Genomic DNA, 72,089 nt, shown 5'->3' with positions numbered 1-72,089 from the left:
AAGCAGAACTTAATATTTGGTACAGAAACCTTTGTTTGCAATTACAGAGATCATACGTTTCCTGTAGGTCTTGACCAGGTTTGCACACACTGCAGCAGGGATTTTGGCCCACTCCTCCATACAGACCATCTCCAGATTCTTCAGGTTTCGGGGCTGTCGCTGGGCATTACGGACTTTCAGCTCCCTCCAAAGATTTTCTATCGGGTTCAGGTCTGGAGACTGGCTAGGCCACTCCAGGACCTTGAGATGCTTCTTACGGAGCCACTCCTTAGTTGCCCTGGCTGTGTGTTTTGGGTCGTTGTCATGATGGAAGACCCAGCCATGACCCATCTTCAATGCTCTTACTGATGGAAGGAGGTTATTGGCCAAGATCTCGCGATACATGGCCCCATCCATCCTCCCCTCAATACGGAACAGTCCTGTCCCCTTTGCAGAAAAGCATCCCCAAAGAATGATGTTTCCACCTCCATGCTTCACGGTTGGGATGGTGTTCTTGGGGTTGTACTCATCCTTCTTCTTCCCCCAAACACGGCGAGTGGAGTCTATTTTTGTCTCATCAGACCACATGACCTTCTCCCATTCCTCCTCTGGATCATCCAGATGGTCATTGGCAAACTTCAGACGGGCCTGGACATTCGCTGGCTTGAGCAGGGGGACCTTGCGTGCGCTGCAGGATTTTAATCCATGACGGCGTAGTGTGTTACTAATGGTTCTCTTTGAGACTGTGGTCCCAGCTCTCTTCAGGTCATTGACCAGGTCCTGCCGTGTAGTTCTGGGCTGATCCCTCACCTTCCTCATGATCATTGATGCCCCACGAGGTGAGATCTTGCATGGAGCCCCAGACCGAGGGTGATTGACCGTCATCTTGAACTTCTTCCATTTTCTAATAATTGCGCCAACAGTTGTTGCCTTCTCACCAAGCTGCTTGCCTATTGTCCTGTAGCCCATCCCAGCCTTGTGCAGGTCTACAATTTTATCCCTGATGTCCTTACACAGCTCGCTGGTCTTGGCCATTGTGGAGAGGTTGGAGTCTGTTTGATTGAGTGTGTGGACAGGTGTCTTTTATACAGGTAACGAGTTCAAACAGGTGCAGTTAATACAAATAATGAGTGGAGAACCTGGAGGGCTTCTTAAAGAAAAACTAACAGGGCTGTGAGAGCCGGAATTCTTACTGGTTGGTAGGTGATCAAATACTTAAGTCGTGCAATAAAATGCAAATTAATTACTTAAAAATCATACAATGTGACTTTCTGGATTTGTCTTAGATTCCGTCTCTCACAGTTGAAGTGTACCTATGATAAAAATTACAGACCTCTACATGCTTTGTAAGTAGGAAAACTTGCAAAATCGGCAGTGTATCAAATACTTGTTCTCCCCACTGTGTGTGTGTGTATATATATATATATATATATATATATATATATATATATATATATATTAGTTCCAGCTAGCTGCAACTAAATGGACGCTGTGGTCTGGCTAATCATCCTGAGCTAGGCCCATCTCCCGGCTATCTACCTCTCTGTCAACCGGACGGGACCACCTAGTGTTGACACGGAGCCCCGCCGATCCTACACGACTTGTCTGCCGACGAAATCGTCTGATGTGGTTACGACGACGTCGACCACGAAGATTCCATCTGCTAGCACCGGCCCGCTAGCACACGCTAGCCGTGGCGTCTTACTTGCTAATGCTTTAGCAGCCTCCGAACTATCCTATTGCTGTTCACCGGACCTTATGATAACTCAGCTATACAGCTGATGTCTGCTGGACTGTTCCTTTTTACGGTACTACATCCTGTTTATGTTTAGCCTCAGCCCAAACATGGTTAGCTTATTGTTGTTTCGGTTATTTCTAATTGTACTATTTCCCTGTAGATAACCCAGCCCAGCTAAACCTGCCTTAGATAGCTCCTTTGTCCCACCCCCCATACACGCAGAGACCGACTCAATTGGTGCCTCTAGTGATACTATCTCTTTCATTGTTACCCAACGCTTAGGTTTACCCCCACTTTACTCATATCCTTCCATATCCTTGTCTGTACATAATGCCCTGAATCTTTTCTACAACACCCGAAATCTGCCCCCCTTTATTCTATGTACCCAACGCACTAGAAGACCAGTTCTTAAAGCCTTTAGCCGTATCCTTATTCTAGTCCTCCTCTGTTCCTCTGGTGATGTAGAGGCTAACCCAGGCCCTGCAGCCCTCAGTATCACTCCTACTCCACAGGCGCTATCATTTGCTGACTTCTGTAATCACAAAAGTATTGGTTTCTTGCACATAAATATCAGAAGTCTACTTCCTAAGTTTGAGTTATTCACTGCGTTAGCACACTCCGCCAACCCTGATGTTCTAGCAGTGTCTGAATCCTGGCTCAGGAAGGCCACCAAAAATTCTGAAATTTCCATCCCCAACTATAACATTTTTCGTCTAGATAGAACTGCCAAAGGGTGTGGAGTTGCAATCTACTGTAGAGATAGCCTGCAGATCTCTATCATACTATCCAGGTCTGTGCCCAAACAGTTTGAGCTTCTACTTCTAAAAATCCACCTTTCCAGAAATAAGTCTCTCACTGTTGCCGCTTGCTACAGACCCCCCTCAGCCCCCAGATGTGCCCTGGACACCATATGTGAATTGATTGCCCCCCATTTATCCTCAGAGTTCGTACTGCTTGGTGACCTAAATTGGGATATGCTTAATACCCCGGCCATCCTACAATCCAAACTAGATGCCCTCAACCTCACGCAAATTATCAACGAACCTACCAGGTACAACCCTAAATCCGTAAACATGGGTACCCTCATAGATATCATCCTGACTAACATACCCTCTAAATACACCTCAGCTGTCTTCAACCAGGATCTCAGCGATCACTGCCTTATTGCCTGCGTCCGTAACGGGTCCGCGGTCAAACGACAACGCCTCATCACTGTCAAACGCTCCCTAAAACACTTTAGCGAGCAGGCCTTCCTAATTGACCTGGCCCAGGTATCCTGGATGGATATAGATCTCATTCCGTCAGTAGAGGATGCCTGGTTGTTCCTTAAAAGTAATTTCCTCTCAATCTTAAATAAACATGCCCCATTCAAAAAATACAGAACTAAGAACCGATATAGCCCCTGGTTCTCCTCAGACTTGACTGCCCTTGACCAGCACAAAAACATCCTGTGGCGTACTGCATTAGCATCAAATAGCCCCCGCGATATGCAACTTTTCAGGGAAGTTAGGAGCCAATATACACAAGCAGTCAGGAAAGCAAAGGCAAACTTTTTCAAACAGAAATGTGCATCCTGTAGCACTAACTCCAAAAAGTTTTGGGACACTGTAAAGTCCATGGAGAATAAGAGCACTTCCTCCCAGTTGCCCACTGCACTGAGGCTAGGAAACACTATCACCACCGATAAATCTACAATAATCGAGAATTTCAAAAAGCATTTTGCTACAGCTGGCCATGCTTTCCATCTGGCTACCACTACCCCGGCCACCAACTCTGCACCCTCCGCTGAAACTTGCCCATGCCCCCCCCGCTTCTCCTTCACACAAATTCAGACAGCTGACGTTTTGAAAGAGCTGCAAAATCTGGACCCCTACAAATCAGCTGGGCTAGACAATCTGGACCCTTTCTTTCTAAAACTAGCCACCAAATTGTCGCAACCCCTATTACTAGTCTGTTCAACCTCTCTTTCATAACGTCTGAGATCCCCAGAGATTGGAAAGCTGCCGCGGTCATCCCCCTCTTCAAAGGGGGTGACACTCTAGATCCAAACTGCTACAGACCTATATCCATCCTGCCCTGCCTTTCGAAAGTATTTGAAAGCCAAGTTAACAAACAGATCATCGACCATTTCGAATACCACCGTACCTTCTCTGCTATGCAATCCGGTTTCCGAGCTGGTCATGGGTGCACTTCAGCCACGCTCAAGGTCCTAAACGATATTATAACCGCGATTGATAATAGACAGTACTGTGCAGCCGTCTTCATCGACCTGGCCAAGGCTTTCGACTCTGTCAACCACCGCATTCTTATTGGCAGACTAAATAGCCTTGGTTTCTCAAATGACTGCCTCGCCTGGTTCACCAACTACTTCTCAGATAGAGTTCAGTGTGTCAAATCGGAGGGCCTGTTGTCTGGACCTATGGCAGTCTCTATGGGGGTGCCACAGGGTTCAATTCTTGGGCCGACACTGTGTGTTCTCCGTGTATATCAATGATGTCGCTCTTGCTGCTGGTGACTCTCAGATCCACCTCTATGCAGACGACACCATTTTGTATACATCTGGCCCTTCATTGGACACTGTGTTAACAAACCTCCAAACGAGCTTCAATGCCATACAACACTCCTTCAGTAGCCTCCAACTGCTCTTAAACACTAGTAAAACTAAATGCATGCTTTTCAATCGGACGCTGCTGGCACCCGCCCACCCGACTAGAATCACCACTCTCGACGGGTCTGACCTAGAGTATGTGGACAACTACAAATACCTAGGTGTCTGGTTAGACTGTAAACTCTCCTTCCAGACTCATATAAAGATTATCCAATCCAAAGTTAAATCTAGAATCGGCTTCCTATTTCGCAACAAAGCCTCCTTCACTCATGCTGCCAAACATGCCCTCGTAAAACTGACTATCCTACCGATCCTTGACTTCGGCGATGTCATTTACAAAATAGCCTCCAACACTCTACTCAGCAAATTGGATGTAGTCTATCACAGTGCCATCCGTTTTGTCTCCAAAGCCCCATACACTACCCACCACTGTGACCTGTACGCTCTTGTTGGCTGGTCCTCACTACATGTTCGTCGTCAAACCCACTGGCTCCAGGCCATCTATAAATCACTGCTAGGCAAATCCCCGCCTTATCTTAGCTCATTGGTCACCATAGCAGCACCCACCCGTAGTCTGCGCTCCAGCAGGTATATCTCACTGGTCATTCCCAAAGCCAACACCTCCTTTGGCCGCCATTCCTTCCAGTTCTCTGCTGCCAATGACTGGAACGAATTGAAAAAAATCTCTGAAGCTGGAGACTCTTATCTCCCTCACTAACTTTAAGCATCAGTTGTCAGAGCACCTTACCGATCACTGCACCTGTACACAGCCCATCTGAAATTAGCCCACCCAACTACCTCATCCCTATATTGTTATTTATTTTGCTATTTTGCACCCCAGTATCTCTATTTGCACATAATCTCTTGCACATCTAGCATTCCAGTGTTAATACTATTGTAATTATTTTGCACTATAGCCTATTTATTGCCTTACCTCCATAACTTGCTACATTTGCACACACTGTATATATATTTTCTGTTGTATTTTTGACTTTATGTTTTTTACCCCATATGTAACTCTGTGTTGTTTTTATCGCACTGCTTTGCTTTATCTTGGCCAGGTCGCAGTTGTAAATGAGAACTTGATCTCAACTGGCTTACCTGGTTAAATAAAGGTGGAAAAAAAATAAAAAATAATAATAATAATAAAAAATATATATATTTATATACACACATACATACACACACACACACACACACACACACACACACACACACACACAGTGGAAAGTATTTAGTCAGCCACCAATTGTGCAAGTTCTCCCACTTAAAAGATGAGGCCTGTCATTTTCATCATAGGTACACGTCAACTATGACAGACAAATTGAGAGAAAAAAACATGAAAATCACATTGTAGGATTTTTACTGAATTTATTTGCAAATTATGGTGGAAAATAAGTATTTGGTCACCTACAAACAAGCAAGATTTCTGGCTCTCACAGACCTGTAACTTCTTCTTTAAGAGGCTCCTCTGTCCTCCACTCGTTACCTGTATTAATGGCACCTGTTTGAACTTGTTATCAATATAAAAGGCACCTGTCCACAACCTCAAACAGTCACACTCCAAACTCCACTATGGCCAAGACCAAAGAGCTGTCAAGCGACAGCCCCAAAACATCACTGCTCTAGAGATCTGCATGGAGGAATGGGCCAAAATACCAGCAACAGTGTGTGAAAACCTTGTGAAGACTTACAGAAAACGTTTGACCTGTGTCATTGCCAACAAAGGGTATATAACAAAGTATTGAGAAACTTTTGTTATTGACCAAATACTTATTTTCCACCATAATTTTCAAATAAATTCATTAAAAATCCTACAATGTGATTTTCTGGAAAAAAAATTCTCATTTTGTCTGTCATAGTTGACGTGTACCTATGATGAAAATTACAGGCCTCTCATCTTTTTAAGTGGGAGAACTTGCACAATTGGTGGCTGACTAAATACTTTTTTTCCCCACTGTGTATATATATATATATATATATATATATATATACACACACACATATATACACACACATACATACATACATACATACATACATACTACCAGCCAAAAGTTTGGACACACCGACTCATTCAAGGGTTTTTCTTTATTTTTACATTGTAGAATAATAGTGAAGACATCAAAACTATGAAATAACACATATGGAATCATGTAGTAACGCAAAAAAGTGTTAAACAAATCAATATATATTTTATATTCAAATAGCCACCCTTTGCCTTGATGACAGCTTTGCACACTCTTGGCATTCTCTTAACTAGCTTCATGAGGTAGTCACCTGGAAAGCATTTCAATTAACAGGTGTGCCTTGTTAAAAGTTAATTTGTGGAATTTCTTTCCTTCTTAATGCGTTTGAGCCAATCAGTTGTGTTGTGACAAGGTGGGGGTATACAGAAGATAGCCCTATTTGGTAAAAGACCAAGTCCATATTTTGGCAAGAACAGCTCAAATATTCAAAGAGAAACGACAGTCCATCATTACATTAAGACATGAAGGTCAGTCAAGCCGGAAAATGTGAAGAATTTGTGAAACTGGCTCTCATGAGGACCGCCACAGGAAAGGAAGACCCAGAGTTACCTCTGCTGCAGAGGATAAGTTCATTAGAGTTACCAGTCTCAGAAATTGCAGTCCAAATAAGTGCTTCACAGAGTTCAAGTAACAGACATCTCAACATCAACTGTTCAGAGGAGACTGTGAATCAGGCCTTCATGGTCGAATTGCTGCAAAGAAACCACTACCAAAGGACACCAATAAGAAGAAGAGACTTGCTTGGGCCAAGAAACGCGAGCAATGGACATTAGACTGGTGGAAATCTGTCCTTTGGTCTGGAGTCCAAATTGAGATTTTTGGTTCCAGACGCTGTTTCTTTGTGAGACGCAGTGTAGGTGAACGGATGATATCCGCGTGTGTAGTTACCACCTGAAGCATGGAGGAGGTGGTGTGATGGTGCTTTGCTGGTGACACTGTCTGTTATTTATTTAGAATTCAAGGCACACTTAACCAGCCACAGCATTCTGCAGTGATACGCCATCCCATCTGGTTTGGGCTTAGTGGGACAATCATTTGTTTTTCAACAGGACAATGACCCAACACACCTCCAGGCTGTGTAAGGGCTATTTGACCAAGAAGGAGAATGATGGCGTGCTGCATCAGATGACCTGGCCTCCACAATCCCCTGACCTCAACACAATTGAGATGGTTTGGGATGAGTTGGACCGCATGAGCGAAGGAAAAGCTGCCAACAAGTGCTCAGCATATGTGGGAACACCTTCAAGACTGTTGGAAAAGCATTCCAGGTGAAGCTGGTTGAGAGAATGCCAAGAGTGTGCAAAGCTGTCATCAAGGCAAAGGGTGGCTACTTTGAAGAAACTCAAATATAAAATATATTTTGATTTGTTTAACACTTTTTTGGTTACTATATGATTCCATGTGTGTTATTTCATAGTTTTGATGTCTTCACTATTATTCTACAGCGTAGAAAATAGTAAAAATAAAGAAAAACCCTTGAATGAGTAGGTGTTCTAAAACTTTTGACCGGTAGTGTATATTATTGTATATATAATTATATATATAGAAATCGACTAATTGGGGTTAGCCTAAATAGAATACTGTGCTCACTGACTGTTGTTCTCTAGGACCAGAGTTGGACCTTGTCTCTGTTCTCTTACCACAGATACCACAGACAATTCCAATGCTGAACATTGTGATTGCATTGTAGGCAAGCACTGGATGGCAGTGTAACTGTTTGAAGTTTTGATATACAGTAACTGTTTCAACTGACTGAATACTTTTGGTTCCTTTAGGCACCATGCAGTCTGCACACTGTTGTGTTGCCCTACTTCTTACTTAATTAAAGGCTTTTAAGCACTGGAGAGAGTCGCCAAGCTGCTTTCAAGCACACAGACCTAGTTCATCTATAATTCTTGGTTACCACTGGCCGACATAAGTTCATGTTGTGAAGCCTAAAAGTAGCAGTATGAGTCAAGCATAGGGGTATTTTTAGGGTACGAGAACAGAATCAATGTAAATAAAAAACAGTTCTCCTTTTTCAATCTGACACAATAGTTTTTTTTAGGCAGAGGAATGTAACATTATCTCCATTACCCCAGTCAACCTGTATTACCAGTTCTCAGGGACATGGCACTAGCTGGGTCGTGTTCAGTAGCGAGAAAACGTCTTGAAACGGAGTGAAACCTGGAGGTACTAGCTGAACTCGTCGATAATAGCCGGAACATATGCTGGTGTGTCAAGTGTTAAGATACAGTGAGCTCCACATCAAATCTATTCCTGAATGACAGGAAGACCAGCAGATAAAGGTAACCAAGGGCAACACCAAACGCTCTAGGAAAGGAGAAGTGGGTTTGGCAGCATGGGTGTTTGGAACCTACCATATGCACACATACGCACACACGCAAGATTACTGTCGCATTATGATCCATACAGTAATGAGGATCACTGTAATCTACGTAAAGAAGTGATGTGTCGATATAACAGAGCTAATGAAGAAACATAGAATAAGTACTTTAATTGGTTCTGTATTGAAGGGAGTATTTTAGTGCTAATGGAAGTCAAGAGAGAGAAAGACTGAACTAGGCCAGTTGTCTCCTGACACTGTCTGGCAGACTGGATCCACTCCAAAACAACAAGCGCAGCACGCCCACTCTCACTAGCATCAAATATCAACAAACTATCACATAACTAGGATACCACTCAGAGAACACACACACATTCACACAAACATCACACACAGTCTTTATATCACACCCGTATCAAACATCAACAACATCAAATTAAACATTTAAACACACACACACAACAGTACAGGACCAAGTGAAACCCACAGACACGTCACACTGTAGGAGTGTTGCTGTCTTTCTGTGAAGGCAGTGGTGTTGCAACATGAGGGCTGTAGGTCTGAGCAACACCATACGACGATGCAGCCTTACACATCTCTTATCCGGTCACACGCGCACAGTGACATGGAAATACACACAGACACACACCATGTAAATGAATGTAAACATGTTGTTGTGCCACACCAGGAGCATACAGCACATTAGATGGTTACAGTCACACCAAAACAATCTCTGTAGCACACTTCACACATTATGCAGCACATATCTACATTAGGCTATAAAAACAATGGACTCATGGCAAACACTCTGATTTAGTGTGTGTGTGTGTGTGTGTGTGTGTGTATATGTATATGTGTGTGTGTATATGTGCCACTGCTTATGTGCGACATTGTGCATGTGTGAGGGTGTCAAGGTGTACGTGCGACAGATCTGTCTCGGATTTTGTGTGCGCGCATGTGTGTATTTCTGTCTCTCTCCGTTCCACTCACCCCCCTCCAGCCGAGGACTAGCCGCGCCTTACACTCCACACAGCAGGCTTGCTGGATCAGCTCCCGGGCCTTCCTGCCCTCCCCTTCCCCCGTACGCTGCCTGGATGTTCTCCAGGGTTGGAGACGGACCCAGAGAGGAGGCTCCACCGCTGCCCATCGCAGACACCTTGGCTCCCATGTCCTCCACCGCCAAAGAACCTGGGGAGAGGTGAGGGGGACAGAGGAGATCAGATGAGGACAGAGGAGGACAGAAAACAACAGAATAGAAGAGAGGAGAAGACAGAGAAGAGAGGAGGAAGACAGAAGAGAGGAGAAGACAGAGAAGAGAGAAGAAGACAGAGAAGAGAGGAGAAGACAGAGAAGACAGAGAAGAGAGGAGAAGACAGGAGGAGGAGGAGAAGACAGAGGAGAGGATAAGACAGAGAAGAGAGGATAAGACGAGAAGAGAGGAGAAGACAGGAGAAGACACAGAAGAGAGGAGAAGACAGAGAAGAGAGGAGAAGACAGAGGAGGGAGGAGAAGACAGAGGAGAGGATAAGACAGAGAGGGAGAGGAGAAGACAGAGAAGAGGAAGACAGAAGAAGACAGAAGAGAGGAGAAATAGAACATACCTCCATTAGATCAGACCAGCTGCAGTTTAACACAGTCTAACACAGTAACAGAGTATTGGGGGAGCAGGCGTGTGCAGAGCACCCGGTGTGCGAGTAAGAAATAGGTCACCCTGCTAAAGAATGCCACTCTCTCTCTCACCAGGAGCAAGCTCTAAAGACTACGTGGTTACCAGGCAGGACTGGAAACATAGTCTACCTGTTCTCTGGATACTGGACTAGTGTCGGAGGTTGGAGCGAACACATACACACTCACACAAACAGACACACACACAATAAGAAGCTCTCATTTTCGGTCCAAACGTCAGTTTGCACAAATGAATAAACCCCAGGTTTATCATCCTTTGGAAAGAGTGAACTGATATCTCAATACAGATCAGTATTACTTAACTTCAGTGGTTTCAGTGTGGTAACAATGCCTGCAAGTCATCAACCAAAGCTTTTGAACGGGTGGTAAATCCTACATAGATGCTCAGAAGCTCCAATTGAACATCAATTGAGTATGCTGGTCTTCTTACACACAGTGGGACATCTCCAGTATATATAGTCAGTGATCGATCCGATTAGTGACTTTAAAGGCCTTGCATGGATCGTGTTAATTAGGCTCCAAACAGAAGAAAACAGACTGAAACAGAGAGGGACTACCTGGACTTGTCCAATAAGAAACACTATTTTCCCCCCCATTGTGTGCCCTAAAATACACAACCCTGGATTGGTTTTAATCCACTTACAACACAACAGCGAAGTACTCATCAAGTTTGATGAAGGGTCGTTAATCTACCAATGGGATGACACTTTTTCCCAACATAAAGTATTTGTTCCCCTGCTGATTTTGTCAGTTTGCCCACTGACAAAGACATGATCAGTCTGTAATTTTAAAGGTAGGTTTAATTGAACAGTGAGAGAGAATAACAACAGAAAAATCGAGAAAAACACATGTCAAAAATGTTATAAATTGATTTTCATTTTAATGAGGGAAATAAGTATTTGACCCCTCTGCAAACCTGACTTAGTACTTGGTGGCAAAACCCTTGTTGGCAATCACAGAGGTCAAACGTTTCTTGTAGTTGGCCACCAGGTTTGCACACATCTCAGGAGGATTTTGTCCCACTCCTCTTTGCAGATCTTCTCCAAGTCATTAAGGTTTTGAGGCTGACGTTTGGCAACTCGAACCTTCAGCTCCCTCCACAGATTTTCTATGGGATTAAGATCTGGAGACTGGCTAGGCCACTCCAGGACATTAATGTTGCCTTGCCGTGTGTTGTGGGTCATTGTCATGCTGGAATACCCAGCCACGACCCATTTTCAATGCCCTGGCTGAGGAAGGGGAGGTTCTTACCCAAGATTTGACGGTACATGGCCCCGTCCATCGTCCCTTTGATGCGGTGAAGTTGTCCTGTCCCCTTAGCAGAAAAACACCCCCAAAAACACCCCCAAAGCACCTCTTTAAGGAATACCTGGGATAGGATAAAGTAATCCTTCTACCCCCCCTTACCCCAACCCAAAAAAAGAAAAGAAAAAAAAAAACATTGTAAAGTGGTGATCCCACTGGCTATAAGGTGAATGCACCTATTTGTAAGTCGCTCTGGATAAGAGCGTCTGCTAAATGACGTAAATGTAATGTAAATGTAATGTTTCCACCTCCATGTTTGACGGTGGGGATGGTGTTCTTGGGGGTCATAGGCAGCATTCCTCCTCCTCCAAACCGGCGAGTTGAGTTGATGCCAAAAAGAGCTCTATTTTGGTCTCATCTGACCACAACACTTTCACCCAGTTCTCCTCTGAATCATTCAGATGTTCATTGGCAAACGGGCCTGAATATGTGCTTTCTTGAGCAGGGGGGACCTTGCGGGCGCTGCAGGATTTCAGTCCTTCACGGCATAGTGTGTTACCAATTGTTTTCTTGGTGACTATGGTCCCAGCTGCCTTGAGATCATTGACAAGATCCTCCCGTGTAGTTCTGGGCTGATTCCTCACCGTTCTCATGATCATTGCAACTCCACGAGGTGAGATCTTGCATGGAGCCCCCAGGCCGGGGAGATTGACAGTTATTTTGTGTTTCTTCCATTTTGCGAATAATCGCACCAATTGTTGTCACCTTCTCACCAAGCTGCTTGGCGATGGTCTTGTAGCCCATTCCAGCCTTGTGTAGGTCTACAATCTTTCCCTGACATCCTTGGAGAGCTCTTTGGTCTTGGCCATGGTGGAGAGTTTGGAATCTGATTGATTTCTTCTGTGGACAGTGTCTTTTATACAGGTAACAAGCTGTGATTAGGAGCACTCCCTTTAAGAGTGTGCTCTAATCTCAACTCGTTACCTGTATAAAAGACACCTGGAGCCAGAAATCTTTCTGATTGAGAGAGGGGGTCAAATACTTATTTCCCTCATTAAAATGCAAATCAATTAATAATTTTTTTTACATATGTTTTTCTGGATTTTGTTGTTGTTATTCTGTCTCTCACTGTTCAAATAAACCTACCATTAAAATTATAGACTGATAATTTCTTTGTCAGTGGGCAAACCGTACAAAATCAGCAGGGGATCAAATACTTTTTTTTTCTCCCTCACTGTACCTATTCCCCACTCTCTTCTCCCTTTCTCCAGAACCTGTGAGGCGGCCACTCCCAATACTTTCTTCAGGCATTGCATTGACAATATCACTTGTCAAAATAGGGTCTTCTTTTCTGGGCTTCTGAGGTTATCTCGAGAAGATCAAATCCTGTATGTGATCTAAGAGAGACTCAGTACATCTGTAGCAATGTCTTTTTCCCTGCAAGCCTGTCTGTCCCTGCAAAAGCCCCGTGTGCCCCTGTAACCATGGGAGTCCCTGTAACCATCTGTGTCCTTGCAAACACGTGTCCCTGTAACCGTGTGTCCTGTAACCGTGTGTCCCCTGTAACCGTGGTGTCCCTGTAACCGTGTCCCTGTAACCGTGTGTCCCTGTAACCGTGTCCCTGTAACCGTGTGTCCCTGTAACCGTGTGTCCCTGTAACCGTGTGTCCCTGTAACCGTGTGTCCCTGTAACCGTGTGTCCCTGTAACCGTGTGTCCCTGCAAACCTGTCTGTCCCTGCAAACCTGTCTGTCCCTGCAAACCTGTCTGTCCCTGCAAACCTGTCGTCCCTGCAACCCCGTGAGTCCCTGTAACCCTGAGTCCCTGTAACCCGTGAGTCCCTGTAACCCCGTGAGTCCCTGTAACCCCGTGAGTCCCTGTAACCCCGTGAGTGCCCGTGAGTCCCTGTAACCCCGTGAGTCCCTGTAACCCCGTGAGTCCCTGTACACCCCGTCCCTGAACCCCGTGAGTCCCTGTAACCCCGTGAGTCCCTGTAACCCTGTGAGTCCCTGTAACCCCGTGAGTCCCTGTAACCTGTAACCATGTTTGTCTGCAAGCCTGTGTCACTGCAAACCTGTGTCCCTGCAATCCTGTGTGTCTCTGTAACCCTGTGGGTCTCTACAGCCCTGAGCATCTCTGCCGCCCTGTGTGTGTGTGTGTGTGTGTGTGTGTGTGTGTGTGTGTGTTAGCACTGATGTGGCTCAGGGCCTGCAGCTGCTATATGGATGTGTAATTAAGATGGTGAGAGTCTGACTGTGCTATAAAGGCTATATTAGAAAGATGGTGAGTCTGACTGGGCTATAAAGGCTATATGAGAAAGATGGTGAGAGTCTGACTGGGCTATAAAGGCTATATGAGAAAGATGGTGAGAGTCTGACTGGGCTATAAAGGCTATAGAGAAAGATGGTGAGAGTCTGACTGGGCTATAAAGGCTATACGTGAGAAAGATGGTGAGAGTCTGACTGGGCTATAAAGGCTATATGAGAAAGATGGTGAGAGTCTGACTGGGCTATAAAGGCTATATGAGAAAGATGGTGAGAGTCTGACTGGGCTATAAAGGCTATATGAGAAAGATGGTGAGTCTGACTGGGCTATAAAGGCTATATGAGAAAGCCAGAGGGACTGTAACCATTAGACCTGCCTGCACCCCATGCGTCAATACCATCCTTTTACTGGCCAGTTTGTGTGAAGAGATCTTGAAGGGCAAAGCAGAGCACAGCACAGAACACGCCACGCAACAAGGATAGTACTCCTCTTTCCTCTTCCTAAATCTGTCCATCTGAGAGACAGAACAAGGAAGAGTGCTCCCCCTCCTAAATCTGTCCATCACCAACAGTAAACAAGCATAGCTACGCTCCTCTCCACCTCCTCCAGCTAAATGTGCTATCAGTGTGGGGAAGTGGAAGTGTTCCATAATATCACATCACAATGTGCGGAATGTTTTCTGATAGGTAAAGATGTAGGCAGACCTATGACGTCATAGATATAGAACGGATATATTATCTGTGTATGACACAATCTGACCCCTTATAGAAACTTACATGTAGGTTAACAAAAAATATGGTAGATTTCCCAAAATTCCCAGTTTTTCCAGAAATCCCTGTTAGAAAGTTTCCCAGAATCAGAAGGGAATAAGCGGGAAATCCTCCGACTAGGATTTCTGGAAAACCTGGGGATTTGGGTAAAGTTTCCTGCATTTTCCAACCCTAGTTACTGGATTGGATATTGGCTCAGTGTCTCAGCTCTACTCTTCATTAAAACTAGAATCTTATTTGATGGAAACTGCCACGTCCCTTTAGCAGCGCCTTCTGTCTACCAAAACCAACTATTGTGTACCTTAGCAGCACCTTCTGTCTACCAAAACCTACTATTGTGTACCTTAGCAGCACCTTCTGTCTACCAAAACCTACTATTGTACCTTAGAAGCACCTGTCTACCAAAACCTACTATTGTGTACCTTAGCAACACCTTCTACCAAAACCTACTATGTGTACCTTAGCAACACCTTCTACCAAAACCTACTATTGTGTACCTTAGCAACACCTTCTCCCAAAACCTACTATTGTGTACCTTAGCAGCACCTGTCTACCAAAACCTACTATTGTGTACCTTAGCAGCAACCTTCTGTCTACCAAAACCTACTATTGTGTACCTTAGCACCTTCTGTCTACCAAAACCTACTATTGTGTAGCCTTAGCAGCACCTTCTGTCTACCAAAACCTACTATTGTTTCCTTAGCGGCACCTTCTACTGTTTGCAAAACCTACTATTAAATTTGCCTTAGCAACACCTTCTACCAAAACCTACTATTTGTATTACCTTAGCAACACCTTCTACCAAAACCTACTATTATGTATCCTTAGCAAGCACCTTCTACCAAAACCTACTATTGTGTACCTTAGCAACACCTTCTGTCTACCAAAACCTACTAATTGTGTACTCTTAGCAGCACCCCTGTCTACAAACCTACTATTGTGTACCTTAGCAGCACCTTCTGTACCAAAACCTACTATTGTGTACCTTAGCGCACCTTCTGTCTACCAAAACATACTATTGTGTACCTTAGCAGCACCTTCTGTCTACTAAAACCTACTATTGTGTACCTTAGAAGCACCTGTCTACCAAAACCTACTATTTGTAACCTTTCAACCTTATATCTACCACTTTGTGTACCTTAGCAACTCCTTCCTGTCTACCAAAACCTACTATTGTGTACCTTACACTTGTCTACCAATATATTGTGTCCAAACACTTCTGCCAAAACCTACTATTGTGTGCCTTAGCAGCGCCTTCTGTCTACAACCTGCTATTTTACCTTAGCCACCTTTCTGTCTACCAAAACCTACTATTGTTGTGCCTTGGCAACACCTTCTACCAAACCTACTATTGTGTACTTGCTTTATTTCTGTCTACAAGGCCTACTATTGTGTGCCTTAGCAGCACCTTCTGCAAGACCTACTATTGTGTGCCTTAGCAACACCTTCTGTCTACCAAGACCTGCTATTTGTGCCTTTGTGGCACCTTCTGTCTACCCAAAACCTACTATTATTGTTTACATTTCTGTCTACCTACTATTGTATTACCTTCCTTCTACCCAATACATCTATATGCCACACCTTCTGTCTACCAAAACCTACTATTGTGTACTTAGCACATAAAATCTATTGTATTCCTTAACCTTCTATCTCCTACTATTTTTTTCGTTCCTTCTGTCCTGCCAAGTGCTTTTGTGCCTTAGCAGCACCTTCTGTCTAATCTAACTATTGTGTACCTTAGGAAGCAGCCCCTGTCTACCAAAACCTACTATTGTGTACCAGAAGCACCTGTCTACCAAACCTAACTATTGTGTACCTTAGCAACACCTTCTGTCTACCAAAACCTACTATTGTGTACCTTAGCAACACCTTCTACCAAACCTACTGTGTACCTTAGCAACACCTTCTACCAAAACCTACTATTGTGTACCTTAGCAACACCTTCTACCAAAACCTGCTATTGTGTACCTTAGCAACACTTTCTGTCTACCAAAACCTGCTATTGTGTACCTTAGCCAGCACCTTCTGTCTGCACCAAAACTACTATTGTGTACCTTAGCAGCACCTTCTGTCTACCAAAACCTACTACAAATTGTGTGCCTTAGCAACACCTTCTGTCTACCAAAACCTGCTTTGGTGTACCTTTTAGCAGCACCTTCATGATCTACCAAAATCTACTATTGTGTACCTTCAGAAACCGAAACAACTTCTATCTACCAAACCTCAGAAGCAAATTCTTGTGTGAACCTTCTTGCCCTTCTGTCTACCAAAACCTACTATTGTGTACCTTAGCAACACCCTGTCTACCAAAACCTGCTATTGTGTACCTTAGCAGCACCTTCTGCTCTACCAAAACCTACATTGTGTACCTTAGCAACACCTTCTGTCTACCAAAACCTGCTATGTGTACCTTAGCAGCACCTTCTGTCTACCACAAAACCTACTATTTGTGTACCTTAGCAACACCTTTTACAATGCAAAACCTGCTATTGTGTACCTTAGCAGCACCTTCTGTCTACCACAAAACCATATGTGTGTACCTTAGCAACACCTTCTGTCTACCAAACCTACATAAAATTTTGTGCCTTGAAACACCTTCTACCAAAACCTGTCTATTGTGTACCTTATGTAGCACCTTCTGCCCACAAACCTACTTGATTGTGTACCACCTTTAGCAGCACACCTTCTCAAAACCTACTATTGTATACCTTAGCTTAACACCTTCTACCAAAACCTACTATTGTGACCTTAAAGCAACACCTTCTGTCTACCAAAACCTACTATTGCCTTGGCAATGCACCTTCTGTCTACAAAAACCTCTTTTTACTTAGCACATCTGCCAAAACCTCTAATGCAGCACCTTCTGTCTACCAAAACCTACTATTGTTCACCTTACAACAACTTCTTCTACCAAGAACCTACTGTTATTTGCCTTAGCAACACCTTCTACCCACCAAACCTACTATTGTGTACCTCACAGCACATTCTGTCTACCAAACCTACTGCACAAATTTCCTTAGCAGCACCTTCTACCAAACCTACTATTGAAAAATGTCCTTAGCAGCACCCCTTCTGTCTCACCAAAAGCCTACTTTGTGTACCATTCAGCAACACCTTTGTCTACAAAACACTCGTTGTGTACCTTAGCATGCTTCCTGTCTACCAAAACCTACTATTGTGTGCACCTTTTTTGCTAAGACCTTCTTCTACCAAAACCTGCTGTTATTGTGACCTTAGCAGCACCTTCTGTCTACCAAAACCTACTAATGTGTACCTTAGCAACACCTTCCTATTCTACAAACCTACTTTATTGTAGCAGCAACTTCCTGTCTACAAAACCATGGCCCTTATGGCAACACCTTCTTTCTACAAACCTGCTATTGTGTACCTTAGCAGCACCTTCCTGTCTACCAAACTACTATTGTGTACCTTAGCAACACCTTCTGTCTACCAAAACCTCAGCTATTGAAAATGTGCCTTATAACACCCATCTGTCTACCAAAACCTGCTATTGTGTACCTTAGCAGACCTTATCTGCACCAAGGCCTACAATTGTCAGGTACCTTAGCAACACCTTCTACCAACCTACTATTGTGCCTTAGCAAACACCTTCTACCAAAACCCTACTATTGTGTACCTTAGCAACACCTTCTACAAAACCTACTATTGTCCTTCCCAACTTCCTTAGCAACACCTTCTTCTACCCAAAAACCTGCTATTGTGTATGCCTTAAGCAGCACCTTCTGTCTACCAAAACCTACTATTGTGTACTTTAGCAACACCTTCTGAATCTACCAAAAACCTGCTATTGTGTACCTTAGCAGCACCTTCAGTCTACCAAAACCTACTATTGTGTACCTTAGCAGCACCTTCTGTCTACCAAAACCTACTATTGTGTACCTTAGCAACACCTTCTACCAAAACCTACTATTGTGTACCTAAGCAGCACCTTCTGTCTACCAAAACCTACTATTGTGTACCTTAGCAGCGCTTCCCTTCCTTCTTTTTTCCATTGCGGGATAGAACAGCAGAATATGTACTGCAATTATTTTTTACAATCCTCTCTTTGGTTTCATCAACAAACAAACAAAAATAACACTAAAAGGTGCTGGCAAAAGTGGCCTTTTCAACAAATGCGGATTCTAGCTTTAAGGGAAATCTCATCTTTACGCGATTGAAGAGGTGTTAAGCAAAGGGACTTCCCCTGTCTCAAAGATTAATTACCTTTGAATAAGTCATCATGGATGCACAGGGACATACGATACAATCGTCCCCATAGAGACTGGGCTCGTCATTGATCAGTGTGTGTGTGTGTGTTTGTCTCATTACTATATGGATCATAGAATGGTCGTCTGCAGAGTGACAGTAATCTGCTGATTGATTGGCTCATTCTGCGTAACAGGATCCCTTAATCCTATCATTTCTGTGATTGGACAGAAGGGGGCCTGCCTGGGCTGCATTCCATTTCAAAACGTTGTCCTTGTTCACCCAGGTAGGAGGTTAAAAGGTATAAACTCCCACCTAGTTTCAGTCTCATTCACTTCAGCTATTAAGTCAGTGCAGGAGTTTATGTTGTAGTCTCTCATTACATCCCTGTACCACTGTGATGTATTATTGAGATACAGTATTTTAACCTTGATTTAACCAAGAAGCCCACTGAGATAAATCAAGTATTTTTCAAGGGAAACCTGGAGCTGTCAGGAGCATATTGTAGAGATGACCTTTTAAAAGGCACCACCAACACCCATGGGTCAAATGTGCCCAGTGGCCTTGATGTTCAACAAAGGTCAAGATAATCAACATATGGAGACGTTTACTTTGAGATCTGCAGTTCCAGCACCATGGGAAAGATACCAATTTCAGAGAACACTTTGATTTTCTATCAAGATACCAAACACTCCCCAACAGGCCCAATGTCTCGTTAAAAAATGCTTTTAGCTTACTCTACATAAAATACAAATAGTTAGTTCCATATGTGATGGGCTTAGCGCTTACTCTAGTATAGATGAAAGACGGTTGTTTGAGTCTTGTTAATACCTTCAATTAAGCCTGGAGAAATAAAAATAGCAACACTTCACACTTTAATTCTGATTAAATAGTCAGAGATTTAATCAATCAAGTCAAAAATTAATTGATCTACCTAACACTGGCCGAATTCGACAAATATTTGGCATTTACTGTCATTCTATCCAAAAGCATTTATTGCAGTTTAGAGCAAAGCTAAATACTGTATGTATACCGGTAGCAGGGCTGTGGTTGATTCCATTTAAACTCAGTCAATTCTGGAAGTAAACTGAAATACCAATATGCTACTAAAGTGATGACGTAACGAGTCCTGAAAATGACACTTGAAATTGAAAATGACCCCAGCCCTAATATAGGGTTGTCCCATATGTTTTTCCCCCCAATGCCAAATATTAAATCAACGGCTTCAAAGTGTATAGCCACAAGCAGCTATAAAGAGATTTCCGAAACCCAGTCAGTCAGAGTGAAAATAATCTTCAGGGTCCCCATAGCTCTCTTGGGAATAAATAACATGCCTCTAAAGCCTTTAGTACACACAACTGCACCGGTAAACAATCAGATCCCCACAGGCTAACACTAAGCTGTCAATCACAGCTAAAGTACATTAAACCCATAGACTTGCCACTAATCTCATGTAGCATTAGCTTTAGCCACACGTACAACAACATGCCCTGTACATAGGCTTCAGACTGTAAACAAGACTATATGAACCCAGTTAGCTACATAGGCTACACAGTGACTACAGTGTCCATTGTTACTCTGGGCTAGGGCATCACCCACATGTCCTGTATTGTAGCATACCTGTTCATACTGTGTGAGTGGACACTTCTCTTTTCTCCCCGTCTCCCCATGGCATTCAGATCGCTTGATCCTTTTCATATAGCCGTTCCCTCTTTCTTCCTCTATAGTGTGTTATGTATCCAAGGAGCACAGCCTCTCTCTAGCCTGTCTGCATGGCCGATGGCTCTCTCTCTCTCCATCCCTCCCTCTCCCTCCCTCCTCCCTCTGGCTGCACTCAGAGCTAATGTCAGAGAGAAGGGGAGTGTCCTAAAGGAAAGGTAAGGATGATATGTCTCTGTCTCTCAGTCTTTATCCCCTATTGATCTCTACCCCCCCACCACCCATCCCTGCAGAGTGTAACCCAACCCCCTCTACCTCTCCTCGCCCTGACTGGAGATGACTCCACTTAGCACACAGCCTCAGAGGAAAAAAGAGAGAGAAGGGGAGTGGAAGAGAGACCGAGGAAGAGTCTCTCTCTGTCACTCACTTTGACCAGGGCCCATGGAATCCCTGGTCAAAACTGGGGGCACTATAAAGGCAATAGGGTGCCATTTCAGATGCAGCTGCAGTGACTTCAGTAGTAGCATAGGCTACAGTACTGCTGCCACCACCACCACCACTTCTCTTGACTAAACCCAGTGTCATGGTGTTGTTTCAGTTCTGCTCTTCTATATTTAAGCAGCGGACACTCAGACGTGGCTCACCGATTCTGAATCCGCTGGTTCACAGTCAAAACCTCTCTGACTGCCACAGAACAGTAGCCTGATCCCAGATCTGTTTGAGCCGTCTTGCCAACTCCTATGGTGATTGTTATGCCAACGACAAACAGATCTGGGAGCAGTCTAACAGAACACCAGTATCCAATGGGGATAATGTTGTGACGCTAGCTCCCAGTCCAACCAAAGGTGCATAGACGAACAAACTGAATGTGTAACAGATATTTAGCTATGTCTAACTATACTTGTGAGGGCTTTTTGGGGGACCAACAATTGATTCCCATTCAAAAATCATATTTTCCCTAACCGAACCCTAAACCTTGCATCCTCTCTACTCATCTCCTTCTCTAAAGGTCTTAGGGGAGGGACCTTGAACATTCTCCTCCAATACGGTTGAGAAGGAGGCAAGGAATAAGGAAAATACTAATTGAGATACAGCCTAAGTACAATACAGTAAAAGTGAATTCTCTCACCATCTTGTTCACCATCTTGTTTCTCTTGGTCCTCCATGTTGTTGCTCTGTGTGTCTCCAGTGGCCTTGGAGAGGCCTACAGACCAGTAGGACATGCCTCCTCCTCCACAGCAGGGCAGGACTGAACTGGGACCAGTACAGGGTGGTGGTGGTGGTCAGTGGGACTGGTCCCAGTCTGAGTCACTGGTGTGGTGGAAGACACTGGTTAGAGATGGGCTGTAGTAGGAGGGAGTGACAGAGGGAGAGCCATTAGTCAGTGCCCTGCAAAACACAGGTAGGCAGGCAGACAGACAGACATAGGTTTGATCTTGAGAAAGTGAAAGCAGACAAACATTGCATAACAAAAAGTTAATGGATATACAAATTGCCACCCAACATTTACAACTATAGTCGTTGAGATGCCTTAATTAGAATAATGTACTTGTGTCTCGAATGAGAAGCTTTATACTACAACATTTTATGACTTCTCGTGTTATTGTTTTTGACCCATATACAATAAAATACAATAAACATTACAACACAGTTGCCTAATTTAGTGGATTTGTATTTTTAAATAATATCTGTGCAAAACACACACTAGCTGACAGCCAGAACTATAAAACAGAGACGTTACTATTTCGGGCGGCCTTGAACACACGACACTTCAGGTCATTCGCTTTGGTTTACACATACCACATCTTTAAAACCACAACTGTGTGCGTGGTCTTGATTTTTAAGAAGTTGGCTTTACTAGGCTTATAAACGCTGAAACGTGCCAAACGTTCGTCCAATGACAGCAAGTAGACATATTTGTTTGCGAAACGTGCGCACTTGTTGCTCGTTAATGAGTGTAACTTAGTTCATGAGGAATTTTTACTCACCGCATTGTCCGTAGTGTTCATGCACTGTCGAATGGTATTGATTTTTGCACTTCTAAAGCATTGAACAGGCAAAACTTCGATAAATCCACAACTGAATGTTTAACCAAAGACAAAAGAGCCGAAGGAACACTCACAAGCACGGATTGCAAAGGAAAAGCGTTAACTTCCTGATTTCATCAAACCAAACACTTCCAGCCAGTGATGCTGCCTACCACGCTGTCTGTCTCATAACCCGGATATGGGAATAGCCTACTATACAATGACTGTATTCTACTGTACCAGTGCCGTCAGTTCAGCTAAACCTAGACAGTGGTGGAAAAAGTACTCAATTGTCATACTTGAGTAAAAGTGAAGATACCTTAATTGAAAATGACTCAAGTAAAATTGAAAGTCACCCAGTACAATACTAATTGAGTAAAAAGTCTAAAAGTATTTGGTTTGAAATATACTTAAGTATCAAAAGTAAATGGAATTGCTCAAATGTACTTAAGTATCAAAATTTAAAAGTATAAACCATTTCCAAATTCCTTATATTAAGCAACCAGACGGCACAATTAATTTATTTTTTATTGACGGATAGCCAGGGGCACACTCCAACACAGACATAATTTACAAACTAAGCATTTGTGTTTAGTGAGTCCACCAGATCAGAGGCAGTAGGATGACCAGGGATGTTCTCTTTATAAGTGTGTGAATTGGACAATTTTCCTGTCAAAATGTAACAGGAGTACTTTTGGGTGTCAGTGAAAATGTATGGTAAAAAGTAAATTATTTCTTTAGGAATGTAGTGAAGTAAAAGTAAAAGTTGGCAAAAATATAAATAGTAAAGTAAAGTACAGATACCCCAAAAAACTACTTAAGTAGTACTTTAAAGTATTTTTTACTTAATAATAATATGCCATTTAGCAGACGCTTTTATCCAAAGCGACTTACAGTCATGTGTGCATACATTTTTGTGTAAGGGTGGTCCTGGGGGTCGAACCCACTACCTTGGCATTACAAGCGCCGTGCTCTACCAGCTGAGCTACAGAGGACCACTTTAAACCACTGAACCTAGGATATGGCAAAGTATGATTTTTTGTAGGAATGTGGAAGCTCATTTACTGCATTTCTACATAGTTTTAAAACTCTCAAATGCTATTTTGGAGAACAGCAAAAACAAATGAAAATGACCCCAGCCATTAATTATCACCGCAATATGTTTTTTAAAGGTATGTGGAACTGCGTGCACAATGTCAACCACTACTCAACCTCATACATTGACTCATTTACTTGTGCAACGGCGCATACAGCGAACATGAAATAGATGCATAATACACGCTATCAAGTCACAACAAGGCCGACTTCAAATGCCGACATCAATGTGAAAGCAACCCGTGAATAAAACAGCTGACCGCTAATGCAAACAATGCCAGATAAATCCTACACATGATTGAAATAAAAGGCATAGCCTACATCAGGCCTGCAATCGACAACGACGCATGGAGACAAACAAATTCGACCAAAGAATGACGAAAATCACGAAAGGAAAATCTACACATGCCTTTTTGCAGCTAAGGCCGCGCCCGTGATTCAGAACCGCTAAATGGACGGAGCCTCGGTAGAGGTAGGTAGGCATGTTGGAGCTCCGAATGGCATGGTGCTGAATGGACAGCGCCTCTCTCTAGTAGCCAGCTATACAGGTAAAAGTCAGTAAATTAGAATATTTTGAAAAACTTGATTTATTTCAGTAATTGCATTCAAAAGGTGTAACTTGTACATTATATTTATTCATTGCACACAGACTGATGCATTCAAATGTTTATTTCATTTAATTTTGATGATTTGAAGTGGCAACAAATGAAAATCCAAAATTCCGTGTGTCACAAAATTAGAATATTGTGTAAGGGTTACATTTTGAAGACACCTGGTGCCCCAAACCTAATCAGCTGATTAACTCAAAACACCTGCAAAGGGCTTTAAATGGTCTCTCAGTCCAGTTCTGAAGCCTACACAAACATGGGGAAGACTTCAGATTTGACAGCTGTCAAAAGGCGACCATCGACACATTGCACAAGGAGGGAAAAAGACACAAAAGGTTATTGCAGAAGAGGCTGGCTGTTCTCAGAGCTCTGTGTCCAAACACATTAATAAGAGAGGCAAAGGAAGGAAAAACTGTGGTCAGAAAAGTGTACAAGCGATAGGGATCACCGCGCCCTAGTCAAGATTGTCGAAAACCCACCCATTCAAAAATGTGGGGGAGATTCACAAGGAGTGGACAGCTGCTGGAGTCAGGGCTTCAAGATCCACCACCAAGAGACGCTTGAAAGACATGGGTTTCAACTGCCGCATACCTCGTGTCAAGCCACTGTTGACCAAGAAACAGCGCGAAAGCGTCTCACCTGGGCTAAGGGAAAAAAGAGCTGGACTGCTGCTGAGTGGTCTAAAGTCATGTTTTCTGACGAAAGCAAATTTTGCATTTCCTTTGGAAATCGAGGTCCCAGAGTCTGGAGGAAGACAGGAGAGGCACAGGATCCACGTTGCCTGAAGTCTAAGTGTAAAGTTTCACCATCAGTGATGGTTTGGGGTGCCAGTGTCATCTGCTGGTGTCGGTCCACTCTGTTTCCTGAGATCCAGGTCAACGCAGCCGTCTACCAGCAAGTTTTAGAGCACTTCATGCTTCCTGCTGTGACCTGCTCTATGGGAGATGGAGATTTCAGGTTCCAACAGGACTTGGCGCCTGCACACAGCGCAAAATCTACCCGTACCTGGTTTGACGGACCATGGTATTTCTGTTCTAAATTGGCCAGCCAACTCCCCTGACCTTAGCCCCATAGAAAATCTGTGGGGTATTGTGAAAAAAAGGAAGATGCAGAATGCCAGACCCAACAACGCAGAAGAGTTGAAGGCCACTATCAGAGCAACCTGGGAAATCTCTCATAACACCTGAGCAGTGCCAGAAACTCACGAACTCCATGCCACGCCGCATTAATGCAGTAATTGAGGCAAAGGAGCTCCAAAACCAAGTATTGAGTATTGTACATGCTCATATTTTTCATTTTCATACTTTTCTTGTTGGCCAACATTTCTAAAAAATCCCTTTTTTGTATTAGCCTTAAGTAATATTCTAATTTTGTGGACACACGGAATTTTGGATTTTCATTTGTTGCCACTTCAAATCATCAAAATTAAATGAAATAAACATTTGAATGCATCAGTCTGTGTGCAATGAATAAATATAATGTACAAGTTACACCTTTTGAATGCAATTACTGAAATAAATCAAGTTTTTTTCAAAATATTCTAATTTACTGACTTTTACCTATATATACTGAACAAAAAATATAACACACGACATGCAACAATTTCAAAGATTTTATTGAGTTACAGTTCATATAAGGAAATCGGTCAATTGAAATAAATTCATTAGGCCCTCATTTATGGATTTCACATGACTGGGAATACAGATATACATCTGTTGGTCACAGATACCTTAGAAAAAGGTAGAGGTAGGGGCGTGGATCAGAAAACCAATCAGGATCTGGCAACACTCCCTCAAATGTGAGACATCTGTGGCATTTACCAAACTGGCCTTTTATTGTCCGCAGCTCAAGGTGCAGCTGTGCAATGATCATGCGGTTGAATCAGCTTCTTGATATGCCAGACCTGTCAGGTGGATGGATTATCTTGGCAAAGGAGAAATGCTCACTAACAGGGATGTAAACAAATTTGTGCACCAGATTTGAGGGAAATAAGCTTTTTGTGCATATGAAAAATTTCTGGGATCTTTTTATTTCAGTTCATGAAACATTGGACCAACACTTTACATGTTGCATTGATCTTTTTGTTCAGTGTAATTATTTAGTTTGTTGGCAGTTATATATTTTCTTGGCACAGTTAGGTAGACTGCAATGCTTATATGAAAATCATAACCGGCAAGCAGATCTTTAGAAATGTTATGATCAATTGTAAATTGGCACTCCACATGAAAAAGTTTGCCAACCCCTTGCTATAGGCTATATGAAGCCACGGTTGTGGAACGGTGCATACAGTGTGCAATGACAGTCATTGTCTCCTGCGCTTCCCGCCAAGATTGTCTCGTGTGCATCCCGCCAAGATTGTCTCGTGTGCTTCCGGCAAATGTTTGCATTAGCCTGTTTGCATTATTCGACAGGGAAGGGAAAAGTTCTGCGAATATTGAAGCATTGTATCAACAATTTGGCTCTGAGAATATTGAAACATTTTGTATAAACAAGGCGGCTCTGAGAATATCGATTGCAACATAGTAGCCAACAAGGCCAGTTTGTCCCTCTGTCTGACATTATTATGTTGTCTATGCAGTAGTTGCACTATCTGGGTAAATTATTATTATTATTATTTTTAACAGCCTTACATCCACACTATAGCTAAATAACTTAGCAATATTTAATGACGTTTGCCAAAAAAGATGGATCTGTGAGAATATCTCATTTTAATTGAGGAAGATGGACCAGCAAGAATGACAGAGTGAGGTGTAAATGCTACCAGAGGCAGGTAGGCTACAGGTAGGGATGAGGGATACAGCCAGAGGATGATGAGGAACTAGCCCTACAGCAAGAAAAGTAAGAAGAAACATTTTTTTTGCACAACTAAATCATTAATGATTTGCATTATCTCAATGATCATTCTGTCACTGCATGACAATGTACATTGTTATAGCCTACAATTGTTATTGTCTTTGAAGCCAAAAACAGGACATGTATTTTTGGCAAATGCTCTAAATAGCGAGTTGTTCAGTTGTGTTTATTTTCATACCAATACATGAAACCAACATTGCTCTAGCCTACTGGGTAAATGAATGAAAATATAAATTAGGCCCAGCTATCACAGCCTATATTTTTATAGCTATAAAATAACTTTGAGTTTCAAATGGTCACCAAAAAGGAGAGCTCCCTCACCTCCCAATTCAATAACCCCTGGCTATCAGATTACAACAAGGTTTATAAAGCCGAGTTCAAATGCCGACATCAAATGTAAATTAATCGGCGCACTGCCTTAACGGCTGACTGGCAAAGCAAACTGGCACGGTCTCTGCTTTCTTAAAGGCGCTACATGGTCAATCTGATGTCTGCATTGGCCGTGCAGCATTTACAGTGATATGGCCTCTGCAGAAGTCAGGGCATTCATACTTCTTGCGCTTCGCTGAGCAGCGCAGAGCTGTTGTGAAGGAAGTTGTCAAGGGAAGTGAGTTTGTGTTTATAGAGAACCTCCCGCCCTCACCTACCGTCAACCAATCATGTCAATGCGGAGCATGGTCCTAAAGCCAGCCAAACGATACTAGTATCATGCAAAACCTGTGTGTGTGTCTGTGACTGTGTGTGCGTGTGTGTATTTTGGTTTGCTTGATGATAGTTCCGAAACTGTCAATACATTATATCTATTTTCTCTGTTCAGATCATGTTCATTGTGCCTTGGACTGTGATGACATTTGATATAGCAGCACTCAATGACTTTATGACAAGATTGAGATCTGTGTTCTAAAAGGATAGACAGACAGAATCCTCAGTTTAAAAAAAAAGATACTTGCCCTTTTTAACTAGCAGTTGTTGGTAATCATATTACAAGAAACTGCTTTTCTCCATGAGGTGTGTGCAATCTTATATGTATGACATGAAAATCCAAACGAATCACAAACACATTCCATTTTCTTTTATTTAGAATTTGTATTTAAATAGCCATATAAAAAGTAAAAGACTAGTGTAAGAAACATGAACAGGACTTGTTTCCTGTGGTTTGTTATACATTGTAACATCTCACATACGGTGCATATTGTGACGACAAGGAATGGTTTACCTCCCATTTGAGACATCATTGGAGTACAAATTACTTGTATTTTCAACATAATGGCAGTTTTCAGTAGCGTTGTTTTAGGACAAAACCCCCATGTATTTCCTTATTGAATTAGGGGGCCGGTTTCCCAGACACAGATTATGCCTAGTGCTTGGATTAAAACACAAATCCCAAATGAAAATCTCCATTGAACGGTTGTTTCAGTCACGGACTAGGCTTAATCTGGGTTTGGGAAACCAGCCCCATATGTATTGTAAAGAAATACGTTTCATCAATTCATTTGCATTTGCAGAACTTCCTACATTTAGTTCAGTAAAATAATAAAGCTTTCAAAAAATCAGGGGTATCGTCACCCAAGGCATAACAATGTGTTAATAACAGTACTCAGGAGTCAAGACTAGTGCTGAAAAAATTCTGTTAACTTTCAGAAGATTCCCAGGTTTCCCCAGAAATCCCAGAATCGACCAAGATTTCTAGGAAACCTGGGAATTTTGGGAAAGTTACGGGAATTTTGCCACACTAGTCAAGAGCTTATAGATGAGCAAAGTCATACAACTCTGAAATATATTGTATACAGCTCCAAATGCAACACAATGTAAAGTGTTTAAAAGTGTTAAAATGCGAGTTAAGGTTTGCTAATACAGTACTAGACCTATATATTGTTATTGTAGTGGATTAAAAACATGTCTTTCTTCTGGGCATTATAAAGTTGTAAAAATGTAGGTAAATATTACCTTGTTCAGAACGAGAATCAAAATTCATTCCAACATTTGAAAAGGGAGAAAATGCTCCTCAAAATGAGAGAAGAACATTCATTTCAGAAAACCCAAATGAAGAAACTTTTTTTTTTGAAAACAAAATAATTCCTCACATTAATCTCTGTACATGAGACCTACATAGATAGACAGGATCATAGGCATAAACTGGGCTGCTTCAGGGTAGGCAAACGTTGTGGAATGTTGCAGATAGAAATGCTATGACTAGAGCTGATGTGGTGATTCCTTATTCTACAAATCAGAGGCATGTTTGTTCTACATAATATATTTCTATCTGAATGTTCCACAATGTTGTGCTCTGCTGAACACGGCCCACGTGCTACTATGGGACTGGCGACAAAGAAGGTCCAAAATTCTACACCACGTCTGTTGGTGGGCATTAGTGAAGCTGTGAAGTGCTGTGGTATTGTAATAATAATAATATAATATGCCATTTAGCAGACGCTTTTATCCAAAGCGACTTACAGTCATGTGTGCATACATTTTTACGTATGGGTGGTCCCGGGATCGAACCCACTACCCTGGCGTTACAAGCGCCATGCTCTACCAATTGAGCTACAGAGGACAACCTTTCAATGGAGATTCTCATTGTAAAGGGCTGGGGTGTATTCATTAGTGCAAAGTGTAACAAACCGTAGCAATTTCTATTGGACAAATTCAGGCAGGTCCCTCCCAGTTTGCTTCCATTTGGTTCCTATGAATACACCCCTGGAACAATAGAGCTGTGGGAGGGGCTGAAACTCTAATAGGGTTTGGCTGCGTTCCAATTCACTTCCAGATTGGCCACCTCTCCTTGTCTCCTTTAATTTGCCAACGAAAGAAAGCCACTTCAAGCCACTGCAGTGTCCCAACACCCTTCGATGGCGTCCTTTCCTTGGCTTTTACATCTTGTGACTTTGACTGATAGGTGAAATATGCGTTGAATAGGTTTGAGCACAGCACACACACCAATCAAACTCTTTAAGACCAAAGGTGATAAAGGAAAGGAGACAAGAAGATTAGGAAAGGAAGTGGCTTCAGAGTGTTGGGACACAGCCTGGGCTGATGACAGAGAATGCTGGGCTGGGCTCTAGCAGTGGGGTGTGGTCTCTCCTGTGTCCCTCACAGCGTCTCAGTTAGTTTGATGGTCACAGCTTTCACCTCAGAGTACTCTGCCAATGCATATTCGCCCTGAGGAATCAAAATGCAAAGGTTAATAAATACAAATTAGTTTGTATTGTTCTAATCATTCACATTGTATAGAACATTTGCAAAAGTGTAAAGTTTGGGCAAACAAACTAGTAAACCCTTTCATCACACATAGAGTGTTGAAAAGAAATGACTCTTACAGCTCTCGTCCATTGCCTGACATTTTGTATCCTCCAATGGTGCCTGGGCATGAAGGGCGTTATAGCAGTTAACCCTGAGAGAGATAGAGAGACAGACAGACAGACAGACAGACAGAGACAGAGAGAGAGACAGAGAGAGTGAGACAGACAGTGAGAGACAGAGAGAGACAGACAGTGAGACAGAGAGAGAGCGAGCGAGCGAGAGAGAGACAGACAGAGACAGAGAGAGAGAGAGGGAGAGAGAGAGAGAGATGAGACTAAGCAGAGTAATGTCTTTGTTTACAGTAACTTCAGTTCCTTCCCAGAATTCACCAGGGACACGATAGCATGTCGCACTCATCCAGTGTCATAACCTTAATTTGCACAATCCTAATGCGGCCATAACCTTATGTTCTGATGGACCTACTCCTCTGCCATAACGTAACATAAACGTTCAGACTGAGGTCTTGACCTGGGAGTAAAACGTAAAGAAACGCTATGATCACTCAGGAAACCCTGTTGCTTTAAGGACAGTACAGATTGCTCAGCCGATATTGCGTGCCAAGTAAATGTCTCTCCAGCCGTTCAAATCTCTTCGTTCTTCTCTCCCACTCCCTGTCCTCCTCTCACTGCCACACAGAGGAGCTTTGTCTGGGATACCTACCTACCTAGCTCTGTCTTGTGGCCACCATGTGCAGCCACAGCTGTGTTCTCATGGGAACATGAAGAGGTATAAGTAGGGGATACGAAGTCGGAGTGAATAGGGAGTACAGTGGTAAAACGGTAATAGAAGTGGTACTGTAGGAAGTAGTAGTTAGTAGCATATGGAGTAAAGGAATAGTAAAGTATCTCTATGGGACTAACCTACAGTATTTATAAGAACTGGTCAGGCATTACTAATCAATCACTAACATCCAGTTCTCTTCCTTACACTATTTTGGATACTAGTACTAGTTATGAATTGTTAGGATGGGAATAGTAGTAGTTAATAGTTGTTGTTGTAGTCATATATAATGATACTATCATGGTACTATTGTTCAGGAGTTAACAGTAACCTACCAGACGGTGCCAGTCTCCAGGGCGGCAGACACAGAGAGAGCCCGGTCCAGATTGCGTGTGAACACGGCAGAAGCCAGGCCGTACTCACTGTTGGCTCTCTCTATGGCCTCCTGCTGGCTCTTGAAGCGGAATATACACTGGACCGGACCGAAGATCTGGATGGGGTCATGGAGAAGATTACATGCCCATTTCGAATGCATCCTTCCTACCGCCCTCCTTTGAAGAAATCCCTGATGTGACATGGCTGGATTGGTAAAGCTATGCGATAGAACCGTTGCTTACACCTATCAGTTTGTGTTGGATCAGTGATTACCCCAAGGAGGAAAGACAGGTATGTTTGTTACGTATTCAAACAGGCCATGGTGAGCAGGAGAAGGACAAAGCAAAACCTCACAGGGCACAGCTGTCAGTTCAACGTCCAATTTGGATTGACGTGGATATGATGAATAATGTGAATAAAAAATAATTTAAAAATGCAATGACTTCACTGCTTAACCCTGTCAATGTTTTGTGTCCAAATGAATCTCTGTCAGATCAATTAGCACCAATCAGAATAGCCTTGGGTCATATTCATTGGTGTTTGTTATTTGACAGGTCCAGATAGTCCCTCCCTGTGTCAGTAAAACATGTTCAGTTTGGTGTCTAGTGAATACGACCCATTGAGATAGTTAGAGGATGCAACATTGTATCTGTCCCTTTATGGGCGTCTGTGGGGAGCATGAGCAGTGCCATTGATGCCATCTCCATTTTTAAGTAGTACATTTTATTCTTCTTCTACTTCTATGAGTTGGTAAACAAACTGAAATGCTGCATACTGCCACCTGCAGTGTGTTGTTTGAACAGGTATAAAGCCAAGGTTGGCAATTTACTGCCAACTGCAGTTATGGAATGTTTGCTCACGAGTATAATTCATTTACTGTACCCTCCCTGATGACCTGGAGGGAATGATGTGATCCTTCCTTAACCCAGGAAGCCCCACCTAGTTGACTACTTAAAATGGTGAAAGTCCTCAATGGGGCTGCCCATGCTAAAACAGGCTTTTGGCCACTAGAGTCCCTCTATCTATTTCTATGATACCGATCCTGGTTTACCATGACCATAGACTTGGATAGACAGCTCTAGTGCCACAAAGGCTGTATTAGCATGGGCAGATCCATTGAGGACTTTCAACATTTTAAAGTAGTCAACTGGGTGGACTTTCTATGGGTTAAGGAAGGATCACAGAATTTCATCCAGGTTAGCAGGAGGGATCAGCCAATGAATGGCAGCTGGCAGTAAATCCCCAACCTTGGCTTCATGCCTGTTTAGAAAACACACTCCAGGTGGCAGTATACACTCTCTTTCAATTTGTTTACAGACTCATAGAAGAAATGCAAGAAGAAATTGACTACTTTAAAACGGGAGAAAGATCGCTGCCCATGCTGTCACAGAAGTCATTATGCCACAGATGCAAAGAAGCGCCCTCCATCCATCTGCATGACGATGACTTTGTTTGAACCATATATATACCGTTGTCTGAACCTGCACTTCAACCACACCACCAGAAGATGGCAGTGGTATACAACAAAACTGCCTGGACCAGTAGTGGCGTTCTCATTTTTATGAATGAAATCACTGTAATGCCAACATCAGAAACCCCTAGCTCTGGGTAGAAGTTCCCGTAGACACAGATCACAGATCTAGGATCAGCTTTCCTTCCCCCAATCATCGAAAGAAGAAACAGTAGGCAGCCAATACGATGCAGAAAAACTTCAGTTAAGTATTTACAGGTATTACATACAGAGAACAGAATGATCAGATCAGCCTGTGGTATATTTAAGCAATCTGGCCCGAGGGAGTGTGGTATATGGTCAATATACCACGGCTAAGGGCTGTTCTCTACACACGACGCAACGCCGAGTGCCTGGATACAGCCCTTAGCCGTGGTATATTAGCCATATACCACAAACCCCTGAGGGGTGCCTTATTGCTATTATAAACTGGTTACCAATGTATGCCGGAAGGTTGGTGGTTTACCCAATAAATGACTGGGTGTTTATACATAGAGTGCGACTCTCTCTTTGTTTTTTATACCAATGTAATTAGAAGAGTAAAAATACATGTTTTGTCATACCCGTGGTATACGGTCTGGATATACCACAGCCGTCAGTCAATCAGCATTCAGGGCTGGAACCACCCAGTTTATAATTCATATCAGGACGCTGTTTCGACTGCTAGAGTCTTCTTCAGGCAGCGTTGTGGTGGACGGATGCATCATCCCCCAATCCTAACCTTAACCATCTGACAAGAAAATCACAAAACTGACCATAGATCAGCATTTGGATCTCTTACCTCTTCCTTGGCGATGCGCATGTGGTCTTTGACATGGGAGAATACGGTGGGCTGGATGTAGAGGCCTGTGTCCTCCATGGCCACGCCCCCGCATTCCAGTTTGGCTCCCTCCTTCTTCCCGCTGTCAATCAACTCCAGTATCTTATTAAACTGCTTCTGCTCAATCTGGAGGAACAGGGGAAGATAGGAGATGAGAGGAGATGAGGGAGGGAGGGAGGGAGGGAGGAGAGAGAGGGAGAAGAGAGCGAGAGAGAGCGAGAGAGAGAGAGGAGAGGAGAGAGGGAGGGAGTAGAGAGAGGGAGGGATGGAGGGAGGAGAAGAGAGAGGGAGGAGGGAGGAGGGAGGGAGGAGGGAGGGAGGGAGAAGAGAGAGAAAGAGAGAGAGGAGAGGAGAGGAAGGAGAGAGAGGGAGAAGAGAGAGGGAGGAGAAGAGAGGAGAGGGAGGGAGGAGAGAGAGGGAGAAGAGAGTGAGAGAGAGAGAGAGAGGAGAGAGAGAGGAGAGGAGAGAGAGGAGAGGAGAGGAGAGGAGAGGAGAGGAGAGGAGAGGAGAGGAGAGAGAGGAGAGGAGAGGAGAGGAGAGGGGGGAGAAGAGGAGAGAGAGAGAGAGAGAGAGAGAGAGAGAGAGAGAGAGAGAGAGAGAGAGAGGGGGATAATAGAGAGAGGGAGAATAGAGAGAGAGAGAGACAAGTGGTTTCGTTAAGTTGGAGGCAGGCAGGGTAATGTCATTACACAAAAGGTAAAGTAATGGATATAAAGGTAGTATTCATTTACACACATCCAAAGCTGGCACAGGAGCAAGAGAAAGAAAGAACAGCTAGAAAAATAAGGGGGATGTTTTCTGCTCCCACCACAAGCGAACTTTAGTGAAGCTGCACTGATAGCCTACATTGATAGCCAACGGCGTAATGGAAACTAAGTTTCTGTCAGAAAAGACCTGAAGGCTATGTTCTGTAACTGTCCCACATCTTCTCATGCTATCAGCTGTAGACTTAAAGTAAAGGACTGAATCCTAATTTGTGGTCTGCACAGTTAACGAGATAATATTTGATTGACTTCACTGCATGACTTACATGAATATCTGAGTTAAGCACACAGCTCTCAAGTTACAGATGTATGATCTTCATTTGATCACTTTTTTGTTGCTGAGAACTTTCCTGCACCGCAGGAAATGCTAACTTTTAGTGTATTTGAGTTTTAAAAAGGCTTAGAAATTCCAGACTTGATTTGCCCTATGAAAAATGTATCAACCCCCTACAAAAATGTCCATTAACCAAATCCTTGGGCTCCCGAGTGGCGCAGCGGTCTAAGGCACTGCATCTCAGTGCTTGAGGTGTCACTACAGACCCCCTAGTTCGATTCCAGGCTGTATCACAACCGGCTGTGATTGGGAGTCCCATAGGGCAGCGCACAATTGGCCCAGCGTCGTCCGGGTTTGGCCGGTGTAGGCCGTCATTGTAAATAAGAATTTGTTCTTAACTGACTTGCCTAGTTAAATAAAAATGCAAATTTCCTGTTGCTGCAGGATTATTTTCCTGCCGTAGCAAACTGGCTCAACTGAAGATCCTACATCTGTAGGATTTGGTCCAAAGTTAGAAACTGATCTAATCGTGAATAATTGCCAAAGACTCCAGCCACCCAAGCCATAGACTGTTCACATCTGCTACCGTCCAGGCAAACGGTACCGAGCATCAGCTCTCGGACCAACAGGCTCCAAGGCAGCTTCTACCCCCAAACCATAACACTGCTAAATAGCCAGACTGCTAAATAGTCAACTAATGGTTCCCGAACTATCTGCACTGACTCTATCTTGCACTGACCCTACGCACACTCACTAGACTCTCATATACACACCATATACACACACTCACTCACTCACTCACTCACTAGACTCTATATACACACCATATACACACACTCACTCCCACTCACTCACTAGACTATATACACACCATATACACACACTCACTCACTAGACTCTATATACACACCATATACACACTCCACTCACTCACCTAGACTCTATATACACACCATATACACACATACACTCACTCACTCACTCACTAGACTCTATATACACACCATATACACACATTCACTCACTCACTCACCACTAGACTCTATATACACACCATATACACACACTCACTCACTCACTCACCATCACTCACTCACTCACTCACTCACACCACACTGCACTGTCACTCCCACACAAAACCCTCACACATTCACATACACTACATACGCACACACATAACACACACGCATACCAATTCAAACACACATACAGTACACACATGCACACACATGCACACACACACTTTTACACTCATCATTTGCTGCTGCTACTCTGTTTTTTATTTTACTCATATTATTATCTATCCTGATGCTTAGTCACTTTACCCTGCCTTCATGTACATATCTACCTCAAATACCCTGTACCTCTGCACATTGATATGGTACTGGTACTCCCTGTATATAGCTCCACATTGATCTGATACTGGTACTCCCTGTATATAGCTCCACATTGATCTGGTACTGGTACTCCCTGTATATAGCTGCATTCTTGTGTATTTTATTTTATTCCTCTTGTGTGACTATTTTATTTGTATTATTATTTTTAAGCTCTGCATCATTGGGAAAGGTTAGTAAGCAAGCATTTCACTGTAAAGTCTACACCAGTTGTATTCAGCGCGTGTGATAAATACAATTTGATTTGATTTGAATACTGTATACTGTCTGTTGCCCCATATTTTAGCATTTTGCTGTAAGTCGACATATTTGAGATGCTTTTCTACTGGCCAGCATCACAGACACAATGACTGGGGTTTGTGGCGTTCGGACGACTTGCTCTGTGTCAGTGGAGAGTTTCTGACAAACACCTGTCTGAGTTTCAAACACCTGTCTGAGAGGCCTCTCTGGCAGAACACTCCAATCAGAGAGAAGAAGGAGAAAGAAAAGAGAGGAGAGGGGGGGAGAGGAGGAGAGAAGAGAAGAAGAGAGAGGAGAGGGGGGGGAGAGGAGGAGAGAAGAGAAGAAGAGAGAGGAGAGGGGGGAGAGGAGGAGAGAAGAGAAGAAGAGAGAGGAGGGGGGGAGAGGAGGAGAGAAGAGAAGAAGAGAGGAGAGGGGGAGAGGAGGAGAGAAGAGAAGAAGAGAGAGGAGGGGGAGAGGAGGAGAGAAGAGAAGAAGAGAGGAGAGGGGGAGAGGAGGAGAGAAGAAGAGAGAGGAGAAGGGGAGAGGAGGAGAGAAGAGAAGAAGAGAGAGGAGAGGGGGGGAGAGGAGAGAAGAAGAGAGAGGAGAGGGGGAGAGGAGAGAAGAGAAGAAGAGAGGGAGAGGGGGGAGAGGAGAGAAGAGAAGAAGAGAGAGGAGGGGGAGGAGGAGAGAAGAGAAGAGAAGAAGAGAGAGGAGGGGGGAGAGGAGGAGAGAAGAGAAGAAGAGAGAGAGAGGGGGGAGAGGAGAGAAGAGAAGAAGAGAGAGGAGGGGGGAGGAGGAGAGAAGAGAAGAGAAGAAGAGAGAGGAGGGGGGAGAGGAGGAGAAAAGAGAAGAAGAGAGAGGAGGGGGGAGAGGAGGAGAGAAGAGAAGAAGAGAGGGGGGGGGGGAGAGGAGGAGAAAAGAGAAGAGAGAGGAGAGGGGGGAGAGGGGGAGAAAAGAGAAGAGATACCTGTGGTCCGTGTGATGTGCGTGAGTCCAGGGGGTCTCCTATGACGATACTCTTGGCACTCCACGCTGCGGCGTACAAACTCCTCATAGACCTGTTCCTCCACGAAGACACGCGACGGCCGTGCAGCACTGGCCCTGGTTGAAGAAGGCTCCCTTTTGGGTCTCCTCCACCGCCAACTGCACTGTTAGTGAACATAAGAGAAATGCTGACGAAGGCTGTCGCCAAAACGCCTCCATTTGTGTGACCTCTGCTGCTTCTAAATTTACATTTACATTTAAGACTAAGGGTGAGTCCCAAATGCCACCCTATTCCCTATATAGTGCACTACTTGTGACCGAGGCCCATAGGCACTATAGGGAATAGGGTGGCATTTGGGACATAGCCTAATACAGTGAGTGTGGGTTGTCCTTTCCTCCATTAGAGTCCCTCAGAGCAATAACAGAACAATTGGCAACATCTACCCTGAGGGCAACATTTGGCATCATTATGACATCATTTCCTGATTGTAAACTTGGTTTCTGGTCGTAGAGATGTCAGATAACAAGATTAGAACCAGGTAAACATGTATTTTTCTGGTCACAAACAAATTGAACAGACACCCTGTCCTTTTACAACCAGTAGACAACCTGACCATGACGTCTTCAGAGACGTCGTAAAGACGTCATTGCAACCAGTTTTGCCCGCTGGGTTATCGTGTTATAGGATAGAGTCACGATGGCACAATGTCCGGTCCACGCTTAACTATCACACAGTTCGCAATCAGTCTCGAGCTCTATTGCTTACAGGCACACTGTTGATCACACACACACTGTGTCAAAGCCCTTTCCTCTGCGCCTAGCCAAGCTGCTGTCTTTGTTCTCCCTGTCTGCCTTGTTGGTTTAATAGAGAGACAGTAACCACATCACTTACAGTCCGAGTCAGCAAAGACAATGCAGGGGTTCTTCCACCCAGCTCCAAAGTCACTCTTTTCAGATTACTCTTGGCTGCGGCCTCTTTGATCAACTGGCCTACCTGGGGAGACAAACAGGGCGAGGACGGATCACAGGGGGAAGTCATATAACAATGTGTCATACGGGACATTCAGTTCAAACAAATACTTTTAAAAATGTACATTGGGATTTGATAGGGAACGAGGGACTGGTATCGGTGAGACAGACTGTTAATGAAAGCATGTACTGCATGCCGAAATGAGAAAGATACCAACATTTTTAAACAAGTGTCAAATAAATATGACTTTTATCATACAATCCTGTACCCCACTTGGCTTTGAAAAATCATTTATTTTCAGCCTTGGGTTCAAATAGTATTTGTTTCCTTTTGATACTTTAGATGCACTTGATTGAGCTTGTCTGGTACAATGGAACACACAAACTAGTCCCAAAAGTGCAAACCCCGCCCATCTGACACTCCAGGCAGACTATTTGAAAGGAAAATACCACTTGAACCCAGGTCTGTTAATCTTGGAACAGACAGTGAACGGTTACAAAAAAACACATTATTCCAACTAGTTTCCCCGTCGCTTCCAGCATTATGCGATACTTCCAAACATGCACGTACCTTTGTAGAACCCGTGAACGCCACTTTGTCGATGCCCATGTGGCTAGCAATGGCTGCGCCTGCCGTGGGGCCGAACCCTGGCACGATGTTCACCACTCCGGGGGAAACCGGCCTATCAGGCAACCCGACGAAGAATGTTAGTGATCAGCACCATGTGCATGGGAATAAGGTACGCTTCTCGCTACCTCTTAACTCAGTCAACTGGATGAGTTAAAGGTACATTACACTTTTCAAATCAAAGTTAGCAGGATCTACACACAAACGGATGTTGTGGGACGTGGTTTCACCTTGACATTAGACTACTCTTAAGGTCCGGACACATAGGCCAAACTTTCATTTAGGAGTGAAATGTCCCTTTAAGGAGCACAGTGTGTGAGTATCAGAGAGTTACTCAGCGGATTACACCAGGCGGCACCAGGAGCTTGTTATTTGATATATATAATAATACGTCTTTTTTCTATTCAATTTCCATTGTCGTCTTTGATTGGCTGAACAACTCTCATTTACCCAATGATTAGAAGCAGAACTCTTGCTTTCCCTTTAAAAATCATTACCGTCCGACATGATAAAAGCGAGCTGGTCTAATCGCATAAGACCGGGGCTTTTCTCTGGGTATAAAACAGCCTGGGATCATTTGGAGTAATGGCCGGAAGAGAAGCCAAATAGGTTTGAAACCAAATGTCTCATGACCTCAAGAGTCACTACTACAGTCTAATTTCATACTGTACACACATACACACAGGCACAACAGCACGCGCATGTACACAAACACACACTGTATTGATTTAGGTTCTACACTGAAGACCTTCATATTTGCTCTCCTGAGCCCCGACATGAGGAGCAGAGTGAAGGGAAAGATGTTTGTAATAGAGGAGGGAAAAGGAGGGGGAGGAGAGGAGAGAGGAGGGGAGATGAGAGAGGAGGGGAGAGGAGAGGAGAGAGGGAGAAGAGGAGAGGAGAGGAGAGGAGAGGAGAGGAGAGGAGAGGAGAGGAGAGAGGAGAGGAGGGGAGAGGAGAGGAGAGGAGAGGAGAGGAGAGGAGAGGAGAGGAGAGGAGAGGAGAGGAGGAGAGAGGGGAGGAAAGGAAAGGAAAGGAAAGGAAAGGAAAGGAAAGGAAAGGAAAGGAAAGGAGAGGAGAGGAGAGGAGAGAGAGGAGAGGAGAGGAGAGGAGAGGAGAGGAGAGGAGAGGAGAGGAGAGGAGAGGAGAGGAGAGGGAGAGGAGAGGAGAAGGGGTCTATAGTTTGACCTCAGGTGCTGTCTCCTGGTCAACAGATGTAATAGTTCATGTGTCCTGAGGAGGACCAACAGATTGCCTGTTGTTTTTCTTATAAAGGACAGAAAGTGCACGTTCACTTTTAGGATAGTTTTTGGGATAGTTGCATATAATATCTCTTCATTACAATGCAGGATTCTCCCAATCCGATCCTGGAGAGCTACAGAGAGTGCAGGCTTTACTTCCAATCCAACACTGACACACCTGACTGTTCCAAATAATCAACCAATCGTGGCCCCTTCAGTCTGCACCACGACCAAATTGAATGTGTTTGTGCTGGGCTGGAACAAAAGCCTGCTCACCCAGTATAGCTCTTCAGCAATGGAGTTGGAGGCCCCTGTTGTACTTGAAAGTCTCTCTCACCTCTTTGATGAGAGATCCTACGTGCAGGGCTGTGAGAGGGGTCTGCTCGGCTGGCTTGATGACCACAGTGTTCCCAAGCACAGCGCTGGGGCCACCTTCCACATGAACATCAGCAGGGGGAAGTTCCACTAGGAGAAACAAAACAAGTGTATATCAACAATTTAGTATTTTCTTCATTAGTCCACTGTTAATATGATCCTTTTTTTTTTTTGCATGTCAGCAGCCAAGTTTTCAAGATAGAGCACTTTCAGTACAGAGCAAAAGTGTGATGATTTGATTCGAGAGAAATAACAAGACCATTGTTCTGTCATCCTATAAAGTGATGATTCAAACAATCTGCTTAGAAAACCTTTCTTCTCTCTGCCCTGTTATTTTCCCTCCAGAGAACTTAATGAAACAAATGAACAAATAACTGGGCCCTCAAACACATATTAGACAGCAACGCATGTAAGAATCCTAATGTTTACTGTTTAAGCATTGTTAACTTTTACAATGCTTTGGATACAGCTGCCACAATTAGGATTTTTTTGGATGTGTAACCCTAAAAACGAGCTTCCTGTTTTCCTAAGCGATGACTCATGGTCTGCGTGAGTGCCAGTGGTGCTTTTAGTAATTACACGACGTCCTTCAGTATAAATTTCATTTTGATGATATAATCTCCCATGTCGAACACAGCCTTCTTGTTCCTTTGTTGCCGGAGCAACATAAGAAGATATAGACTTATGCTAGCAGAGAAAGCCCATTGGCCGCATTCAGTCAGTCAAAATGTAGAAGAAGAAAGGACACTCCGTCTGGTCTAGACTGTAGTGAACACTGTGCAATGTGATAGCCTTTACGCTAGCCTACATGGACTGCTATCCCACCCCAAGCAATCTGATTATGTTATAATCAAAAAGGAAATATGGATGTTTTTTTGGATCTGTAAGTCTGCATCCTAAATGACACCGTATTCCCCATATAGTGGAGGGGGCCCTGGTCATAAGTGGTGTACTATATAGGAGGAGGTGCCATTTGGGATGCTGACCTTAATGTATAGTTGTAAGCAGTCGTGTTCCTTTAACGGTACACTTACCAGTTGGATTAAGAGCGAGAGTGCTTTGAAAAGAAAAGGTAGAGATTAGGATTAGATTTCCAGTACATGTCCAAGATTTAATTTCACCCTCAGATCGAGTTGAAGTTGGTAAAGTGCAGTTTACTGCGAACCCACTTACGAATAAACATTTTTAAGACCAGTCCAAACTCAAATCTTCATTTTTGTTATTGTTCCAAATAAAGTTGCATTTACCTCAAAATGCACTTTCAAGAAAGATGTTACCTGAGAATATAATGGGATCATTTACTCTAATGCATCCCAAATGGCACCCTATTCCTATATAGTGCACTACAGCCTATAGCGCTCAGTCAAAAGTAGTGTACTATGTAAGTAAGGTACCATTTGCTGGACACAGCATCTATTTAACTATCTCCTTATTGCTGCAGCTCTACTGATCTATGACTGTCAACATGCATGCTAAGAGTTATATTTCTGTACGTGCCAGGGACATGTAATGCCCTTGGAGCTGAGGCACGGAACAATATGGTTTTGGGGTGACAGCACTGACAGTAAAAAGCTTGATGAACGGCTCTTGTGTTTGGCACACACACACACACACACACACACACACACACACACACACACCAATAACATTCTCCCTTGTCTCTAGAATAAAGGAGAGTTTTGGTGCCAATGTGGCGTCCGTCCATCACTATTCTAAATCTCCAACAGCCTGCTGTACTGTAGGCCAGTATCTGAGACTATGTCCCATGGCTATCGTCTGTGGGGATTCTGTTACAGTGAAGGTAAACTCACTGCACTGTACACCTCTGACATACACACACACTGTCCAGATGTATGAGGGATTTATTTATTTTTTATTTTTTATTTAACCTTTATCTAACTAGACAAGTCAGTTAAGAACAAACTCTTATTTACAATGACGGCCTACTTTACAATGACGGACTACTTTACAATGACGGACTACTTTACAATGCCTTTCCCAGTGGAAATATGGTAGGCAAAGTGCCATGATCGGGCATGACACAAATGCTGTGTGTGTGGATGGCTGGGCTGTTGGGTGGTTGGGACTTTGGGTGGGTGGGTGGGTCAGTGGGTGGGTGGGCCGTTGGGTGGGTGGGTGGGTCGGTGGGTGGGCCGTTGGGTGGGTTGTTGGTGGGGTGGGCCGTTGGGTGGGTGGGTGGGTGGGTGGGTGGGCCGTTGGGTGGGTGGGTGGGTGGGCCGTTAGGTGGGTGGGTGGGTGGGTGGGTGTGTCGGTGGGCGGGTGGGTGGGCCGTTGGGTGGGTGGGTGGGTCGGTGGGTGGGTGGGCACGTTGGGTGGGGTGGGTGGTCGTGGGTGGGTGGGCCGTTGGGTGGGTCGTCGGTGGGTGGGCCTTGGGTGGGTGGGTGTGTGGGCCGTTGGGTGGGTGGGTCGGTGGGTGGGTGGGTGGTCGGTCGGTGGGTGGGCCGTTGGGTGGGTGGGTGGGTCGGTAGGTTGGCCGTTGGTGGGTGGGCCGTTGGGCGGGTGGGTGGGTGGGTGGGTCGGTGGGTGGGGTGGGTGGTTGGGTCGGTGGGGCGGGCTGGTGGGCGGTTAGGTGGGTGGGCCGTTGGGTGGGTGGGTGGGTCGGTGTGTGGGTGGGCGTTGGGTGGGTGGGTGGGCCGTTGGTGGGCGGGTGTCAGTGGGTGGGCCGTTGGGTGGGCCGTTGGGTGGGTGGGTGGGTCGGTGTGTGGGTGGGTGGGTGGGTCGGTGGGTGGACCGTTGGGTGGGCGGGTGGGTCAGTGGGTGGGTGGGTGGGCTGTTGGGTGGGTGGGTGGGTCGGTGGGTGGGCCGTTGAGTGGGTGGGGTGGGTGGGTGGGCTGTTGGGTGGGTCGGTGGGTGGGCTGTTGGGTGGGTCGGTGGGTGGGTGGGCCATTGGGTGGACCGTTAGTGGGTGGGTGGGTCGGCCGTTTGTGGGTGGGTCAGTGGGTGGGCCGTTGGGTGGGTGGGTGGGTGAACGTTGGGTGGGTGGGCCATTGGGTGGGTGGGTGGTGGTGGGTGGGTGGGCGTTGGGTGGGTGGTTGGGTCGGGTGGGCCGTTGGGCCGTTGGGTGGCTGGGTGGGTCAGTGGGTGGGTGAGCCGTTGGGTGGGTGGGTGGTGGGCCGTTGGGTGGGTGGGTGGGTCGGTGGCCGTGGCCGTTGGGTGGGTGGGTGGGTGGGTGGGTGGGTGGGTGGGTGGGTGGGTGGGTGGGTGGGCCGTTGGGTGGGTGGGTGGGTGCGTGATGTGTGTGTGTGTGTGTGCGCATGCATCTTTACGTCAATGCAGGTGAATTTCACATTTCAATGGGTGGGCCGTTGGTGGGTGGGTGGGTGGGCCGTTGGGTGGTGGGTGGGTCGGTGGGCAACGCTTGGGTTGGGTGGTGGGTGGGTCGGTGGGTGGGTGGACCATTGGGTGGTGGGTGGGTCAGTGGGGTGGGTGGGTGGGCTGTTGGGTGGGTGGGTGGGTCGGTGGTGGGCCGTGAGTGGTGGGTGGGTGGGTGGGTGGGTGGGCCGTTGGGTGGGTGGGTGGGTGGGCGGTGGGTGGGCTGTTGGTGGTCGGTGGGTGGGTGGGCCATTGGGTGGACCGTTGGGTGGGTGGTGGGTGGGTCGGTGGGCCGTTGGGTGGGTGGGTGGGTCAGTGGGTGGGCCGTTGGTGGGTGGGTGGGTGTAACGTTGGGTGGGTGGGCCGTTGGGTGGGTGGTGGGTCGGTGGTGGGTGGGCCGTTGGGTGGTGGGTGGGTCGGTGGGCCGTTGGGCCGTTAGGTGGGTGGGTGGGTCGGTGGGTGGGTGGGCCGTTGGGTGGGTGGGTGGGTGGGCCGTTGGGTGGGTGGGTGGGTCGGTGGGCCGTTGGGCCGTTGGGTGGGTGGGTGGGTGGGTCGGTGGTGGGTGGGCCGTTGGGTGGGTGGGTGGGTCGGTGGGTGGGTGGGTGGGTGCGTGATGTGTGTGTGTGTGTGGTGCGCACATCTTTAAGTCAATGCAGGTGAATTTCACAACTCCTATTTGCCAAGTCATTGTGTTTAGCTGTAGCACAGCAGTAGCATGTGTTTAGTACTTGTTCACACCCTGCCAGCAGATTCTACATATATTATTATTACAGAGTCACAAACACAAAGCAGCCACTGGTCTTACTTACTGGAATGATGGCTCCACACACACCTATGGGCTCATGTTTGGTGAAACACATAAAAGTGTCATCTGGAGAAACAACAACACAACAACAAGAGACTCATTATCAATCTCTCTCCATTCAAAATGACACATTACTTCAAGTTTAAAGTCTGTTTAAATGTGGCATCCTTTCTCATTTATTTAGCTACATCAACCATTTGCATTTTCGAATGATGGTCAAAAATATCCTTATTAAGCTCTCCATATAACGGGAACACAGTCATTTGGACACTCATCCTCTGCCCGTCTAAAAGTCCCTGTGCTTTGCTACTCACATGGCTGAAAGTCCTGTTTAATAGAAGGAAATAGAGCAGGTGGATCTAGAGACACCAATAACCAGACTATTAAGCCTACTGTTTATGGTGAAATGTCACCCTTGACCTTCTTGGAATGGGGTTGGGGCAATTAAAAGTGTCCCCCATTTAATTGCTGCAATGTCCCACCCTCCTCTTTCTCTGTAGTAGTCAACTGGCTTTTTATGGTAAATATAGTTGAACTATAAATAAGTTAAGTTAGAATGTTTATGCAATAGAGTTTATCTTAAACTACTTTGTTAAGCAGAAGTTACTTACTTAGGTGTTATGGTACTGAAGGTTTGTTAAAATCCTGTAAAACCCTGTCTCAACAACTATCAACTTACAAGATCTTAGTGCACCATGTTGCACATGCGTTGCGCAGCAATTGTTCCACCAATAGTCTACTGTGGTGCAACCAAACCTCTTTAGTGCCCCCCAACTCTAACATAAAACAAAGACAGGAAACTGTCTATTATAAAATACATGTATAATACTGCATAGTAACATGAAATTATACCAACACAAGACATTCCAAAATCCTTTCCCACTACTGTACCACAGTATCTCTGCAACTAAGGTCAATCCTTCTGAGATAGTGACTAGAACAACAAACTGACTCCAATGCTGCCTCCTAAATGGCACCCTATTCTCTGATACAGTGCACTACTTTTGACCAGAGCCCTATGGCACCTTGCTTCCCTTTCACCTTACTTCCTTCCACCTTGCTTCCCTTTCACCTTGCTTCCTTTCACCTTGCTTCCTTTCACCTTGCTTCCTTTCACCTTACTTCCTTTCACCTTACTTCCTTCCACCTTGCTTCCTTTCACCTTGCTTCCCCTTCCACCTTGCTTCCTTTCACCTTGCTTCCTTTCACCTTGCTTCCCCTTTCACCTTGCTTCCTTTCACCTTACTTCCTTTCACCTTACTTCCTTTCACCTTGCTTCCTTTCACCTTACATCCTTTCACCTTGCTTCCTTTCACCTAGCTTCCCCTTTCACCTTGCTTCCGTGACATTTGCATGATCCCCCTCCACCTCCACAAAAGCCCAGCTGATAGCCTAGATAATCGGTTCAATCCGATCCTCTCACTCTGTGTCACTGATCTTCTCTCTTGTTTCTCCTATTGATGTATGTGGTGATTACAGACAGACAGACTCCTACACACACAACGGTCATCTCCCAGGCCCTATTATCTCCCGGGGTACTGGGTGAGCCTACTCATCCCAGGCTATACCGCTTATCAAAGGTTACATTTCCATAGCCAGTGGAGTGGACATGGGATGTACAGTAGAGGGAATTAGACTGTCTCCCAAATGGCACCTATTCCCTATGTAGTGCACCTTCGCTTAATTTAGGCCCAGAGCTGTATTTAGGCCCAGAGCTGGAGGGGGAGGGAGGGGAAGGGACTAGCTCGGAGGCGTTGATGAGGCACTGATCTGGAGTGTCTGATTCTCAGCTAATCCCGACACAGACTGTTGCACCTCGCTGATTACCATCAGCCCCCTCTTCCTCTTCCTTTGTCCTCGGCAGCCTTTCGTCTCTCAACTGCCCCATTGGAATCTAATCAGGAGGAAAGAGGGAAGCCTGTTTTGTCTATCTGACGTCCTGCCGTGGTGGCCGAGGATGGTTTTTGACACTGTGCAAGGGGGAAGTATTAAGAGGACGGATGAGATGCCACCCAGGTCTGCGGACAATTGATGGACCGGCTGAGTGACTCGACTGCTAATTAACTCGTTTCTTGACGACTGTGCAGAACCAGTGGGCTAATCATATACTGACAGAGAGTCTATGTGAGCCATTACGCCACAAAGGAGAGAGACAAGTGATTGTTGCGAAACAGCTTGCTCAGATTGACAGGTCATGGACCTTTTTGGGCAATACTTTAACAAAAGCTGTCAGTTATAATGCATTATTACCTGTAATAACACTGTTTGGAAATCTTGTTATATTATAAATGTACGAAATGGTAATAACTGGATCATTATGAGATGATACTTAGACATTACAAGGGGGTCATAAGCCTACATGATTTTAACAAATCGTTACAATACATTTTGACCACATCATAATGCACTATACCTGTAGGTGAAAGTAATAGTCTGGCAATCTAAAAGGGTTTAAAGGCAGCACAGAGACACTTACCTACAGGCATGGTTTTGCCATGTATCTTGTCGGCCCAACTGCATAGTATCTAAGGGTTTTGATGCTGCCGTCCAGATCAATGAAGAAAGAATGTAGGAATGGTTTCCCAGTGTCTATAGTCTCCATGGTCTGTAAAAGAGAAGGAATAGTCATAATCAGAAACACTGAACATGGCGCAATAAGGCCACATCAATGCAGGCTGTCCTAACTTCTAAAATGGGAAATCTGAGGCAGAATCATGTCAATAGAATAAAACAAGGAATAACTAATAATATAACTAAAAATATATTTTGAGAGGTTCTCTCATCTTTTGCACAGTCAGCTGCAAGCGCAGCACCATCAATGCCTTGGTTGCTACAAAACAATGTTTTATGCCCTCGACGTGCGCCAATAAGTTAATATGCTGTGGGAGTTAATTGGTTCAGAAAGAAAAGTTATAATGATTATAATGATAAATGAATATGAGGCTGAGTAGAGGCACTGGGTACGGCATGGCTGCCATAGCTAGCAGGGTTGTCTCTCTGTGTAGCCAAGGGTGGTGTGAGCTGGAACATTATATGACCATGAAATACAACAGATCCATCTGAATCTCATCTGAATGTCATATCAAATGTATTTCAAATCTAGATTAACAATCATTTCTATAGAGCAGAGGGGTGGACAGAAACCTTGACAAAAGCAATCCATGACGTTGTGCATTTGACAGTATTTCAATAAGTGACTGTACGTAAGTTACTAAACTCTTTGACGGACACAAGCTGCTTGAAACCACTAAGCCGAATGTGTTGGGGAAGAGAACATTTTTGTATGGTGAGACCAACTGTGTCAAACATGATTTGTACACTTAAAAGGTGCTATGATACTCAAGTTCTTTGATTGACTCTCTCAAGTCAAGTGAGACACAAGTCAAGTGTTTACTAAAAACCTGGGTCAAATACGTAAAATACTTTAAAATAGGCCTACTTGAAAGTATTTGAGGTGCGCTTGATTTACCTTGGAGTTTGGGAGAACCCATAGAGAATGATAGAGGACTCTTCTTTGTATCAGTCCTATTTATGGCATCTGTGAGTGCACTGGCATCTCCATTTTGAAGTAGTCCATTTTATTCTACAACTACTTCTATGAGTTGGTAAACAAACAGAAAGGATGCATACTGCCACCTGGAGTGTGTTGTCTGAACAGGTATAAAGCCAAGATTGGTGATTTATTGCCACCTGCAGTTATGGAATGTTTGCTTACAGTATAGTTCATTGGCTGATCCCTCCTGATGACCCGGATGGAATTATGTGATCCTTGTGAATTACACTGTTGAAGGCTTAGGAAGGCCGAAATGTTTGTCTATCTACCTACCACCGAATGAACTAAATACTATAAAGAAACCTTGAATCTCCTTTTGAGTGCGGACCAGCTACATCATTTTGTGATCCTTCCTTAACCCATTGGAGTCCCACCCAGTTGGCTACTTCAAAATGGTGAAAGTCCTCAATGATGCGGCCCATGCTAAATCAGGCTTTCGGGCTCTAGAGTCCTCTATCTATCTCTATGGGAGAACCAGCTCAAGTGCAGCACCAGCAATGATATAATAATAATATAATATGCCATTTAGCAGACGCTTTTATCCAAAGCGACTTACAGTCACGCGTGCATACATTTTTGTGTATGGGTGGTCCCGGGGGATCGAACCCACTACCTTGGCGTTACAAGCGCCGTGCTCTACCAGCTGAGCTACAGAGGACCACGATATATGTAGGCTATTTGACCAATAAGATCTAATTCCAACATTCAACCAAAGCAAATGGAAATATAATAAGAGACGAAGCACTGCCACAGAGCTAGAACACCAATAGATTTATCCTGTCTTTCATTGGGCTAAATGCTAAATCTGGTCTTTATTTCTCCCACAAACAGAACAGGGGTTAGTGTAATTAGCGATACCCCAGCACAAGCAGCCCTCCCAGAGCATGTTTTCAATTAGCAGCCACATGCAATCCCATAATATGACTTCACTCACATCTGTAATGTTTCATTTACAAATCGGACTCCTAATGCAATCTGGAAACTCGATTGAGAAGGCACTGGAACATGGCTCGGATCACCCACCACTGTAATATCTGACTTACACTGTAAAAAAAATAATCCAAGGTGGCCCAACTCAAGATATTTTAGTAACTAGTTCCACAGACTTTTTGAGTTTACTCAACTTTTTGGAGAAGTGGCGGCAGGTAGCCTAGTATTTACAGCGTTGGGCCAATAACTGAAAAGTTGCTAGTTCGAATCCCCCGAGTCACAAATGTGAAAATTCTGTTGATGTGGCCTTGAGCAAGGCACTTAATCCTAATTGCTCTAGGGGTTGCTGTTAATTATGTCAGACCATCTCTCAGGGAGAGTTGGGATACCGGTATGCAGAAAACACATTTCCAATTCATACATGCGTATTAATACACGCTTGTACATGTGTTGAATAAGCCTCATATTTTAAGTTGGCCAAAACATTGTTCTAACTCAACTATACACTGAGTATACCAAACATTAGGAACACCTTCCTAATATTGAGTTGCACCCACCTGGCACCTACTACCATACCCCGTTCAAAGGCACTTAAATCTTGTGTCTTGCCCATTCACCCTCTGAATGGCACACAATCACAACCCATGTCTCAATTGTCTCAAGGCTGAAAAATCCTTATTTAACCTGTCTCCTCCCCTTCATCTACACTGATTGAAGTGGATTTAACAAGTGACTTCAACAAGGGATAATAGCTTTCACCTGGATTCACCTGGTCAGTCTATGTCAATCAACTTAAAAATATGTTTTTGATAGATGTTTTGCATGGAAATTATTTTATTATTGACAAAAGACTGTTATATTTTTTTATGTTAAAGGAATACTACACTCAAAAACTATATTTTGGTATTTAGTCCATTAGTCCCCTGTTAATACAATTCCATGTCAGTTAAACTTTTCCCCAATTTTATATTTAACCTACAAGTACTTTTTCTAAGTTGCATTTTTTACAGTGAGGAGGGAGGAGGAAAACACACAATCACCAGATAAAGAGGTAGAGAAAGAGAGAGGGAGAAAGAGAGAGAGAGAAAGAGAGAGAGGGAGAGAAAGAGAGAGGGAGAGAAAGAGAGAGGGAGAGAAAGAGAGAGGAGAGAAAGAGAGAGAGAGAGAAAGAGAGAGGGAGAGAAAGAAGAGGGAGAGAAAGAGAGAGGGAGAGAAAGAGAGAGAGAGGAGAAAGAGAGAGGGAGAGAAAGAGAGAGAGATTTCATGCAAGTTGATCTTCTTTATAATGTATTTTTATGGCTTCTCTTGTGCCACACACAGGCCTAAAGTCTCACAGGCTCTCACCAACAATATTAGAATGAATGTCAAGGTTGTGTGGGGATTATATAGCAACAAGTGTAGAACTGAAAAATATATATTACTCGAGTCGCGATCACAGATCATGCACTTTCAGCATCTGGTGCATTGCGCACTGCGCTGCTGCTGTCAATTATCTCTGGATACCCAGAATAGATGATAGGCTACCTTCACAACGCAGGTGTCAGGTGTAAAGTTGACCAATAGGCTGCTAGTTGTAGCCTACTACAGTCTAGAGACAAATAATGTTAATAGACCGTTATATCGACAACTTACCGCTAGCAGTGCCTGGTCCCTCTCGATCAGGTCTGCGAGCTTGTGCAGGAGTCGCCCCCGGCTTGACACATCCATCCTTCGCCACGGCGAGCCCTCTGGCTGGCCGCTCTGGCAGCCTTTACAGCCTTGTCCACATCTGCCTTCAGGTACACATCAACAGCTTTCACACGGACAACTGATAACCTACCTATAACATTTCTATGCGTAATGTTATTTTGCATAAGTTACAATTATGAGCAGGCTAATGATAATTGATAGGCCTAATTCATTCGCACAAATTTATTTTTGTCTGTAGCCTAATAAAATACTTTGGTATTGAGTTGATAGACAGTCGCGCTCTTGGTTTTCAATTAGGCTATGGAAAAGGAAATGAAACATATAGGCCTAGATCTTTTCTTGACCAGGGACCCCCTCCCAGGCAAACTGGCAACCCAGGGACCGCCATCATACATTAGCAAAAACATGTATTTCACATGTCTTGTCTTATCATCAGGTGAATGATAATGGCAAGGAGAAGTAATCAACATTTTAAAATGAACAGATTTGGTAAAGAATTTTTCATTATTTTGACCTCCCCACATTATAATTGGAAGAGGAAGTATAATCTCTAACATAGGCTATTAGCTAGAAAGGTAGTAACTCCAGAAATATTTTCGCTAAGATCAGCTGTTTAGCTGGTTAATAAACAAAGGTTAGCCATGTGTTGGCAAAAATGTATGTCCAAGTCAAAAAGCTTACCAGCAGCGAACGGCACTTGCCACACTGGTAGCCTATTGACTGGTAGCCTATTGACTGGTAGCCTACTGACTGGTAGCCTACTGACTGGTAGCCTATTGACTGGTAGCCTACTGACTGGTAGCCTATTGACTGGTAGCCTAATGACGGGTGCTTTTTCAAAGCCTATGTCAGATACTCCAGCGAGTTTAATTGGCTCCAATGAGTGTAATTTGCTCAATATTAGGAGTTGAGAAATTAAGTTCACATCATTAGAAATAAAACATGATCCTATTTTCTACTGTAGGTATGTAATTAAAAATGTGTTTATTCTGTTGTTGCTAGCGATATTCATAAAAACGTTGAAAAAAATAATGTATATAAAATAAAATATTTTCGCGGACCCCCTGCAGTACCTGTACCCCCGGTTGAATACCCCTGGCCTAGATAATCAGAACCAGACTGAGAGAATAAAGAGAGGTGGAAAAAGTCAGGGTCACTGCAGTAGGTGTAAACTAATTCTGTTAATTTAATTTCGCAAACATTCCTTATTTCGTCAAGTCAATTTATTAATCGGGACATGAATTTATGTTTTAGGTACATACTTTGTCTGCTTCTTCCACTTCACAGATTTTGACACCTGTTGCTGGATTGAAGGTCTGAAACGTCTTTCCTTTGACAGAGGTGTGCCACTCATTGTTGATAAAAATCTGTTGAACACAAAGAAAGACGCTTAAAAAAAATTAAAATAAAGTTTTACAACGCACCTGTTCATTAGGCTACTACCAGGAAGCAATATAACACAGGAGCATAAATAATGTGTGTTTTTTGGTTTTCAAATATAGTTTTCATGCAACCTTTTGGATCCAACTCCAATATGAAGACATGGATATCACACCAACAGGCAAACCACAACATTTAGCCTACGCACAGGCTACAGCCTAACATGCGTTAGAATAACTTGACGAAAATCACCTGCCTTGGCTTATGATGTATTGAACATGTAGTTTTACATTAAATTATACCTTATACTTTACACTCAAGTTTCAAGTTTGTATTGTCACTTGCACTAACTAGTACAGTGAAATGCCTTTCTTGATTGCTCTTTCCCAACAATGCAGTAGTACTATATATATATATATATATATATATATATATATATATATATATATATATATATATATATTTATATATATATATTCAAAATAGTTCAAAAGTTGTGCATACCGGTGTTTCAGATGTTTCGGCTTAATACTTTTTTTCACATTACATTTTCACTATTCAGTGATTGCTGCTATGTTACTTCAATAAGACGTGCGTCTCACCTTGGTGTGGCGTATCTCCTGCACTTTGACCGGCTGAGGAAAAGGCATGGGAGGGCTCCCCTCGCCATTCGCCCCCGTCACCCCGTTCTCTGTAGTTCCGTTCTGAGCCATTCTGCGTCACCGGTCCAGTCCTGCCACCAGTGTATCCTCTCTGTGTGTCTGTGTACTACTGAGCACTAGAAGCGCATCCAGCGGTCTTTATAAGAAGGCGAAAATCCTCCCTCTCTCTCTCTCTCTCTCTCTCTCTCTCTCTCTCTTTCCCCAGAGCAGCTGAGGGAAACCCAACTCTGCCCTTATCAAAATATCAGGCCCCATTATCTGCTGCATGGAATCATAAACCAAAGCCTCCTGGAATATTGTTGTTAATAGGAATGTTTAACATAACAGGATAAAGATATGACAGACGCGTTTATATTGACGGTCGGCTACTCAAGGACAGGTGTGGCAGGTGCAATTTTTTGCGTGTCAATTTATTTATTTGGGAAAGTGCAAGGTGTCGAAGTATGGAACTTAAGCCATTCAAATAGATGCTAATTATTGTGGATTCTTTTTTTCGTAGAACACGAATAGCAGTATGTCCAATGTGTATACATTTCCAACACAATCTCACACTCAATTCGTGCAAATATGTACAACAAGTATTTCAGCAGATTTCGTGCGTTTTTGTGTGGCTTAATTAATGTGAAAATACAAAAAAAATGGTGCGACTTAATTCGTAGGAAAATACATTTTGGGGGGCAAACTTCAGAACAATCTTTTGAAAGTTATTGGAGCAATGCATTTTGGGCAATGGTGTTCTACACTGCCTTTTTTTGTGTCCCACATTATTTATAAAAAAACAAACATGTTAAAACACCAATATTGTTAATCAACCAGGTTGTCACCGAAATGTTTATAATACAATAGTAGCCTTATGTTTTTATTTTATTTTTAATGCCAATGTTTTTTTCTATGGTTGTTTTCGCTTAATACTTTGGGATACTGGTGCTATGTCGGATTTTATGAGGGTTGCCAGATTTGAGTAAAAAAGCTGTATTGTCTGTTTTTTGTGTGATATCGATGAAGGTATTTGATTGGGGAATGGGGATACATTTTCATGATGGGAAATTCATTAATCAATAAATGTGGGGAAACAGAAGACCAGTAAAAATAAATTGGGGGTTTAAATTCCCCTGGTGCAACTGCATGGTATTTGCATATATAACAAGCCTGGACTATGATCAATTAAGCCACATCAATGCAGTTAAACAGGTTAATGTAAAATAATGAATTATGTTGTCTTACACATATGACACTTCCAAGGCCGTTTCATGATGATTATTACGGTTGTGTCAATCATGTTATATACTTTGGCTATTGTAACAAGGCATATGTCAGCATTGTAATCCTACTGCCTCTGCCCAGAGGCCTACTAGGCTTTCATGGCAACAGACGTTGAGTTGACTTTGCCACATATGAGACCTGGTTGAGTCCCTGTTGCAGCTTTCACTTTCTTCCGCTACATTGGTGGCATCATTGGGACCACATCCTGCTCACGTCTAGTTATGTGATCTAGTGTTGGGAAGCATTCTGTTTTTCAACATTGTGTTGGGTGTAATTACATTGATATATCTAGTGAACAATGGATAAGCAACAATGGGCGTGGCCGGATAGAAGTAGTCATTACAGGTGTGATCAAGCCATACATCAAAGCTGCCTGAAGCTTAATGGAAAGTGCTATGCCCTGACCAATTATTCAGAAGAAAATCCTCTGTGACTGTCTAATTTACACAAGTGAATTTACTAGTGTGGACCCAAAACAAACACATTCTACACATTTACAAACTACCTGTTTAAAGTGTTATTACAACCATGACCCTATTCTCATCGGCGGGACCGCAGTGGAGAAGGTGGAAAGCTTCAAGTTCGCTTGGCGTACACATCACCGACAAACTGAAATGGTCCACCCACGCAGACAGTGTAGTGAAGAAGGCGCAACAGAGCCTCTTCAACCTCAGGAGGCGGAAGAAATTCGGCTTAGCACCTAAAACCCTCACAAACTTTTACAGATGCACAATTGAGAGCATCCTGTCGGTCTGTATCCCCGCCTGGTACGGCAACTGCACTGCCCACAACCGCAGGGCTCTCCAGAGGGTGGTGCGGTCTGCTGGAATGCAACTACCCGCCCTCCAAGACACATACAGCACCTGATGTCACAGGGAAGGCCAAAAAGATCATCAAGGACATCAACCACCCGAGCCACTGCCTGTTCACCCCGCTATCATCCAGAAGGTGAGGTCAGTACAGGTGCATCAAAGCTGGGACCGAGAGAATGAAAAACAGCTTCTATCTCAAGGCCATCTGACTGTTAAATAGCCATCACTAGCACATTAGAGGCTGCTGCTGCCTATGAAATCACTGGCCACTTTAAGAAATGGAACACTAGTCACTTTCATAATGTTTACATATCTTGCACTACTCATCTCATATGTGGTCCTCTGTAGCTCAGCTGGTAGAGCACGGTGCTTGTAACGTCGGTAGTGGGTTCGATCCCGGGACCACCCATACACAAAAATGTATGCACGCATGACTGTAAGTCGCTTTGGATAAAAGCGTCTGCTAAATGGCATATTATTATTATGTATATACTGCATTCTATTCTATAATATTCTACTGTATCTTAGTCCATGCCGCTCTGTCATTGCTTGTCCATATATGTATATATTCTTAAATCCCATTCCTTACTAGTTTTGTGTGTATTAGGTATATGTTGTGAAATTGTTAGATACTACTTGTTAGATATTACTGCACTGTCGGAGCTAGAAGCACAAGCATTTCGCTACACCCGCTATAACATCTGCTAAACACGTGTATGTGACAAATAATATTTGATTTGATCATATGGATGGAAAATTGGATGGAAAATTACTGAGGATAATAGCGGACAATATTGCCACTCCTATTTGCCATATCTTCAATCTAAGCCTACTAGAAAGTGTGCCCCCTCAGGGCTGGAGGGAAGCAAAAGTAATTCCGCTACCCAAGTAGTAAAGCCCCCTTTACTGGCTCAAATAGCCGACCAATCAGCCTGCTACCAACCCTTAGTAAACTTTGGGAAAAATGGTGTTTGACCAGATACAATGCTATTTTTACTGTAGACAAATTGACAACAGACTTTCAGCACGCTTTATAGGGCGACATTCAACTAAGCTACAGCACTTACACAAATGACTGATGATTGGCTGAGAGAAATTGATGATAAAAAGATTGTAGGAGCTGTTTTGCTAGACTTCAGTGCGACTTTTGACATTATCGATCATGGTTAGCTGATGAAAAATATGTGTATTGGCTTTACACCCCTGCTATATTGTGGATAAAGAGTTACCTGTCTAACAGAACACAGAGGGTGTTCTTTTAATGAACCTCTCCAACATAATCCAGGTAGAATCAGGAATTCCCCAGGGCAGCTGTTTAGGCCCCTTACTTTTTCAATCTTTACTAATGACATGCCACTGGCTTTGAGTATGCAGAGTCTATGTATGCGGATGACTCAACACTCATATTGTCAGCTAATACAGGGACTGAAATGACTGCAACACTTAACAAAAGAGCTGCAGTTAGTTTAAGATGGGTGACAAGGAATAAGTTAGTCCTAAATATGAAGAAAAAAAAACTAAAAGCATTGTATTTGGGACAAATCTTTCTACTAAACCCTAAACCTCAACTAAATCTTGTAATGAATAATGTGGAACTTGGAGCAAGTTGAGGTGACTAAACTTCTTGGAGTAACCCTGGATTGTAAACTGTTATGGTCAAAATATGTTGACACAACAGTAGCTAAAATGGGGACAAGTCTGTCCATAATAAGCGCTGCTCTGCCTTCTTGATAACACTGTCAACAAGGCAGGTCCTACAGGGCCCTAGTTTTGTCGCACCTGGACTACTGTTCAGTCGTGTGGTCAGGTGCCACAAAAAGGGACTTACAATTGGCTCAGAACAGGGCTGGCCCTTAAAAGTACACAGTGAGTTTACATTAATGATATGCATGTCAATCTCTCATGGCTCAAAGTGGAGGAGAGATTGACTTTATCACTACTTGTTTTTGTAAGAGGTGTTGACATGCTGAATGCCCGAGCTGTCTGTTTCAAACTACTAGCACACAGTTTAAACTACTCGGACCCCATGCATACCCCACATAACATGCCACCAGAGGTCTCTTCACAAACCCAAGTCCAGAACAGAGTATTGTTTTATCTTTTGTTTTATGTGTAATATAAGTGTCTTAATGTGTTTGGACCCCAGGAAGAGTAGCTGCTGCCTTGGCAGCAACTAATGGGGATCCATAATAAAATACAAAAATAAATATGTAAGTGTGTTATGCAGCAAAAACACAACTATCCTTTTTTAAAAGATGCAAACCAGTAATATGAATCACTGTTGATCCATCCTATTCTGATCTAATGAGATGGTTGTAGGATTTTCTACGGCCTAGAATCGAGGCCTTTCCCTGTCAAGAAGGATGAAGCTTGGCCCCTCTTGGTTCTCATTGGTGAAGACTGAACTCAAGTTAGGGGTTATATGTCGACTCTCCTATACCGCTTTGCCCAACATGTTATACCCCAGAGGTTGTAAATAAACCCTTTTTAAGGTGATATAATCATTATAATAGGGCTGTGAAACCCATAGCCGAATGGCTTCAGACTGAGCATTTCTCACCATTTATATACGGAGAGCAATTTCCATTTTGTATAACAGGTAGTGTCCATTTATTTATAGTAGTGTGTTGATTAATTATTGCTTTCTTCAGTGGAAATACAGAATATGTATAAAAATGCCAAATATACCAAAAAGCTAAATCAAGTAGAGTTTACGACTATTTAACCATGTTAATCAATACTGAAACATGCAAACTACAAACATTTAACCAGTTAAAGATAATGAATACATGACAACTAGATACACATATTTATTAAAAATAATTCATACAAAAGTCAAGAGTTGGCTATAACATGAGTACAAACAAAGTGAGTGTGTGTATATGTGTGTAAGTGTTTGTGTATATGTGTGTGTGTATTATGGTGTGTATTATAATTTCTCATCATAAAACTGTATCCCCATTTACCAATCAAATACCTTCATCGATAACCCCCCCAAAAAAAAATGTTTTTATCCAATCTGCCAACCCCTCATAAAATTCAACATAGCCTTGTATAAGTGCATTATGAAAGAAATTGTGTAATGTAACGAAGAAATTGAGCCTTGTATTAAATACATTTGAAGAAAATGTTATGTCTCCATGAAATATGAAAGAGTTTAAACCGTAACCTACTGTTGCCACACGAATGGGCCTTTCGACTACAAATGCACCAGTATCCAAAGTATTAAGAGAAAACAAGCATAGAAACAGTATTGGCATTCATTTAAAAAACAACAACGTAAGGCTACTATTATATTATAATTATTTTGGTGATAACCTGGTGGATTAAAATTTTAGGTTGTTAACAAGTTTTTTTTTTATATAAATAAATGTGGGACACAAAAAAAGGCAGTTAAACACCACTGCCCATTGTGCATTACTCTAATACTTTCAAAAGATTGTTCCAAAGTTTGGCCCCTGAATAAAATTATTTTCCTATGAATAATCGCACAAAGGTGTGTCTTTTCCTATACCTTAAGTCACACAAAAACACTTTTTTACATATTTACCCAATTGGTGTGAGATTGTGTTACATTTATACCTCTCCATATTGGGATATATTTGGTAAAGGGTTCCCCACTTTCAGATAATTATTTTAAAGTTGGTCTCTTTTTGCTCATCAAGTCTTCTTTACTATAATTTTGTATTGTATTTCTAATATTTTCCAAGAATTTATTTGTGTAGCCTATCATTTTGTACCGATTATAACATAAATGTTACCAAATCAAGTTCACAAACAACATCACCAAAACTGATTGGCGTTAATTAATTCTAACACTGCCCAGTGTGTGTGTGTGTGTAAAAGAGAAGCGTGAGTGTGTAACCCGTTGCACGTGCTGTGTAGGCCTAATTGTGTGAACTCCCGAAAATAACCCCAGCGAGCGAGCCGAAAGAGAGAGTTTACTGTAGGCCTACCACCAAATTATTGTCTGTGTCTTTACAGTCCAGTCCATGAAAGTAATGAGGTGGAATTAATTTGTCAGCACAATATTTACATTGTAACACAAGAGCTTTGATCAGCCACGGCCGGAGGATTGGGGGAGACTGCTGGCCGGTCATCAGCCGTGCAAAGGTGTGATGAGTTGTGATGTTCTTCGCAAAGTTGGTTTTTGCACCTGGACGTGGTGAAGTTGAATGGAGTTGAACACATGCAAACAAATGCTTTGTTCTTCGGGGGACAAAGCCCTCAACCGGCTCGGGGCCTCGACAATCAAACACTGTCGCCATTGTTTCCCCTCGTTGCCTCTCGTCACTCTTCTTGTCTTCTTGTTCTAATGAGGACAACGAGCTCTCGCCGTGCATTTCTCACTTCAGCAAGTTTCTAACACTTCCTAATGAGAGAGAGAGAGAGAACCCAGAGAGACTGAGCAAGAGGAAAGCCAGGGCAGGAATGGAGAGAGAGAGAGAGAGAAACTGTAGAGAGAGAGACATAGTACATTTTTATTGTTTTATTTCAATTTTGTTTATTATTTATTTCACTTGCTTTGGCAGTGTAAACATATGTTTCCCATGCAAATAAAGCCCTTAAATTGAAATTGAATTGAGAGAGAGAGAGAGAGAGATGAAAAAACAGAGAAGGGAAAGCAAACATACCAGTTAAGATTATAGACTAAATGAATTATTGCCAGACACATTGCTTTGCTTGCGGTCACTTTGCAGTCATGGGCTCATCCTATTTAAATCGTTTATGCAAATAGTCTTCAAATGCTCTGAAAATGTAGATTTGATATGCATCAGGATTGGAAACGTAGATGATAATCAGGAATTCCATGCAAAGAAGGAACTAAAGTAGGCCTACAGATGATTCCATATAGGTTGGAATTGCCTGGGTTGCAATGGAACCATAATACGTGTCCATATGTCATAGGTCAACCTGACAGTGGCAAAAACAAGGCAATAATGCATCTTTTAGCAATGGCATCTTATAATAACATTCAATAATGCATCTTTTAGCAATGGCATCTTATTATAACATTCAATAATGCATATTTTAGCAATGGCATCTTATAATAACATTCAATATTGGATCTTTTAGCAATGGCATCTTATAATAACATTAAATAATGCATCTTTTAGCAATGGCATCTTATAATAACATTCAATAATGCATCTTTTAGCAATGGCATCTTATAATAACATTCAATAATGCATATTTTAGCAATGGCATCTTATAATAACATTCAATAATGCATCTTTTAGCAATGGCATCTTATAATAACATTCAATAACATCATTTTAGCAATGGCATCTTATAATAACATTCAATAATGCATCTTTTAGTAATGGCATCTTATAATAACATTCAATAATGCTCAGGATAGTTTAACTTTGCACTGTAGTGGATTGTTATTAGCATCACTAGATCTTTGTTCACAGTCGCTGCTCTCCTTGTCTGTTCCTAAGGCTAGAACTGAGATGGGGAAACAATATTTTTCCCATAATGCCCTTCATCCTGGAACATGTTTCAAAATATATTAAAGTTAGAGAGTTAGTGGAGTTGCCTGTTTTTAAGACTCTGATCGCGACACTGTTTGTGATGCTGCAGTTGTTTCTAATCTTTAAATGTATCTGTAATTTGTGACACTTTGTCTTTTGTGTGTATTTTGTATTTTTCTGTAATATGTTATGTACACACTGCTATTTCCCTGTTTTGCCTTCTTGCCAGGTCGCCCTCGCAAAATAGGTTTTTGCTCAATGGGTCTTACCTGGTTAAATAAAGGTTAAAAAAGTTTTTATAGAATCTTTACAACTTGCCACAATGAACAAAGTTGTATGGCAATAGCTTATGTGGAAAACATCCAGAAAACGTCCGAAACGTCCAGATGTGTCGTGGGAAAGTGTGGCCAGGTGCCGTGCTCCTCCATGGTTGGATGGTCAGGTTAATTGGGGGTTCCACACCTTCTAATGGAGGTCAAGTATTTTACCCCCCCCACCACACGTCAACAACCACTTAGACTCAACACACACCCAGACAGCTAATTGTGGCAACAGCTTGTGTTAATAAGGAGACTATTATTGCCAAGATACTGTGTGTATTAATTTGGAATTATGAAACAATTTAATTATGATTAATATTATTTAAACACTTTGGCTATTTTTGGTCCCTTACGTAGTGGGGCAATTTCCTGTACACAAATTAGGCCTAGTCCAGCAATAAAAGCAAACTCAATCTCCATTGAAAGTGCTTTTTAATCCAGGACTAACTGTGTACGGGAAACTGGACCTATAGAATTTATATGAATGGACTACGAATGAATTAAGCAATATGATTTTATAATCACAGCGAATTTGGACACCCTGACAAAATGTATTTTAAATCATACACCTGTCTACATTATGTGATGTCTCGGATTTCAATGTCAATGTACCAATGACTGAAATATATAAAATGGAATTGAAAATATATGAACAGCTAATCTGCAGTATCATAATCCACAACCCCTGCAGCCTGACCCATCTCCACAACCCAGCACATATACAGTTTCATGTTCAGAAGGGGCAGGGAATGGTATAAAACTGTGTCCTAGATCCGATGACAGTATTGGTCATGTGTTTTTCGGACCCTCCATTGGTTGTACTCTCAGCGGGGCAGAAACCTCAGAGATCAATTGGTAAACTCGGATTTACCACCCCTAAATATCCCTGCACAACGTCTGTTTGCGCCTCTACCGGATGGAAACTACAAGTGTAACGGCTGTGCTCAATGCAATGGCACTTACAAATGTAGAACCTTCAAACACCCCCCAAACAGGGAAACAGATCCCAATCAAAGGTGTTATCGTTCTCCACTAAGGCAGTTATTTATCTTATAACTTGTCCTTGTGGTAAACATTATGTTGGTAAAACAAAGCGCGAATTAAAGTACGAATCTCTGAGCATCGCGTAAGCACCATTAGGTGCAAAAACTTGACATACCCAGTCGCTGCCCACTTTTTGGAAGCCGAACCACTGATTTCGTCCCTACGTTATATCGGGCACCGAACATGTCACCCTCCCTAGGAGAGGGTACCTCGACAACTTATTGTTAAAACTAGAGGCTATCTGGATCTTTAATTTAAAGACCCTTGCTTCAGTCTCAACAGAGACTTTGATCTGAAGCCATTCTTGTGATTATTGTGATTTCTGCTATTTATTGTAAATGTTTGTGGGCCTATGTAGCCAAGTTGTATCTATGATCGTATGCTATCCATGTTTTTTTGTATGTTCTGTTTATCTGTGAATTAACCAATGCTATTAGGGCCACCCCGGCCATGATTACAGACACCTGCGTGTGTCCTTTGACACTATATAAACTAGCAGTGTTTGTCATTATACCCTGATGAAGACAGCTTGTCTGTCGAAACGTTGGTTATTAGGTTATTAAATTCATTGCATCTGAGTTACATGAGTGTGCGGCTTTCCTTTTTCTTTTCCAAGTGTTCTACTGTTAGCCAGCACCTCGCCTAAATAGGTGTCGTTTCTTTTCCCCTCTATATACAAACTGTGTCAAAAATGGAGTGAAACAGGGAGCTGCTATCTGAACTTGCACAATATTTTTGCTTGTTTTGCCCTAATGAACACGACCCAGGTAGCTAGTAGCCAGCTGAGTGGCCCTGCCTTTCTTGTGGCTGATCAGATCACTGGTGAGTGGCAGGCCCTTAAGACCCATCAGATCACTGGTGAGTGGCAGGCCCTAAGACCCATCAGATCACTGGTGAGTGGCAGGCCCTTAAGACCCATCAAGATCACTGGTGAAAGTGGAAGGCCCTTAAGACCCATCAGATCACTGGTGAGTGGCAGGCCCTTAAGACCCATCAGATCACTGGTGAGTGGCAGGCCCTAAGACCCATCAGATCACTGGTGAGTGGCAGGCCCTTAAGACCCATCAGATCACTGGTGAGTGGCAGCCCTTAAGACCCATCAGATCACGGTGGGCAGGCCCTTAAGACCCATCAGATCACTGGTGAGTGGCAGGCCCTTAAGACCCATCAGATCACTGGTGAGTGGCAGGCCCTTAAGACCCATCTGATCAGTGATGGGACGGTCAGGGAGTGAGCTCTAAAGCCAGCCACCAGTCCATGGCCTGCCTGGGAGAAACACCATAAGAATGAGAGAGAAAAGGTGGTGCTTGATCTCTGGAGCGTGGAGGAGGAAGGGAGAGAGAGAGAGAGAGAGAGAGAGAGAGAGAGAGGAAGAGAGAGAGAGAGAGGGAGAGCATGTGGGGTGGAGAGGAGGGAGAGATAGAGAGAGAGAGAGAGAGAGAGGAGAGAGGAGAGAGAGGGAGAGAGATAGAGAGGGAGAGCATGTGGGGTGGAGAGAGAGATAGAGAGGGAGAGAGAGAGAGAGGGGAGAGAGAGGAGAGAGAGAGAGGAGAGAGAGAGAGGAGAGTATGGGAGAGAGAGAGAGATAGAGAGAGAGAGAGGGAGAGAGATAGAGAGGGAGACATGTGGGGTGGAGAGAGAGAGAGAGAGAGAGAGAGGGCATCTCTAGCGCGTGGGGTGGAGGAAGACAGCAATCCAGAAAGAGAAAGAGAGAGAAAGAGAGGTAGAGAGAGAGTAGAGAGAAAGAGAGGTAGAGAGTAGAAAAGAGGTAGAGAGAAAGTGGAGAAAGAGAGAGAAAAGAGAGAGGCGAGTGCCACAGTGAGATAACTCCGTCCAGGTGCTCAGGGGCCCAGACAAAGACTCTTTTCAGCGCTCCGATGAAAAGAACCCCCTCCGCTTGTTGCAAAATATAAGCAGGAGGGGAAAGAGAGAACAAAACTGGGCAGATGGGTATACTACAGTAGCTAAATATGTGTGAGGGAAAGCCTAGGCAATTAAGTGAGCTCTCATTGGCAATAACAAGCCCTTTGATTAACGGAGCCCATAGTTCAGGTCATAGATGAAACTTCGTCCCAAACGGCACCCCATTCCCTTTATAGTGCACTCCTTTTGTCCAGAGGACTATGTGCCCTCGTAAAAAAATAGTGCACTTTCATGGGAATAGGGGTGCCATTTGGGAGGCATATTAGGTCCCATACATGATGAGCTGCTATCAGCTTCTCCTATTGTTTGAGGATGAACTGCCATAGTCTGTGGAAGTTATTATTTGATGATTTGATTTCTGAAGGACAATGTATAACTTCTATGATACACCATTAACAATGAACCTGATTGACATCTCTGAGCCAGAACAAACATGGTAATAGTGCAGACAGTAGAATCCAACATGAACATACAATGACATCGTATTTAATACAAAAGATGAGATCATGTGTCAAACTGGGTACACTGCAGGTAGCCTAGCAGTTAAGAGCGTTGGGCCAGACCGAAAAGTTGATGGTTTGAATCCCTGAGCGACTAGGTGAAAAGAATCTGCCGATGTGCCCTTGAGCAATGTACTTAACACTAATTGCTCCCTGTAAGTTGCTCTAGATAAGAGCATCTGCTAAATTAATGATTTTTTTTTACTATGTCATTCTTAGTAGGGGGCAGCAGGTAGCCTGGCCGGTAGGGAGTGTTGGACCAGTAACCAAAAAGGTTGCTGGATTGAATCCCCGAGCTGACAAGAATAAAAATCAGTCATTCTGCCTCTGACCAAGGCAGTAAACCCACTGTTCCCCGGGCGCTGTTGACGTGTATGTCGATATAAGGCACCCCCGCCCACCTCTCTGATTCAGAGGGGGTTGGGTTAAATGCGGAAGATACATTTCAGTTGAATGCATTCAGTTGTACAACTGGCTAGGTATCCCCCTTTCCCCTTTCTAATTCCATGTTTGAAAATGAGGGAGGGTTGGGTTAAGTTAAATGATAGGGTGGAATTTGAGATACATACCACTCATATTAAACTTTACAGGTACCTTTTAATGTGTCAAGTAATGTACTGTTATTTGTAATTCTTAAGATGTGCTTCCCAAAATGCAAATAGTGCTATTACCATATTGCTTGCACCTACCTGTCCAATCCCCTCAGATCAAGGGCATTGGGGCATTTGGGTCAATTTGGGATTGGCCCAAAGACTGTAGTTCATGCACTTGATCAGGAATGGTTACTTAGTATATATAGTCTGGAAGCTAAAGTCCTTAGTTGCTACACTACATCCATTTTTAGACAGATAAATAAATTATATATACCAATTGATTCTTGAATAATATAACTGATAAATGCCTCATGAGCTTAGTTCAACTGTCGTGCCCCCATCAGAACCCAAAATATAAGCTTGTTTTACTCCAATGTTTGTAAACAACAAATGTAAACAAACACTGTATAGCCTCAAAACATGGTTAAAACTATATGTTGATATCATGGATGGTCAGTCCTTGCATCCATAGATCTGTCTATGAATTTGAGGGTGGTTACATTTCTCCAGCCCCATCCCTAGCGTTTTTAGCAAAACAGGTGGGGAAAACACTTTGTTATTGTTTCAATTAAGGAATCTAGCATTAATGAATGGGAGATTCGGTCAAAATGACAACAGCAGATATCATACAACAGAGGCAAAACACAGGATACAAAAAAGAAGGAGAGGTATTACCTCTGACAGAGCTAGAGTTAGAAAAAGGGTTCCAAAAGGTTCTTCAGCTGTCCCCATAGGAGAACCCTTTTTCATTCCAGGGAGAACCCTTTTCGGTTCCGCATAGAACCCTTTTGGGTTCCATGTAGAACCTTCTGTGGAAAGGGTCCTACATGGAACCCAAAAGGGTTCTACCTGGAACCAAAAAGGGTTCTCCTATGAGGACAGTCAAACCATTTTTTTCTAAGAGCGTAGACATGAATGAAAGAGGTGACTCACCCTTTGATGTAGGAAAAGATTGTTATCGTCTGTCGTTTCTCACCGATTCACATCGTCCTGCCGGGTCCCCGGCGCTTATCCAGTCAGTTAAAGGGAGTGAGAGAGCGCTGTGTTTAAGATCAGAGCAATTTGCAAGCTCATTGAGGAACACCGTGGAACAAAGGAAGCTTAGATATAGAATCCATCATCGTCGTTTCTCCCCGTCTGTAGATTACTTTCCGACTTGATGACATCACCAGTCGAGGGCCAGTTTGAAAATTCTACAGTATAGTGCAGTGGAGAGAGTTTTTATATACACCTTATTTACACACCGGGTGCACTTTAGAATTGAATTGATTACATTTTTATAAAAAATAGATATATTTAACATTTATTTAACCAGGAATTCACAATTGATGTCAGAATACCTATTTGTGCAAGGTAGCAAGGCCAAGAAGTATAAAATTGATAAAATAGACAAATATACAGACAAGCAAACAATCTTGAATTATTAAGTGTACATTATATGAAGCATCAGAAGACTGAATGCCTTATATTGTATCTTGAAAATTTGAACGTTGAAATGTACAATTTTGTGCGACTATATCAAAAGTGGGCCAATGAAAAATGTGTGAAAAAATTGTTTCAAGGTAAAATTCCCCTTTAATTCAGATGATTAAAAATAGTTTTTACAACTATTTGAAATATAACTGCATTCTATGACAATTTACATTGAAATGCTACAGTATATCTATCTGTGGTAATCGTGGTAATGGTGTTGAACCCTGTCAACAACTAAAGCTCAAAAGGCTTTAGTGAATTTCACCACAGTAAGCAACCTCCAAGCCCACCTATACATTAAACTCATGTTTAACATGAACTCTGAAAGATAGGAGATAGTAGCCTGAAATCCAGAACCTGTTTTGTGTGAACATTCCACTCATTTTAGTCCGTACCATTGCTATGTTTGACATGACAAGGAGTGGCAAGGAGTGGAATGTTAGCACAACAGACTAGGAGATAGCTCCTGACACCTCAAATATTTATCTTCACTATCCACTCTTTGAAAACATACACAACTGATTAACTCTGTCCCTTGTGAGACATAAAGCATTAATAAGACATAAAGCCTTTTCACATTCACAACACCGCCTCGTAATTCCAACCCATGCCGTCAGCAAATAGTTCTGACTGTTACACGCCACCGCCCCTCCAGAAACATGTTTCATGTTTGTCTTCCAAAACAAACGTGCATCAATTATAAAGTGGGAATAATCCATAGAGTAATAAGCCACGGAGAGTTTTGCCTGCACACAAATGTTCACACAACCTTAGTGCGGGTGTCGCACACAAGGGTTGTCTAATCATTATCTGCAGAAAAACCTCCACACACCGGCCGCCGGGCGGAAGGCAGGCAGGCAGGCAGGCAGGCAGGCAGGCAGACAGATACATACATACATACATACATACACACCGGTAGTGAAATACATGAATACATAGTAAGATAAATACATTAATAATTAAGAAACACACTAGTACATGTGTGAAATAGGACAAATATAAGCAACCACCAACGTATTATTACCCAATTATTGTCATTATTATTATTATTATTATTGGGTCAATTTATAAAATGTTGTCTTTCCTGTCCCCTACCTTAACCACTAGGAAAAACACTTAAAAACATCAGATAATGACACAAACTCTATGTTATTGTTTAAATTGAAGTGTTTTTCTGTTAATAAAACATATGTAAGACAGTTTTATTTCAAACTATTTTATTTATATATCGTAGAACAATGGCTTGTCCCTTGGGTAAGAAATCGTGTTTAGTGGCATATTATTTGTTTTAAAAAAATTATCACACTTTAAATGTCATAATACAAAGGAAAAGTATTATAGTTATTTAGTGGATTACTTAAAAAACTAAAATATCAACTAAATAATATAAATATTTGATAGGGAATAGCTGTTCCTCAATTTCATGTCACTGGTGTTACTCCATTATAAAAAACACCATAAAAAGAAATGCAACATCCTTGACAACCTACTGGGTCAAAGGTTCATTGGAGGCACGGCTATTTTGAAAAGCACATGGTGAGTCTGCGCTCTCTCTTCACATGTTATTAATTTGATGATTCATTTGGTAATTTCATGCAAGCCTTAAGATGTGTCAAGGTGTTACATAGTTTATAGAAGGGTAAAAGGTCATTTTATAAAAATAATTGATCAAATCACATGATTAAGGCCACCATCTTAGATATTCTATATTTTCTGCAGATTTGTCACTGGTGTTGTTGGTCACTGGTGTTACCGTCACTGGTGTTATTATAGAAAAATGTGTTTTGTTTAAAGGAAATTATTACTAATCAAAAACACTTCTTAATATTATCATTAACCTTTTCTGTCTTTCATTATATATGCAAATGAAATAGTGAAATTACATTCTGGAAAGCCTGAATTGTCAGTAAAATATAGGTAACACCAGTGACAAAAAGGCAACACAAGCATTTTTTAAATGTTATGTAGTAAAAATATCAAAATACTTTAAGCTATCATTTATGTTGATATCGTTGTTAAGGGGTTTTAACTATTATCTGGCTGCAAAGTTTTGGTAAAAAAAGAAATGGCTGGTAAAAAATCTACAATTTTCAGAGAACAACCTTATTATTCTATATAGAGATAGGCCACAGCAGGTTGATGGCACCTTAATTGGGGAGAACCGGCTTGTGGTAATGACTGGAGTGGAATTTTAATTTTTTGTCATTTAGCAGACGCTCTTATCCAGAGCGACTTACAGTTAGTGAGTGCATAGATTATTTTTTTTTTTTTCATACTGGCCACCCGTGGGAATCGAACCCACGGGGGGCAAACGCCATGCAAACGCCATGCTCTACCAACTGAGCTACATCCCTGCCGGCCATTCCGTCCCCTACCCTGGACGACGCTGGGCCAATTGTGCGCCACCCCATGGGTCTCCCAGTCACGGCCGGCTACGACAGAGCATGGATTCGAACCAGGATCTCTAGTGGCACAGCTAGCACTGCAATGCAGTGCCTTAGACCACTGCGCCACTCGGGAGTTGGAATCAGTGGAATGGTATCAAATACATCAAACACATGGTTTCCATGGTTTCCAGGTGTTTGATGCCATTCCATTTGTGTCGTTCCGGCCATGAACTGTTCTCCCCTCAGCAGCCTATGATATGTCAATTCCAGTTTACTGTAAATTAAAGTGTTGGTTTGAACAATTACCATTTGTAGAGACAGTTCGCAAAAAATTTGAAGAGAGGAAATGTAAAAAAATCAACCAGGGGTTGAATCTGAAATGTTTTAAATTGATATAGGACTGTCATAGGACTGCCATAACAAGTGGTTGTTTTGGTTGTTTTTCTGTGGTGCACTTGAACAGAAATGTACTGAATTTCCACATTCTGCTGTCTCTCATTCTTAAGAGGAAAAGGTCTAAATTCAACCCCTGCTGACAATTGATCATTATCTTAAGTGATGCTAGACATGGCCGATACACAATATGATAATTTACACTATGTTTTACAAGCAGAACCTCAATGCAATTGTTACTAACCATGGTAGAGAGTTAGGGAAGCAGCAATGGACCCATAGACAATGCTTGCCACAATTTGAAATCATATTCACAATTTACAGGCAAATATGTAGGCTACAATAACACTATTTTATTATTCCCCTCTATCTTTTAGCTAAGTGTGTCTTGCTTGGTGCCACAGTGGGTTTGGGTGAAATGCATAAGCTCCACAAAAAATCATAACGACTTAAAAAACGGTTTATTGCGAGTTAACAAACTATCTAATAACTGTTGTACTATCCTCTCCATCTTTCAGCAATAGAGTGCGGCTTGCTTTTCGCTAAGTGTGTCTTCTTGCTTGGTGGCCACAGTGGTTGACTGTTTGAGGTGAAATGCAGCCTGGGATATAGTGTATCAAAGATGAGGTAGAAGTCAGAACCGCCGTCCCCTCGGGAAGAGAGAAAGAATGTGGTCTGCATTGTCCCCGAGATGCAAGGCTTCTTGTCAAAAGCACTGGCCCTAATGTGAAGCATTGAATGACCGAACAACGTTTACATCTCCCTTTTGCCCTGGGGAGGGCCACGGAGTGAGGACACTAGGGATCGAGGGATAGAGGGCCACGGAGTGGGGGACACTAGGGATAGAGGGATAGAGGGAGGGCTTTTTATTAGCAACACCAGTTTTGTGGGCTTTTGTGGAACAAAGCGGCTTTAGTGTGCCTGACGTTGTCTGTGTTGTTACGCCAACAAGGCTACGCTTTGTAATCAGTCTAAATTATTACCCCATGAGCATAATGAAAAGGTGAACAATCTTTTGTTATTAAAGAAGATAATAGTGTTGTAGGAGGAGAGTAGTTATGCAATATTATGAGATGAAACCCTAACCTGAGTCTTGTGGGGTTTTGGAATAAAGGATAATAAAATGTTGATGGGCTGGTGAAACACTTATAGGGGATTCTGGGGGTTGTTAAATAATCATCTTCCTTTCTCCTCACGGACGGATCTTCTGTCAGGTTAGGACCATTTATCAAAGTTATGGCACAGAGACAGACAGACATCGAGAGAAAGAGATTTCATGATGTCATGCTTAGGCCCCAATCTTCTATCATGATGACGTTCTCTTGTGGCACAGCCATGAGAGAGAGAGAGAGAGAGAGAGAGAGAGAGAGAGAGAGAGAGAGAGAGAGAAAGATAGAGATACTCTTAATGTCTTTTATGTGATAGCTTCTATTGTGCGTGTCAAGAACCTGCCTCTTGGTTCATCATTTTGTTCATCATTTATAGACCATAAATGCAACCATAACTATAAATATAATTCAGTCAACCACACACCTCAAGTGGATGCTTGGATTACAATGACACAGGAACAGTGAGTATTATAGTTGCTGACACTGTGAAAAAAATACTTAAAATCCCGGAAAATTTAGGTATTGTTGTAAGTAAATACCCAATAAATACTTCAGAACCTAGTACAGCACCAAGACCATTATAAGCGGCCACTAATTAAAACAAAACAAGATCTTCAAGTCAAGACAGGCTGCGTTCACACAGTGGAATCAGATCGCACCAACAGGCTCAATGTCTGCCTGGCTTTGTCTTTGCCACAACAACTGCTGCAACCCGATCTTTAAAGACAATTGCCTACAAATGATTTACACTTCGGTGTATCTCCATCCTGAATAAAGCATGATTGGGTTTGATATACAGTTAGCTATCAAACCAACAGCTCTGTAGAGAGATAGAAAACCTGATGAATAAAACAACAGGCATTGTCTGCATCCCAATGGCATCCTATTCCATATATAGTGCATTACTTTTAACCAGGGCCCATAGAGACCAGGGCCCACTGTCTAGGGAATAGGGTACCATTTGGGCTACAGACATTGTCTGTGACAACTCAGCAATTTCAGATCAAAGCACAGAGCTTTGCAGTGTAAAATGAGATGAAGATAAAATAGAAACAGCTGGTACAAGCAAACACAATATTCACTTCTGGGCCACGTCCGAGGGGGAAGGAAATGTTCTCTGTGAAAAACAGGAGAGGGAGATAACACTTTAGATTTACTACCTCTGTCGGAATATTCAAATGGCTAATCATTCCAGGGTTTAATAATGGATAATGAAGAACCATTTATTGTGCAACCTGTTTTAGGAACACACACACACACACACACTCACGGGTGTCAATTACTGCTGAGAAACACTATGCCTTAATAGCATAGCCACACTTAAAAACACACAGCGCACCATATCAACTTCTCTCCCCTTCCATTTTGGTATATCTCAGAGGGTACTAGAAACACACTGTTCCATCGAAAAAACACAGTTTTTTTCGTGCATCCGAAATCAATACGCCCTATTGTGTGGATAGTGGAAACCCCAAACCGGGGCTATCTCAGGGCTGGTTCACCATCAAGTATGGCCGGCCTGTTCTCCTCGCCCGGCTGTGCAGCGAAAGCATTCTGCTTGCATGAGTGAATGTCCTGGATAATTGCTTGTAGTGTGGTCTGTCTGACCGGTCGTACAGCTCCCAGGTTTCAGCTGACAGCCATCCAAACGCGCCCTCCCACTTTCTCTCTTTCTCTTGAGCTTTCTCTTGCTTAACTCTCTACATCTCCATCTCTCACCCTCTACATCTCCCTCTCTCACCCTCTACATCTCCCTCTCTCTCTCCTCTCTACA

At 43.1% G+C, this 72,089-nt stretch overlaps 1 long non-coding RNA gene and 1 pseudogene across 1 annotated transcript; both read right to left on the bottom strand.

The window, feature by feature from the left end:
* Window positions 1-9,766: 9,766 nt before the first annotated feature.
* Window positions 9,767-22,711, bottom strand: LOC123482420. The gene is made up of 3 exons (XR_006657702.1): window positions 22,499-22,711; window positions 21,640-21,854; window positions 9,767-9,869 (listed from the first exon to the last, which is right to left on the bottom strand). It is a non-coding gene; the product is annotated as an uncharacterized LOC123482420 (long non-coding RNA).
* A 7,695-nt stretch (window positions 22,712-30,406) lies between these two features.
* Window positions 30,407-53,128, bottom strand: LOC123482419 (annotated as a pseudogene).
* Between the last annotated feature and the right edge of the window lie 18,961 nt (window positions 53,129-72,089).

The sequence above is a fragment of the Coregonus clupeaformis genome, chromosome 32 (genome assembly GCF_020615455.1).
Source record: "Coregonus clupeaformis isolate EN_2021a chromosome 32, ASM2061545v1, whole genome shotgun sequence".
Lineage (NCBI taxonomy): Eukaryota > Metazoa > Chordata > Actinopteri > Salmoniformes > Salmonidae > Coregonus > Coregonus clupeaformis.
The sequence above is the reverse complement of the archived record's forward strand: the minus strand, read 5'-3'. Positions and strand labels throughout refer to the sequence as shown.